Here is a 72,089-nt window from a genome sequence, read left to right as displayed (position 1 = left end):
TCATATTGTAATTTAGTCAGTGTTTATGTGAATGATAGGCAATGGATGATCAAGTGCTAGATAAAAGACAGATTTTTGTACAGTGTGCTATCGTTTGAGAGGTATAGGATAGAAATCCCCAACGACAAGTTGCAAAATATTTCCACATAATTTGTAGAATTCTTATAAAACTGTGATTTACTATGTAAATGATTTATTTCAAATTTGGTATGTACCTCGATAATAGCCTTGCTGCCCGCATCTCGTGGTCGTGCGGTAGCGTTTTCGCTTCCCACGCCCGGGTTCCCGGGTTCGATTCCCGGCGCGGTCAGGGATTTTCTCTGCCTCGTGATGGCTGGGTGTTGTGTGCTGTCCTTAGGTTAGTTAGCTTTAAGTAGTTCTAAGTTCTCGGAGACTGATGACCATAGCTGTTAAGTCCCATAGTGCACAGAGCCATTTGAACCATTTTGAATAGCCTTGCTCAGAGAGCAAATATGTCAGTAATTTACGTCTATGTGTAGACGAAATGTTTTACCTGCGATAGTTTTTCTGTTGGTGATTGGGTTTCACAGAAACAACTTACGTCATATGTTTTCCTAAGTTGAGAAGAAATTAGTGCAGCTTGCAGAAAAATTCTTTATAAAGGTATGATAATGAAGCAAAAAGCGAATATCTTCTCGAAGAGAAAAGTTTATTATCGCTTAAGATTATGACAGAATGAAGATGAAGTGGCCAAATATATTGCGAATTCATGCTGTGAGCAATTTTTTTTTCTTTGAGTCTGTATAAGTAAACGTTCTTATCGAAATCACAATAAGGGCTTTGTACGGGAGAACTGCTTTCTGAGTGCAAGTGCTGTTGTTAGTCTGATTGCTGTTAAAAAAAAAAAAAAACATCATAATCGGCGAACGGATATGTAGCGTGCATTTGAAACATCTGATAATGGATCATTCTTATTGACCGTTAATTTTCCGAAAACATTTTCCTGAAGTTTACAGGAATGTAGCTCAAAGTCAAAAGAATAAATCAAAGATGTTATCAAACGTGGAAAATCCTTTTTTCACGTTTTAAATGGGAATCACGAAGTTTGATCCATCATTTCATTGGTAGCTGATCGAGGTATTTGTCCACCAAGGATTATGGGAAGAAGACTGCAAACCTCCACCTCTGCTAGGAAAAGGTAGGACTAAGAATTCTGATTGCGTCAATCAACGTAGTATATGTAGTTATCGTAATCAAGAGCAGTGCACAGACAACTGTAAGAAGAAAATCTCATAAAATTTAATTAACTTAAAATTGTTAAACTCTCGGATGTTGATATAAGCTGCGTGTATTTCTTTTTATGAATTGCTTATGATAAGAACAAAATTCCGTGCGCTTCAGTGCATATGTTTCTTTTGTAATCATTGGTTTACCTCGGATTGAAATGAGAAGCAACTGAAGAAACTCACATCAAATTTACTTCTACACATCTCGCGCAAAATATCGAACATTCTTCGTTACAAGATGTGATTCACATACACACACTAGATGTTCACTTTTTTCTGAAACATAATTTCCCAGAAACAAAATAAAAATACCTCCAATTTCCTCCCCCCCCCCCCCCCACAAAAAATGTGTGGTCTCTAGACTTACACACTACTTAAACTAACTTATGATAAGAACAACACACACACACACACACACACACACACACACACACACACACATGCCCAGCGGGAGGGTCCGTGAAAGACGCCTCAAACCACGCGGCCACTCCGAGCGGCTCCTACCCCTCCCCTCTCACTAGGTTGTAAGGCAAATACTGGAATTGATAATCGTCTCCCAAAAATTTCCACCTGGAAACCCGTCTGTGTCACTTCCAGCGGCCTGAGCTTTGGATGAAACTAAGAGTGCTACAAAGTGGACCGGGCCACAATAGCTCCATACCGTCGCTTGCCCAGGGAATCAAAAGTAAAGAAAAGAAATCAGGTGGTAACCGAAGAAAATAACAGAACTCTGACAATCTAAACTTGATAAACGATTTAGTATTCTAAGAAAAATCCTTGTTGCATCTGGAGTGGCAATAACATTTACAGATTATTATGTCTGTGTAGTCGACGGTTTATCGTTTTGACTTTTCTCGTCTTTGAAAGAAAACAGCTTTGGTTGACGACATCTATGATATAAAGGGTGAACCCAAGATTCACCGACATAATTTCGGAGATCGTTTAGGTATATTTCCTGGGTATTTTAGTGCAAGGGACCCTTGGCCGCCAGTGGCTCATTCAAGAGTAATAGTGTAATTACAAATTAATCGGTACTCATACGGCAGGTTGCGCTACCAGTATGTTCCAAAACGCATGGAATGCTCTCCTTCTGAGGATTGTACCTCGGGTCCTGTTGGTAATAGATAGTTAGGATCAAGTATTCAAGTGATCAAGTGTTTAAGTGTTCCTTTGGGCTAGGGCCATTTAAATACACAAAAACAAGAGTAGTCCAATTGTAACTATCATATGTATTACACACTTCCTTCAGCTTAGGCAAATGGAGCAAACCAGTCTGTTGTTTTTGCATCAGATGTGGTCTACGGTGCGCCTTAACAGTTTTAGGAGGATACCATTTAGTTCACGAGCGCTTCCTGAAAAAATCCGAAAAAAAGGTGTTTCACCATTTTTCGTCGTCGGCAGGCGATATATATTATCCAGATCTTAACGACATATTGTGTAGACATTCGTCTAGATGTGTCATCTTTCCGGTTTCAAAAATTCTTATCCGTTGTCGTGAAACACTCGAAAAACATGGTTTTTGGGTGGCAAATCTGAGTCGCGGATTCCAAGAGGGCTATGCGCAGCTAGTGGTTGAAATTTTTATTACGATATATTTCTAAGATCCCGATATAGAACGAACATGAAAATTTTGTTGATTTTTTATCCGTCTTCGAGGTACAAGGGTTCAAAATTACTCTACTTGTACACTTAAAGTACACCCTTAAAATCCGGTGTGAGGCGAAAACGTAAAGTGAAGTGACGTAGCACATAATTAAACTATCAAAATTTTACTGAACCGTTATGGTCGGTTCATACGAGTGACATGCCCTGTTGTAGCAGGGAAGAGAAGGGAACCAGCGCAAAAAAGGTTGCTATCGGAGTGCAAAAAAGACGAATATGCACCCGTTTAAAAGACTATGACTGAGAAGTGGGCTACCATCTGTCTCATTTCGTGTTTCTCAGCACCTTTAAAAATGTTCCTAAAACTATTGGTATGCTTTTTTATGCTGAAATATTTGTAACATATATTAGTGTTCGATCATTACGAATTACCTCGAAGAGAACCGTCTACTGACACATAGTCAACAATTATTTAGAAAACATCGTTCTTGTGAAACACAAGATTTCAAACTGATTCCGTATTCTTAGACATCTAGATGACATTTGACAATGTATCTCGCGAGCGGCTCGTAATCAAATTCCGTGCTTACGGAATATCGTCACAGTTACGTGACTGGATTTGTGATTTTCTGTGAGGGCGGTCACAGTTCGTAGTAATTGATGGAAAGTCATGGATTAAAACAGAAGTGATTTCCGGCTTTGGCCAAGATAATGTTAGGAGGATTGGGAGTATTGCTCCGCGGTGTGGGATCCATACCAGATAGGATTAACGGAGCACATCGAGAAAGTTCAAAGAAGAGCAGCACCTTTTGTATTATCTAGAAAGAAACAGTGGAGCGGGGGGGGGGGGGGGGGGGGGGAGGGAAAGGAGGAGGAGCAGGAGAGTGTGACGGATATGATACAGGATATACGGTGGACATCTTTAAAAGAAAGTCATTTTTCGTTGTTTCTCCTCCGAATGCGAAAATATTTTGTTGGCACCGATCTAGATAGGGAGAACGATCATCATAATAAACAGCGTGCTGTTCGTGAGTGGAATAACAGAGAATTACTGTGAAGATGGTTTGATGAACCCCCTGCCAGGTACTGAAGTGTGATTTGCAGAGCAGCCGTTTAAATGTAGATGTAGAAAGAAGGAGACAGTGGCAATGGGCAGCCGGCCGCGGTGGTCTAGCGGTTCTGGCGCTGCAGTCCGGAACCGCGGGGCTGCTACGGTCGCAGGTTCGAATCCTGCCTCGGGCATGGGTGTGTGTGATGTCCTTAGGTTAGTTAGGTTTAAGTAGTTCTACGTTCTAGGGGACTTATGACCTAAGATGTTGAGTCCCATAGTGCTCAGAACCATTTGAAACCATTTTTTTTTGGCAATGGGCAAGATATGGAAAAGTAACAAATACTGGAGGATAGCAGACGGTGACTGTATTGCAGAAAGAGGGAAGGAGACAATGACAGTGCGAGAGAAAGTGAGGGATACAGTGGCAGTGGAACATACTCTTTGTGATCAAAAGTATCCGGGCGACCCCAAAAACATACATTTTTCATATTAGGTGGATTGTGCTGTCACCTACTGCCAGGAACTCCATATCAGCGACCTAAGTAGTCATTAGAAATTGTGAGAGAGCGGAATGGGGCGCTCCACGGAACTCACGGACTTCCAACGTGGTCAAATGATTGGGTGTTACTTGTGTCATACGTCTGTACGCGAGATTTCCATACTCCTAAACATTCCCAAGTCCACTGTTTCCGATGTGATGGTGAAGTGGAAACGTGAAGGGAGAGTTGCAGAGGATCGTAATGTGTGTTAGGCAGACATCTAACCAGACTTTTACACAGAAATTCTAAACTGCATCAGGATCCACTTCAAGTACCGTGACAGTTTGGCGGGAGGTGAGAAAACGTGTATATCATAGCCGAGCGGCTGCTCGTAAGCCACATGATCACCTCCGGTAAATGCCAAACGACGTCTCGCTTGGTGTAAGGAGCATAAACACTGGACGATAGAACAGTGGAAAACCGTTGTGTGGAGTGGCGTATCACGGTACACAATGTAGCGATCCGATGGCAGGGTGTGGGTATGGCGGATGCCCGTTGAATGTCGTCTGCCAGCGAGTGAAGTGCCAACAGTAAAATTCGGAGAGGGTTGTGTTATTGCGTGTCGTGTTATTCATTGAGGTCGCTTGCACCCTTGTTGCTTTGCGTGGCACTATCACAGCACAGGCCTACATTGACGTTTTAAGCACCTTCTTGCTTCCTACTGCTGAAGAGCAATTGGGCGATGGCTATTGCATCTTTAACACTATCGAGCACCTGTTCATAATGCACGGCCTGTGGCGGAGTTGTTACACGACTATAACATCCCTTTAATGGACTGGCATGCACAGAGTCCTGACCGGAATCCTATAAAAAATCTCTGGGATGTTTTGGAACGCCGACTTCTGCCACGCCTCACCGGCTGACATCAATACTGTCTTCAGTGCAGCACTCCATGAAGAATGGGCTACCATTCCCCAAAAACCTTCCAGCACCTGATTGAACGTGTGCCTGCGAGAGCTGTCATCAAGGCTAAGGGTGGGCCAACACCATATTGAATCCCAACATTACCGATGAAGGTCGCCAAGGAACTTGTAAGTCATTTTCAGCCAGGTGTTCGCATACTTTCGATCACATAGTGTAGTTGACAGTTACAGAACAGTGCAAGGAATATGGTGCAGGAGACAGCGCCATTGTGAGACGCATGAAGAGAAGGAGAAAGTGGAAGCAGATGAGAGTCTATTATAACGAAAGACAGAGTCTGTGACAATGACAACGAGGAAGAGAAAAATAGTGACACCGAGAAGAGAGAGCAGCAGTGGGTAGGAACGAATGAGATAGTAACAGTAAGAGAGAGCAAAACGGAGACTGTGATAGTGAGAGGAGACAGTAGTAGTGGGACAGAACGAGGGAGACTGTGGCTATGAGACAGGAAACTGACACACAGAGAGACAAAGAGATAATGACAATGAGTTGGGCTGAATTAGTGAGCGAGATTGTGCAAGAGTGAGTGGGTGCATATGAGCGACTTACAGCGAAGGCGTAGAGGGTATGAGTAAGCTACAGCTAGGGGACCGTGTGGGAGTGAGAGGTAAGTTGCATTTCAAAAAGAACGTGAATAAATATGCTTGCGAAAAGTTTTGTGAAAATTTTTAAAGCTTCTGAGGAAGTAGAATGAGGCAGCTGGAACCCCACTTTTCAGTCAATCTTTTATTTAACCAGAAACATATTTGCCTTATGTTTTCATTTGTTGGTTTGTTACCCCAGTTACTTGCATTTCTATAAAAATACCTCGAAAACAGTGAGAAACCAGTAACCTGCAAACACTACGAAACAGAAAGTAATGTAGCGACAATCAGATGAACTTTTATCACGTTGTGTTGAGTACATGTAATCGAGATGCACCTCGGCAATATCTTCATCAGTGGACCTGTTCATACTGAGTACTGCCAGTAACGTGAATGAATTGATCAAGTTTGTTTCCAAACAAGACACACAGTAGAAATCGTAGACGTTTCACTATTGAGCAGGTAGTTTCAGGCAATACAGTTACAAAGATAGATGAGGGTAAGATAACAGTCGGAACTAATCGAATTAGTCTGTAACGAGCCACCGGAAACCACGTTGTCGCTTATACCAAAATAATCAGAAAGTATCCTTAAGCAATTTTCGAAATTTTGTCGGTTGAGTTCTGTTTCATCCTGAACGTAGTGGATAGCAACTTTAGTAGTTGAGTTACTGAACGAGACGGCTTGACAAAGACTGGAGTATTTTACTAAATTCGCCTCATCTTAGTTTCTGGAGGTAGTCTCTGCAGTGCACTGGTTGTCAGAATTAAATAACATACACTTGTTCAGCAAGATTTGTCATGCCCATATTGCAGAAGAATTATAAGGTGTAGTACTTGTGAGTGCATCTGATGAAGCGCGGCTCCAGCTTTATTGAGAATTAAAACTACACTCATGCTCATAAATTAATTATAATGCTGTTACAGCGCTCTGGTGGGCGGTTTGCGGGTTTAAATCACCTCGGGGTATGACCATGCGGTGCATTTGACCTGCGATCGTCGCACGGTGGCGCTGGCAGCAGTCCACATACACAGAGGTGTGTTGGTGCATGTCAGAGTACGGTGCAGCGAGTAAGTGTGCAGACGTTTTCAGACGTGCTAATAGTGACTGTGTGTTGAAAATGGCTCAAAGAACACATATTGATGACGTTATGAGGGGTAGAATACTATGGAGAGTGGAGGCTGGTCAAACACAGCAGGTCGTAGCAGGGACCCTCTGTGTGCCACAAAGTGTGACCTTAAGATTAAGGCAACGATTCCAGCAGACAGTACGGGACGTCCACAGTGTACAACACCAAAAGAAGACCGATATCTCACCATTAGTGCCCGCAGACGGCCACGGAGTACTGCTCGGTACCTCACTACAGCCACTGGAACAGTTGTCTCCAGACACACAGTCTACAGACGACTGAACAGACACGGTTTATTCGCCCGGAGACCTGCAAGGTGCATTCCACTGATCCCTGGTCGCAGGAGAGCCCGTAAAGCCTTGTGTCAAGAACACAGTACATGGTCACTGGAACAATGGTCCCAGGTTATGTTCATGGACGAGTCCAGGTATAGTCTGAACAGTGATTCTCGCAGGGTTTTCATCTGGCATGAACCAGGAACCAGATACCAACCCCTTAATGTCATTGAAAGGGGCCTGTATGGAGGTCGTGGTTTGATGGTGTTGGGGTGGGATTATGATTGGTGCACGTACACCCCTGTATGTCTATGACAGAGGAACTGTTACAGGTCAGGTGTATGGGGACGTCATTTCGCACCAGTATGTCCGCGTTTTCAGGGGTGCAGTGGGTTCCACCTTCCTCCCGATGGATGATAACGCACGTGTCCCCCCCCCCCTCCCCCGCGAGCTGCCATCGTGGAGGAGTGCGTTGGAGTACGTTGAAACAGAAGATATCAGGCAAATGGAGTGGCCTGCCTTTTCTCCAGACCTAAACCCCATCGAGCACGTCTGGGATGCTGTCGGTCGACGTATCGCTGCACGTGTTCAAACCCCTAGAACACTCAGGAGCTCCGTTAGGCACTGGTGCAAGAATGGGAGGCTATACCGCAGCAGCTGCTCGACCACCTGATCCAGAGTATGCAAACCCGCTGTGCGGCCTGTGTACGTGTGCATAGTGATCATATCCCATATTGATGTCGGGGTACATGTGCAGGAAACAGTGGCGTTTTGTAGCGCATGTGTTTCGGGACGGTTTTCTCAACTTATCAGCAATAGTGGACTCACGGATCTGTGTAGTGTGTGTTCCCTATGTGCCTATGCTATTAGCGCCTGTTTTGTGTAGTGCCACTTGGTGTGGCACCACATTCTGCGGTTATGCTTAATTTGTGAGCATGAGTGTATATTGACGTTTAACGGCAGGTAGCTTCCTTATGTATTGCACATCAAATGAAAGCGTATATATATTATCGCCTTACTGCCGACCTCTACTCGGTTACAAAGCGATACTCGATTCCTTGGAAGCAGACAGTGTCGATATCATTCTCCACTGAAATGGAATAAGGGGTTGTGGTCTGTACGTAATGACATGAGAGGCATCAGTCTGTTTCATTTGTTATGCTAATTCAGTCAATCATTATTAGAGTCATGTTTCGATTGGTCAGTTTAATTTGATGCTATTTACAGTAATGACATCAGTGATTTTAAGTATCAAGACATCTTTTTTCTGCTTGCTAACCATATCTACTCTCACTGGGCATCTGTGAAAATGAAACGTTAGATTCTGTTTGCGAACTGAGATCTGGAGAGCCAGCAGTTGGCCACAGCGCAGACGATGAGACGAGATTCGCGTAGCGAGACCCCATCGGACACAGACAGACTTGTGAGTCCCCAGCGACGAGGCGAGGAGTAATACTTCTGGCCTTTTGGTCCAACCGAGCTACCGATCCTTACTGTTCTGTTCGGTGCCCGTGTGGCGACCACCACAAGCTTTTTCTATGAGCCATAGGAATGCAGTGCACAAGGCACAAGTGCAACTATAAGTGCAGCGACACGACGTGGCATGGACTCGACTAATGCCTGAACTAGTACTGGAGGGAACTGACAACATGAATCCTGCAGGGCTGTCCATAAATCCGTAAGTGTACGAGGGTATGGAGATCTCTTTTGAACAGCACATTGCAAGGCATCCCAGATATGCTCAATAATGATCATATCTCGGGGGTTTGATGGCTATCGGAAGTGCTTAAACTCAGCAACGTGTTCCTGGAGCCCCTCTGTAACAATTCTGGACTTGTGGGGTGTCGCTTTGTCGTGATGGAATTGCCGAAGTCCGTCGGAATGCACAGTGGACATGAAAGGATGCAGGTGATCAAACAGGATGCTTACGTACGTATCTAGATGTACCAGGGGTCCATCGTATCACACGTCCACACAATTCGAAACGAGTCTCGTCCGACCAGGCGACATATTTCCAGTCGTCAACAGTCCAATGTCGGTGTTGACGAACCGAGGCGAGGCATAAAACTTTGTGTCGTGCAGTCATCAAGGGTACACGAGTGGACCTTCGGCTCCGAAAGCCCATATCGATGATGTTTCGTACTATGGTTCGCACGCTGACATTTGTTAATGGAGCAGGATTGAAATCCGCAGCAATTTGCACTTCTGTCACGTTGAACGATTGTCTTCCGTCGTCGTTAGTCCCGTTCTTGCAGGATCTATTTCTGGCCGTAGCGATGTTTTACGGAATTCCTGATATTCATGGTACACTCGTGAAATGGTCATAAAGGAAAATCCCCACTTCACCGCTAGCTCGGAGATGCTGTGTCTCATCGCTAATGCGCCGACTATAACAACACATTCAGGCTTACTTAAATCTTGATAACCTGCCATTGTAGCAGCAGTAAGCGATCTAGCAACTGCGCCAGACACTTGTTGTCTTATATAGGCGTCGCCGATCGCAGTGCCGTATCTACCTTTTTACATATCTCTGTACTTGAATGCGCATGCCTATACCAGTTGCTTTGGCATTTCAGTGTAAAAGTTAAAATGATGAACCATGAAGTCTCGCCGGTAGTAAATAAATGGCCATTTTGACAACTAGGCCCAGGGGAGCCAAAGCACTGTGTAGTTGGTATTGCGCACAGCCCGGTGACTTCTTGAAAGGCAAGTTGGGTGAGGGAAGTATCTGAACAGATTATTATATCCTCGAGAGTTGATAAGAAAGCCAAGGTATTCAACTTGGTTTTCCGTGCTTTTTCGCCCGTGGACCAGAGGGCATTGACGTTAAGCCATGGAGGGATAAATGATTCTTCCACCAACGTGCTAGAAAGATGCATACTAGGCGTACTAGAAAAATGCTTTTGACAATAGGAGTTTTGAAGCTGTCTTTCTGAAAATTGAGCGTGGGAAGAGCATGGATTGATGGGATTAAAAAGACAATCAATGTATTTGCTTCGCGGCCTCAATGCAGAGTAGGCAGAAATCTGACTGACTGGAGGATGCTTTTTACACAGTTCTTAACAATTACACCATTGGCCAGTACCGTGCAGAATTCATTCGTTGGTGAACGATACTTCTTGTAGGCGCAAAGCAAGGACAGCAGATGTGGTTTTTCTTTCCAGATTTGGAGCAGCATCAGATTAGAACACACGTTTTTCTTGGGTACGTGGAAGGACGCAATGCAGCAGTAGTCAGAATTCCAATTTTGCAAGGTATCCTGAGCGTTATCTCACGAGTTCCAGTGAAACCCTCCTGTATCATCCGCAGTCTACATTTCGAGACGAAAATTATGGTGATAACATCGAGCGGCATTGGCTGGTTAGGAAAGAGCGAAGTTAGGCGTTTTTGATACTTCGTTAAGTTCATGAAGCTCATCCAAGACCAAACGAGCAGGAGGTTGACATATTATTTTCACTTCATGTTTTCGGTCAAAGTGCGTCTGCCGTGGCTATGTATCATACGATTAATATTCTGGAATGTTGAAAGCTCTTGATCCTCGTATCCTTTTTTTCAAAATTTTGCCGACTTAATTAATGCTAAAATATCTCAATAATCTGTGTTATCAGACTTGTTTTTGTCTTGTGCTGTATTATGTCATTGATTCGCCTTTGCACACTGAACGCGATTGGAATAAATTTTAGAATCACTTGGGCCAAGATTTTAATTCAGTAGCTAGTGAATCCTTTATCCATGCAGTATATTTTACTGACTCTGTGAAGGTCAACACCGGTGAATCAGTTGCCAGGACCACCCTTTCATATCAATAAATCAATCCCATGGCAGTTATTGATTCAGTATCTGGGTCTGCTGCGGAGTGAACTAGCTCTCAGTAGCCCAGCTGATGCAGATCCAATAGCTTTCCGAGAGGAATGCGTCAGGCTCTCATGTAAAGCAGAGATCTACGGACACCAGTTATTGAATATTGGCTTCGGTTACCACATTGCATGAGATTGGATTCCTCCCAGTTTACGTTAGTCAATGGGCCTAGAAGCTGGTGTAATGGAACATGGAAACTGGTTGCGTAAATAAATTAAATACAAGACAGACGGCTGCAGGTACTTTAATCTTCATTTCATATTGTACACCCAAAGTCCTTGTAAAGAGCTATTATAAAGATGGTCATACAAAGATTTCATCGAATTTTTCTCTGGTGACTCAGGGAAAGTTCGAAAAATCTAAAGATGTGTTAAGAAATGATTCGGAAATTGCGATTATGGTTCCGTATTAGGTCTACAATATTTCAGAACAAATGAAAATTTGTGTGAGACCTAGGCTCTAGCCCGCATTTCCCGCTTGTCGCGAGCGGCTGCCTTAACCACTTTTTTGTTTTCTTTTAATTTTTTTTCCACCTCTGCTGCAGAGGATTACTAACACCTTCAGCTGCCGCTACTCGTCGCATACTGGTTCCAGGATTGTTGTCCACTGCACCTGGAACACGCTCCTCCATTTCAGGAATGTGAAATGAGTGAGGCCTTCCATTGTCTATTTTGTTGGGTTATACGGAACCTGTTTCCCCAAGACGCTGGAACAGTCGGCTGAACAACTTGAGAGAAAGTACCCTGCATGCTCGAAATCGTTCAGTGTACTGGTTACGGCCTCTCAGATTAACTTCATCTGCTAAACCATAGCAGTAAATCACGTTTGCCAGTTCCCTTGTGGAATAAAAGGCCTCCACTACCTGTACCGCACCACAGGAATCTCAGTAATATGTACTTTAAATGTAACCTGTAAGTTCGTCAAACACCAGGAGTTAGGAGGAACGTACAACAACAGTACAATTGAATCACACAACGTCAATGAAGCAACTCAGCAGATCACTGAGCCAACTAATGTTTACATCGATACTGCACGGCAGTATTCTAGCACTTTGTTGGCTCTGGTATGATACGGAACGCCAGTGCGACAACGGTGCTCATATCCACAATTACATGTTCGTGATGCCTTCCTACCACACAGCATTCCATGCCTTGGCTGTAATTAACGTTTATTATCGGACAGTTATCCTGAATACGATACGTCGATAACTAATACTTGCCATGGATGACATCGCAAGAGTACGTCCTATGAACACGTGGTTATGTGTCAGAGAGTATACTTTATAGACCTATGATCTGGTTGTTGTTGTTGTGGTCTTCAATCCAGAGACTGGTTTGTTGCAGCTCTCCATGCTACTCAATGCGGTGCAAGCTTTTTCATCTCCCAGTACCAACTGCAGCCTACATCCTTCTGAATCTGCATAGTGTATTCATCACTTGGTCTCCCTCAATGATTTTTACTCTCGACGCTGACCTCCAGTACTATATAGGTGATCCCTTGATGCCTCAGAACATGTCCTACCAACCGATCCCTTCTTCTAGCCAAGGTGTGCCATAAATTTCTCTTCTCCCTAATTCTATTCAATAGCTCCTCGTTAGTTATACGAACTACCCATCTAACCTTCTACATTCTTCTGTAACACCACATTTCGAAAGCTTCTATTCTCTTCTTGTCTAAACTATTTACCGTCCATGTTTACTTCCATACATGGCCACACTCCATACAAATACTTTCAGAAACGACTTCCTGACACTTACATCCATATTCGATGTTAACAAATTTCTCTTCTTCAGAAACGCTTTCCTTGCCATTGCCAGCCTACTTTTTATATCCTCTCTACTTCGACCATCATCAGTTATTTTGCTCCCCAAATAGCAAAACTCATTTACTACTTTAAGTGTCTCATTTTCTAATCTAATTCCCGCAGCATCACCCATTTAATTCGACTACATTCCATTATCCTCGCTTTGCTTTTGTTGATGTTCATCTTATATCCTCCTTTCAAGACACTGTCCATTCCGTTCAGCTGCTCTTTCAGGTGCTTTGCTGTCTCTGACAGAATAACAATGTCATCGGCGAACCTCAAAGTTTTAATTTCTTCCCCAGGGATTTTAATTCCTACTCCGAATTTTTCCTTTGTTTTCTTTACTGCTTGCTCAATATACAGATTGAATAACATCGGGGATAGGCTACAACCCTGTCTCACTCCCATCCCAACCACTGCTTCCCTTTCATGCCCCTCGACTCTTATAACTGCCATCTGGTTTCTGTGCAAATTGTAAATAGCCTTTCGGTCCCTGTATTTTACACCTGCCACCTTCAGATTTTGAATGACAGTATTCCAGTCAACATTTCAAAAGCTTTCTCTAAGTCTACAAATGCTAGAAACGTAGCTTTGCCTTTCCATAATCTATTTTCTAAGATAAGTCGCAGGGCTAGTATTGTCTCACGTATTTCAACATTTTTACGGAACCCAAACTGATCTTCCCCGAGGTCGGTTTCTACCAATATTTCCATTCGTCTGTAATGAATTCGTGTTAATATTTTGCAGCCGTGACTTATTAAACTGATAGTTCGGTAATTTTCACATCTGTCAACACCTGCTTTCTTTGAGATTGGAATTATTATATTCTTTTTGAAGTCAGGAGGGTATTTCGCCTGTCTCATACATCTTGCTCACCAGGTGGTAGAGTTTTGGCAGAGCTGGCTCTCCCAAGGCTATCAGTAGTTGTAATGGAATGTTGTCTACTACTGTGGCCTTGTTTCGGCTCAGGTCTTTCAGTGCTCTGTCAAACTCTTCACGCAGTATCATATCTCCCATTTAATCTTAATCTACATCCATTTCCATAATGTTGTCCTCAAGTACATCACCCCTGTATAGACCCTCTACATACTCCTTCCACCTTTCTGCTTTCCCTTCTGTGCTTAGAACTGGGGTTCCATCTGAGCTCTTGATATTCATGCAAGTGGTTCTCTTTTCTCCAAAGGTTTCTTTAATTTTCCTGTAGGCAGTATCTATCTTACCCCTACTGAGATATGCCTCTACATCCTTACATTTGTTCTCTAGCCATCCCTGCTTAGCCATTTTGCAATTCCTGTCGATCTCATTTTTGAGACGTTTGTATTCCTTTTTGCCTGCTTCATTTACTGTATTTTTATATTTTCTCCTTTCGTCACTTAAATTAAATATATCTTCTGTTACCCAAGGATTTCTACTAGCCCTCGTCTTTTTACCTATTTGATCCTCTGCTGCCTTCACTATTTGATCCCTCAAAGCTACCCATTCTTCTTCTACTGTATTTCTTTCTTCCATTCCTGTCAATCGTTCCCTAATGTTCTCCCTGAAACTGTCTAAAACCTCTGGTTCTGTCAGTTTGTCCAGATCCCATCTCCTTAAATTCCCACCTTTTTGCAGTTTCTTCAGTTTTACTCTACAGTTCATAACCAATAGATTGTGCTCAGTGTCCACATCTGCCCCTGGAAATGTCTTTCAATTTAAAACCTGGTTCCTAAATCTCTATCTATCTCTATCTATCTGAAACCTTCGAGTATCTCTAGGCCTCTTCCATGAGTACAACCTTCTTTTATGATTCTTGAACCCAGTGTTTGCTATGATTAAGTTATGCTCTGTGCAAAATTCTACCAGACGGCTTCCTCTTTCATTTCTTACCCCCATTCCATATTCACCAACTATGTTTCCTTCTCTCCCTTTTCCTACTATCGAATTCGAGTCACCCATGACTATTAAATTTTCGTCTCCCTTCACTACCTGAATAATTTCTTTTATATGATCATACCTTTCATCAATCTCTTCGTCATCTGCGTTGCTAGTTGGCATATAAACTTGTACTACTGTTGTAGGCGTGGACTTCGTGTCTATCTTGGCCACAATAATGCGTTCGCTATGCTGTTTGTAGTAGCTTACCTGCACGCCTATTTTTTTGTTCATTAGTATATCTACTCCTGCATTACTCCTATTTGACTTTGTATTTATAAATGTGTATTCACCTGACCAGAAGTCTTGTTCCTCCTGCCACCGGACGTCACTAATTCCCACTGTATCTACCTATAACCTATCCATTTCCCTTTTTAAATTTTCTAACCTATCTGTTCGATTAAGGGATCTGACATTCCACAATCCGATCCGTAGAACGCCAGTTTTCTTTCTCCTGATAACGACGTCCTCTTGTGTAGTCCCCGCCCGGAGATCCGAATGGGGGACTGTTTTATCTCCGGAATATTTTACCCAAGAGGACGCCATCATCATGTAATCATACAGTAAAGCTGCATGCCCTCGGGAAAAATTACGGCTGTAGTTTCCCCTTGCTTTCAGCCGTTCGCAGTACCAGCACAGAAAGGCTGTTTTGGTTAGTGTTACAAGGCCAGATCAGTCAATCATCCTGATGTTTCCCCTGGAACTACTGAAAAGGCTGCTGCCCCTCTTCAGGAACCACACGTTTGTCTGGCCTCTCAACAGATACCCCTCCGTTGTGGTTGCACCTACTTTATGGCTATCTTATCGCTGAGGCACGCAATCCTCCCCACCAACGGCAATGTCCATGGTTCTTGGAGGTGGGTGGGGGGGGGGGGGCAGGCATGATCATAAGACATTTTAAACTTATTCTGATGCATGCTGACATCCCCTGAAATATTGGATAGCGTTTGTTGTTCTGTAAACATCCTGTGCAGCACAGCACACACAAAGCACTAGAGTCCAGTAAATGGGGTTCGTGGACCGACGTTCGTGGTGAGCTTCTTTTGACAGTAGTTGAACGTTTCAAAAGAAATCACGGAATTAAATTGCCAGTTTGGTTGTCCCAGAATATACGAAGGACGGAAAAGTGAGTAGAGACAGGTGAGGGTGTCGCGCACATGGCAGGGAACAGTGAGCGGTGGGGACGGAAGAGAGCGTGGCCGGAGAGAGGCGGGCACGCACGGGTAACGCGCCTGCGCCCGTGTCGCCGCCCAGCAGAGCCCAGCTGGCCTCGAACAGCGGCCGGCGCAGCGGCTAGCGGGTAATCGCCGTCATTACGGCCGGTGGGCGGAAGGAAAGTCCGGCCGGCGCCTCGCGTCCCCCGCCAGGTGCGCCGCGGTTCACTGCTCTGCAGCGTCTATTTACATTTCAGCCTTAGTGGCACACGGCAGTTAGCGCCCGCTCTCTCGCAGTGGGTCGCTTACAAAACAGCGTGCGAAACACAGGCGCCGCATCCGGCCGCCCACACCCTTTGTCTATTTTATTGGTCTTTAACATGTTACTTTTCTAATTTATCGTCTTTTCTGCTTTTAGAAAATATGCTTCTGCATCTGCAGCCGGTTGGGTGACTCCATTTCTGCCATCATCAGTCCACCAACTGATGCAGTAAACTTTGTCAGCTTATGTGAACAAAGCTCTCGAGTGTGTCGTCGTTGTCTAGACTCCAGACCCTTTGATATTACTGTTGGCGTATTTCTGCAGTTTATCCGAGTTCCGGCAACCGATAATGTTGTCCCGAAATGTTCCTCGGATACCGTTGAACTAGCTTTATGAGATGGGAGTAGTAGCAGGTGCGAATGACAGGGGACATTGAACATGTACATAGAAAGGCAGCACGAATGGTTACAGGTTCGTTTGAACTACGGGACAACGTCACAGAAATGCTGCAATGAACGTACCTCCGACGTTTCAGCGTCCTGCAATGTATACAGCCCGCACTGCAGCACCCGGAACGCACGGTACTTATATTTTCACAGTTTGTTATCTTATGCTGAAATAACTGTGTTCGTAAGATACAGAACAACTGCCTTCAGCCACAACTGTTTTTTTTTTTTTCAATACGCTATGCGTTTCGAGCCTTGGGGGCTCATTTGTGTGCTTTGACATTCTAGATTAATTATTTTCCAGATTTAGATTAATTATAGCCCTGGTAAGATTACGATGATGTCTTAGAAAGCAGGCACATTGTGAATATAAATTCACAGAACTAATACAAATAGAAAAATAACTTACTAAAAATGGTTAAAATGACTCTCATGGAGGAGGCTTGCATCCGTTGTTGTTCAAATGGTTCAAATGGCTCTTAGCACTACGGGACTTAACATCTGAGGTCATCAGTCCCCTAGAACTTAGAACTACTTAAATCTAAATAACTTAAGGACATTACACACATCCATGCCCGAGGCAGGATTCGAACCTGTGACCGTAGCTGTCGCGCGCTTCCAGACTGAAGCGCCTAGAACCGCTCGGCCACAGCGGCCGGAAAATAACTTACTGTTTCCAGTGGTGAATACATGGTTTTAAAACACAGTATGAATAAACATGTTTTGTACATATGCACACTTATATGTACATAAACATGCTCGCTCATATTGTGCATCAGTATCATGTATCCTCCATGGGAAACAGAAGTCATTTTTCGACTTATATTACTTTTGTAAACTTATATTTACAATGTGCCTTATATTCACGATATACCATTGTAATCTTACCATGACCAGAATCAACATAAATCTGGTAAAAAATCGATGAATACGTCAAAGCACCTGAAGATAAGCCCCCAGAGCTCTAAACGCATCGCGCGTTGAAATAAAATCACGATTGCGACTGAAGTCGGTTGTTCTTTATTTTACGAATACAGTCACGGAAGAAACACCGACAGCAACCGATAAAAATGACGCTATACGTCAAACACATGACTTTATTTACCTATCTTGTATTGAAAAAAAAGTGATATCACGTAGCTTATCGTACACTAGGTGAGTGCGTGTGCGAGTGCGTTTCATCTTTTATTAATTGATTTAACTTAATTCATGGAGCAATCAAGTCATTCTCGAGTAATTAATTATATGGTGTCTTAAATTCTACTAAGACAGTCATGTCACTTCCTGAGGGACTGTGTACACAAGAATACACTAATTACAGCGGGAACAGAGGCTGTTAAACAATCATTCTTCTCACGAACCATACACGAACCGTTCGGAATGAAACCTTAAATATGTGCTGCGGTGGGAAACATCAACGGTGTTGAATGTAGATAAACATATAGATGTAGGTGTCCATAAAGGCGTAGCCCTCCTTCTTACAAGAAGTTTCCTCTCACATCTGTTCCAGAACGTAATTGCGGTCAAGTCTCTGCACGACCTAACCAGACAGAATACGAGACAGATCAAGCAACATTGCAGCTGGTAAGATTTCCTAGCAACTAAGAAGCTACACGAGTGTGAGAAACAACTAGAAACCCAAACCGAAAGGATTTTTCAAGTGCATTCATACTGCAACACCGGCGACTGCCTTTGGTGAAACTTTTTTTCCTTCAGCCGTCACATGTGAGCACCACTGATGATTTACTTCACCGATCTCATACATTAGAATGATCACGGGATCACCGGCAAAGAATAGTGTAGTTTGTATTTGTATGTGAATACGTTAAACGTTGCACGCATTCAAGTCAGTGTGTTAAAAAAGTTTCCTAAAGGCTTTTGTGGGGTGAATAATCCGTCACACATCTGCCATCGTCCTTGACAAGTGAACTATACTGGAGTATGCTGGTGGGACGCGTCCTTTACTTTGACGGGCTAAAGTAGCCCGCTGGACACATGTAGGATCAGCAGCTCAACGTACCCAGCCATCGGCTGTTGTTCGTTGAATCCTTCAAAAACACGAAGACAGCTACCGAAATCCTTACGTTCTATTGTGATGATTCAAGACACTGTCGAGAAGAGTGTGTTTACTTGCAACCTTACTATGTCTAACTACACCCAAAGGGATCGGCCCGTGAATTGTTGCTGCCATCGACCCGCCCGTCAAATCTGCTATGGGAATACAGTTCCACTGCAGCAGCTCTGGTGACGACAGCTATGCTTGTCGATTTTCATGAAGTTCAGTGCCACTGATCTACATCATGAAAGTATGGTTTTTAGAAGGCTGTTGCTTCCGTAACCACAAGGATATTGTGGCGTCTGTGGCTGCAGGTGCCAAAATGTATATTACACATGGTAGGAACATATTTTTCTGAAGAAGTGCGGCAAGAAACAACAGTTAGGCTTGCTTGTTTAAGTACGTAACTGCAATCTGTGTCTTCATAGCCTTTAGTTATGTCTCAATTATTAACAGACGATACGTTAACGACAAAAATGTGCCTTGGATCAAGAACTAATGCCATAAAACAAAATTAAAAAAAAAAAAACCATTGCAGATTACTTGAGTGATCGACATGAAAGTTCCGTCTCTGCATGTGATGATGTAACGTATCAGTGGCTAATATAAGCGTCAGACATGTCTGTCCCAAGTTACGTTGTAAGGGAAGAGAGAGATCCTATCTGGTTCAGTAGTCAAGTTAGAAGATTGCCGCTAATACAAAGACAGCAAATTTAATCAAATCTTGTTGACAAACAGGAGCTGAACGAAAACAGAACACGAGGAGAGTAATGCGAGAAGCATTCAGTGTATTCTGTCGATCTGAGGTAAAGTCAGTAAAAGGATCAAAATCATCATTGCAATCGCTCAACGACGAGATTAACAAAATGTTCAAGTGTGTGAATTCCTAAGGGACCAAACTGCTGAGGTCATCGGTCCCTAGACTAACACGCCACTTAAACTAACTTATGCTAGGGACAACACGAACATCCATGCCCGACAGAGGACTCGAACCTCCGGCGGGAGGTGCAGCGCAATCCGTTACATGGCGCTCTAAACTGCGCGGCCACTCCGCTCCGCGCGCCACGATATTAGCACCGAAATGGAGAACTACACACAGAAGGCCGAAATACTGAATATCAGTTTGCGAAATTTTCCACACAGCCTCCCCTTTCAGACTGATTGTGAGCAGGTAATGAATTTTTCTGTTAAATAATAGGCAGGAAAAGTCAATAAAGTTACTGTGAACAGGGGGATGAATCTATAAGTAGTATTGCAAAACTTATGTAGGATAATTCTTTGATTTACAATTTGGATCTGTGTCGCATAAAACTTTGTTTTCTCTCATAATTATCCACAGAATTTGAAGTACGAGTAGTATTAGAGTTCTTACTGGTGATAAGACCGCCTGCACGCAAAAACATCTCGGTTGTGTAGTTTTCTCCAAGTTGCCTCCTAAACGGAATACAAAGTACCTCTATCACGCATTTGATATGACCTTATCGTCCTTCAGATTTTATGCCACGCTCTAAGATCACATTCGACGCCCATTTTTATAATAAACGGTTGCACTCTACGTGAGAACTGATGGAACCATCGTTTTGCGGTTCATTACTCTAATTTTTCCACATTGTAAGCAAATGTCGAAGTTTTCTATATTTAAGATTTCGTGGAAAAAGTAATTATGTGTAACAAACGGACAGTTATCGTCAATACTGAAAGATAAATGGAAGAGCAAAGCGTAGAAATGGACACACTACAATCGTATAATTTAAAATTCGATTGCGGTTTGCCTGGTCTAGAGATATCTAAACTACTTCAGTAGAGTTCAAGTTTCATCTCAGATTTCTTCTATAAATCTCTCCAATCACTACCAGCCAGTTGGAATTATCTGTATCACTAAACGTTAATGAGGTTCATGGCACCCAGTCCCAATTTCAGGTTGCCTCCCTAAGTACTTCCCTGGAACAAAAATTTGATTTTCGATACTTCATTTAATTACTGACGGAATTTTAAAATTTAAAACGCTATTAATCATAATAAGAAGTATAATCTTATGTTAAAGATTTAATGTAGCAGGACAAATATTATTGTCAGAAACTGTATATACATCGTGTTTCAGAGGGAAGGGCCAATCGTTCGAAGCAAAAAAGTCTAGTAAACATGGGCTCCAAACTTCATACCCTAAGAGCCACGAACACTTCTTCATCTTCGATACTGTGAGACAAATTCTCCTACTGTTAGGTCTTTGATTCCTATGTTTTGTGAGGAGGTAGTACGCATCAAGACAAGAAAAATATGTTTCACTAGCTGAGACATAGTTGCGAATATAATCAGTGATCCAGGTGCTATCAAATTTTTTTTCTATTTTTTTATTCCAGTCTTTGATCACAATATAAATTCCTTCGACGATGACCAGTTTCAGTCAGTAATGACCATCTTAAGATCTGTTATGTACCATGTCCTAAGGAGATAAAGCAGTAATGGCATCGTCAAAACATATTTACACCCTATCAGTCATCGCCAAGCCGAATAATTGCTTGTATAAGGGCCAGAGGTGGGCCAACGCGTTAATGCCTTGTTCATTCTGTGAAGCTCTTTCACTTGAATAAATCATCCAAACTTTCTGAAACTGTAATCATTTGTTTGCCTGCACATGTACTTCACATCTACCGATTTCCGTCACATTCGAATTATTCCTTCGAGGTGAGTCGTTTCTTGTCTCTTTTTCGTAGAGCGTATATGTATTTTGGTAAGTCAAAATTATTCGCTCTAACACAGCCATACAGTTTAAATAATCACATACTCTAAAAATGTGTAGTTACGCTAGGAAGTAAAACGTTACTACAGTGTTTACCTTACATGCAGGTAACACATTTCGTCAAGAATTGCTCGGACAGTCTAAAGTGATGCTTTGTGCTTTACTTCTGGCAGCATGCTGAGCCTCCGCTCCTGGCGTAACAGAATTTACAGCCGGACCAGTAGTTTCACGACGACATCAACCAGACCCGGGTCGAATCCGTCAGGCGGATTAACGATCGTGGGCTGAGAAGTGGATTTTAGGCAGTTTCTCACGCACATTGGGAAATGCTGGGCTAGTTCCCAGCTTACGCGTCAGACAGTACGGTGGCCAAACTGTTAAGATCCGATAACACATCAAGAGTTACACGATTCACCGACAGCACACAGTAATTCTCTCCCTTAGATTACCTTGACGTCTGCCACGTCATGATGGCATCAGGTCTCAAAGTAAAATAATGCCGATATAAGGTCCAGAGAAAAGAAAAAGGAGAAGAAGAATGTCTATGTCGAATAGCGTAAGCGTCACTGTGAATACACTACTGGACATTAAAATTGCTACACCACGTAGGTGACGTGCTACAGACGCGAAAATTAACCGACAAAAAGAAGATGCTGTGATATGCAAATGATTAGCTTTTCAGAGCATTCTCACAAGGTTGGGGCCGGTGGCGACACCTACAACGTGCTGACATGAGGAAAGTTTCCAACCGATTTCTCATACACAAACAGCAGTTGACCGGCGTTGCCTGGTGAAACGTTGTTGTGATGCCTCGTGTAAGGAGGAGAAATGCGTAGCAACACGTTTCCGACTTTGATAAATGTCGGATTGTAGCCTATCGGGATTGCGGTTTATCGTATCGCGACACTGCTGCTCGCGTTGGTCGAGATCCAATGACTGTTAGCAGAATATGGAATCTGTGGGTTGAGGAGGGTAATACGGAACGCCGTGCTCGATCCCAACGGCCTCGTATCACTAGCAGTCGAGATGACAGGCATCTTATTCGCATGGCTGTAACGGATCGAGTAGCCACGTCTCGATCCCTAAGTCAACAGATTTGCAGCAGCATGGACTATCAGCTCGGAGACCATGGCTGCGGTTACCCTTGACGCTGCATCACAGACAGGAGTGCCTGCGATGGTGTACTCGATGATGAACCCGGGTGCACGAATGGCAAAACATCATTTTTTCGGATGAATCCATGTTCTGTTTACAGCATCATGATGGTCGCATCCGTGTTTGGCGACATCGCGGTGAACGCACATTGGAAGCGTGTATTCGTCATCGCCATACTGGCGCATTATCCGGCGTGATTTATGGGGTGCCATTGGTTACACGTCTCGGCCACGTCTTGTTCGCATTGACGGCACCTTGAACAGTGGACGTTACATTTTAGATGTGTTACGACCCGTGGCTCTGCCCTTCATTCGATCCCTGCGAAACCCTACATTTCAGCAGGATAATGCACGACCGCATGTTGCAGGTCCTGTACGGGCGTTTGTGGATCCAGAAAATGTTCGGCGGCTGCCCTGTCCAGCACATTCTCCAACTCTCTCACCAATTGAAAACGTCTGGTCAATGGTGGCCGAGCAACTGGCTCGTCACAATACGCCAATCACCACTCTTGATGATCTGTGGTATCGTGTTGAAGCTGCATGGGCAGCTGTAGCTGTAGACGCCATCCAAACTCTGTTTGACTCAACGCCCAGGCGTATCAAGGCCGTTATTACGGCCAGAGGTAGTTGTTCTGGAACTGCACCCAAATTGCGTGAAAATGTAATCACATGTCAGTTCTAGTATAATATATTTGTCCGTTCGCATTGGCGGCACCTTGAACAGTGGACGTTACATTTCAGATGTGTTACGACCCGTGGCTCTACCCTTCATTCGATCCCTGCGAAACCCTACATTTCAGCAGGATAATGTACGACCGCATGTTGCAGGTCCTGTACGGTCCTTTCTGGATACAGAAAATGTTCGGCGGCTGCCCTGTCCAGCACATTCTCCAACTCTCTCACCAATTGAAAACGTCTGGTCAATGGTGGCCGAGCAACTGGCTCGTCACAATACGCCAGTCACCACTCTTGATGATCTGTGGTATCGTGTTGAAGCTGCATGGGCAGCTGTAGCTGTAGACGCCATCCAAACTCTGTTTGACTCAACGCCCAAGGCCGTTTTACGGCCAGAGGTAGTTGTTCTGGGAACTGATTTCTCAGGATCTATGCACCTAAATTGCGTGAAAATGTAATCACATGTCAGTTCTAGTATAATATATTTGTCCAATGAATACCCGTTTATCATCTGCATTTCTTCTTGGTGTAGCAATTTTAATGGCCAGTAGTGTATGTACAGGACGCCGAGGCCTCCTGAAACGCGGTTGTATTAGCTGTAGTCAGTGCGTCACTACATTCTGCGCACCGTGCTCGTGAAACGGGAGTAAGACGTGCCCAGGTCTGTGCGATGGACGATGAGATAAGCACTCGTATGTTGGCTCGCGCCGGAGAACGCGGCCGCGCCGCCTTCACGAAATCGAAGCGTTCCTGAGCAGCGCACCACGGGGCATGCGTGCGTGCAGGGCGCAGTCGTAAGTGGAGCGATATGAATATGGAGATCAGCAGCAGTTACTCTGTGGCTGCATTACTCCGAGACACAGCGGGACAGGTCAGCGGTACCTCTGTAGCCTAATTACAGGTAAGGTAATGAACTATTACTGAAATCTTCCCAAAATTAGTATTTCACGGAGAAAGACCTTCTTTAATGATGTAACCAACAATCACAATAACACATGAAGAGCGCCAGCTTGCTAGTATTCCTGTTATCCTTTATCTTGAGATTAGAGCTCATTTTTTGTCCGTGGGTTCACTTATTTACTTAACAGCAAATACCGTAGTTCGTATAGGTGCCTGTCGTCTACAGTACGGACGGCGCAATATTTGTAATATTTCGTAGAAAAAGACATAACGCGTGTTTGTAAACAGTGGTATAGAAGCATGACCAAGTGGAAAAATAGTAAGTGACATATTATCCCAAAATTTAAGTTGTGCTGCAGAGAACACGCAGCTGGGCAATTAAGAAAATAAAATGAACCCAGTGACAATGGTGAACATTCACCGTAACATATACGGATGAAACAGGAGAAAATTGTGTTACCTCAGAGCAAAATCATTTTTCCAAAACATATTTCTATTACTTTAGCTTCAAAAAAGAGAGACGAGAAAAGTAGAACATTTTTAAGCGTTGGTTGTGCAACAGGTGGGAGTATTGGGTAATTATATTATTATCAGATGCTTTATGAAAATTGCGTCCAGACAACTGTATTTCCTCCACGTTCGTTTTGATCTATTTTCATCTCTTTCGGTACTGTAAAACTAATTTTGTAACCACAGTGTCCATGCCGTTGATGTTAATGTATTACGAACGAAAAAAAAAAAGAACGACAATAGACACTGGACTGGCTTTCGAAATTGCGTGTACATCAACAACCAGTACGCTAATCTGAGTCGACTGGAATCCTAACATACTTATTAAACACTACTTATTACAGCATCTTAACAGATAAAAGTGCCGTTTCCCAACATTGTATCCCTCTCACTCGTCAACGGCCTTGCTGCAGTGGTAAACATAGTGGCTGGCAGGCACACTGCTCCTCTCAACCTCTCGCTTCAGCCCTGCTACCGACTCGCTTCACTTCTCGCTTACTACTGACTTCCTACCAACGCTGAAGTGCGGTCTCTCCTGCCAACAATGCTTTCTGGTGCAGACAATCCCTGCTACCATTACAAAATGTATCAGTGCGCGGTCTTTCTATATCAATTTGCGGTCTCTCTTGTCAACAATACTTTGGTGCAGACATTCCCTGCTACTACATTTCCAACATGACAAATATTAATTACTCCTACTTAATCCTATTAATAAAATATAAACATCTTTCATAAATTGTGATTTGACAATAGACAATAGAAATATACACGTCTTACAACATGGTGCACTGCCTCAACCAGAATGCTACCAAGATGCCACCATTATTTACGAAAGCACTCAGGTAGTGCCCCTTATCACTTGGTAGAGACATTTGTCCATCTAAACTGATGTTGTTTGTCCGTCTGGTAAAGACAGCGCCAAGCTGAGCCAGTTGATATAGAATATAGAGGCCTTGTGCAGAGGTTTTGATAGCAAGGATGATGTACTTATGGTAGGAGGAACAGGAAACACACGGGATAACAACTTAGAATATAGCGTTAAAGGTGACATGGAGGAAACAGGAGTAGCAACAGCACACACACATGTAGGATTTGTCGCGATTTTGCAGTGACATAACTAGCCCTGGCTTAACACAGCTGTTAACACTGTGACAAAGGCCTGAGCGAATCGATTTTGACTGAAGCAAACTCTTATATCTGTGCTGTGCCTGTTGCTACGATTGCGGTATGGGAATACACTAATTATAGTCTGCACCTTAATAGGAGGGGCAAGGAAAGATTAGCTGAACACCCTGCAGGAATTGTATGGGGGGCTAAAGCACACAAAACTAAATTCCTGCCAATACTGGAATCAAATGGACATGTTTTCTAGTTTGGAGGTAGGTTACAGACAGAAAGTAGTGAAAGAACTTGCAGTAGCATAAAATCACAATATGTGTAACAGTTTCCACAAAAATAAAATTATTTTGTTTCATCAGGACTTTACAGGGTAGAAAAAAAAAGATAGAAGACGTGGAAAATTTTCAAGTGGTTGATGCTCTATGCCTCTCTGAACACCGTATAACAACAGGGATGGAGAAGTTAAATATCAGGGATTACAGACTTGTATCATTTTCGTGTAGCGTAGCGTTAACATGGCATAAGGAGGAGTTGCAACACATGTAAAAGTTGGACAAAAAGAAAAAAATGGCTAAACAAATAGTTTTTGTATTGATCAGAACCTAGAAGCATATGCTTGCCAGTTGTTACAGCAGAATACACCTGAATACATCTCTGATAATTGTAAAAGTCTACAGTTCCCTCTAGGAAATTCAGCTATTTATGAGAAATCAAGATGCTGTCCGTTATACAACAAAAAAAGTAGTTTGTGAAGATTTCAGTGTAGATTTCGTAAAAGATACGGACAAGAAAAATAAACTGAGATTGTGATTTTAAGATTATGATTTGAGTGTTTTCACCCAATTTCAGCAGATAATTTTCCAACTCTTGTGCAGCAAAATAGTAGGACACTAATTTATACAGACAACGCTCAGCCTGAAAGCATTAATGTGCACCCAATAGATGATGGACTATCTAATCAAGATGCACAATTAATGGAAATAGCACAATTAATGGAAATAAACAGTATGGAAACGTACAACCCTGACACAGTTCACACAAAGCAGTGAAGCTTATTAATGAGAACAAAACACAGTGTCTTAAAACTAAAGGGAATGGTATGGGAGAAAGAGATGCTAACATCAAATTCAATTTATTCCATAGTACGTCAGTCTTTGAAAGTTGCTTATCTAAAAAATTATTCAGAACATCCATTAAAAAGAAAGTGAGCTATGGATGACTAAACGAATTAAAATCTCATGTATGAGGAAGAGGCAAATTAAATCCAGGTCCGACATTATTTGTATACGACAAAGAATACCGGATTATTTTAAGGAATGTGATACATCTGGCATATTTGGCATTATTTGGATACTACAAAAAATACTGCAGCATTTTAAGGAAAGTCATTAATTTGACATACTGATAAAAACTTGAGTCAGAAGAAGCATATTACTGAGCTCCTCAAACGATTAAGTTCGCCTACATTTGGTCTTCGTATCATTGCTAATGTTGGAAACAAACGTATAAACCTCCTGACGTGTTTTACATATTTCCACTCGGTACGTCTTGTGGAATAATTTTCTGTAGTAACTTATGACTTACAAACGAAATATTGGTTGCACAAAAGCGAGCATTAAGAATAATACGAGTATGTGGTGTTCACTCAAAAACGTCGTGTAGGTACCTCTTCGAGGATCTAGACCACCGTCACGTTACATTTATTCGCTAACGAATTTCGTCGTAAATAGTCCATCACAGTTTGAGAAGAACAGTGATTTCCATATCTACAACACTGGTGGGAAAAATGGCCTTTATTACCCACTGATAAAGCTATCAGTGGCTCAGAAAGGAGCTCAATCTGCAGCGATAGAAATTGTTGATCATTTGCCCAATAACATAAAATGTCTCACAGGTGGTGAAGCAAGATTTGAATCTAATTAAAAAATGCAAACATGTCCTGTAAACTAACTCGTTCCATACTATTTCGATAAAATAGTCGTTCAAATGATCTGTGGAACATATGTAACTAACTAACTAGCAACCACCCCATCGGGCCGTTGTCCACACTGCAGTCCCGCATGTGCTGACTGTTGTCTCATCCGGTAAAAATCACTTGCATAAAATCTCATCCACCAGCTTCTGGGGCCCTTGAAAATGACTTCGCACAGCACTGTTTTCTTCGAGTCACTCCAGCCGCCGTACTGAGGCCTCAGCTCTTATGCCATATTGGCCATAATCAATCAGGAGCAGGTTTGTTCGCCACTCCCACCGCAGCGACGGCACTGGTCTCAGAAGATGTTGCTAGTTCCAGCTGACTGACTACCAGTGCGTCTGCCTCAGATCAGCTATAGCGACGCTCGTGTCCGTCCTGCACCTGCTCTCTTCTGCCTCTCAAAATGCATGTCTGGTGGCGGAGAAATCAACTGTGCTGTTCGGCACAGCACAAAACAGAATTTGTGTGAGCAAAGGCTGATAATCATTTTAGCCAAATGTGTTTTGAACTGTGTTGTGCCTGACAGGTTATAGCAGTACTTAAAGTTCTTTCAGGCTATAGAAATATACCTTATGTTTTATTGTAAAGACTTTCTAGTCTGTTTTTTGATGTTTGGATGCTTAGTAAAAATAAGTGTCAAATTGGGCCCTACGTGTGCTCAAGGCCCAGTGCAAACCCCACTCCAGCCAAATACCACACTATGGATTATTGACTATATTGATTCCGATGCTTTAGTAATTTTCATAACCTGTGATTCTTCTTAACCTTTAGTGGCACCATAATGTTTTAGAATTGAGTATCTACTTTGTAGTGAAATTTATAGGGCTCATATACACGATATGCCAGGAATGTAGTAAACATGAGCAACATAGCTGGCTCTTCCATATAAGTAGTTATTCTTAAAATGGAAGCAACAGTTTGGATGGACACACAGAAGTACATCATTAACTAGAGTCTATGTTGATTTGCAAAGTTCCTGATAAAGCTCATGACATATATTTTTCGTTGTCTGAAATAAATTTTCACAAAATATTCAATAATTTAGATTGCTCAGCTGAATATAATGTAAAGTTTCTCTTAGCTGTGATCGTTTCCCTCTACCACAAAATCTGCATAACTCGTTATGTGGAATTAATGTTTGTTACTGAAAATGCAGCCTTAAAGGATTACAGTAGTGAAATGTTCACACTCATAATTTACGAATCCACCAGTCTGAAATCACTTCTTCTCCACGCAGCATGTAACTTTTGGTCTTCTCCATGTTTATGCAGTAATTCACAAAAGTTTAGGATGAGGTAGGAAGACATCTTGCTATCGCCATGTGATAAGTCCAGTTCCTTGAACTTTCGCCTACTTAAATCTTTCTAACTCTTTATAGGGTGGGATTGTTCTGTTTTTAGAATGGCTGGAGCTAATGAATGGTAATCATCACAAATCAATGATCATGCAGAATGAAAGACTTCCTCCATTCATCCATTCGCATCCTTTAATGGAAAGCTGTTCCTCACAGACATTTATCTTTTTGAAAACTGAATGAACTTCAATTATTAATACCATTTCCTATTTGCAGCACAAGAGTGATAATATTACTCTCATGACGCAAATTACATCTGCTTTACAATACCCTTTCAGGCGCTGCGTGTTATTCATTTTGTGTGATTGTGCTATGTTGGAAAATACATGCAAGCCAACTTAATTGGTACAATAACTTTCACATTTCACTCTCTTGACTATACAAATGAATCTTATTAATTGAGATAACTTTATAGACAAAATTACACATTGAAATTAGTACAAAACACCCTGATGAACAATTACCCTACAAAATGATCAGAGCACGAATTTCTATTACATACACAAATTATTATATTATATTATAACCATCTGTCTCACGTAAAAAGCTTATAAATAAGTATTTTTAAATGTGAACCTTTTACGATAGGCTTTACTGTGATTTATTGATATTTAATGAAACAAGAAGTTATTTTATCAGTCAGTATTTAAGTTATTTCCATCATTGGTGGATTCATTTGCATTACTACAACATGCATGCATACATACATACATATATTAATTCTTGTTCCATAGATCATGAATATAACATTTTGTAATGATGTGGAATGTGTCACTTTAACATAAATTTTCTTTACACGGAATAATTAACTAATTAATTATATTTTTTACATTTACTACTTCATATCTAAGAATTCATGTATTGAGTAGAAAGAGTAGATATTTTTATCCTTTTAGTAAACCATGGCTTTTTACATGGTTTCTTAAATTATATTTCACTGTTTTCTTAGGGAAACTGTTTTCAAATATACTCACAAAGGTATCATGAAATACGCTAAATTTTAAATTAGCATCATGTTCCCTGTACACCTCTTCCCAATCTAACTGCTGCAAGCTTTCCCTAAAATTTTGAAGTGTTAAATCATTAATGGAGCACACTGTTTTGGAAGACTGTTTTGCATTACTGTATGGGGCTATATCACATACTGTAAGTAGCTGTGCATCATGATCAGACAGACCATTCTTAACAGCAAAAGTTTTCATTTGCTTTCCTGTACCACCCAAGTACGAAAATCAATAACTGATGTCATATTGAAAGAACCAAGTAATACGTCAAGTTTAAGATTTCTATCTGACTCTTTCAGAAAATCTACATTGAAATCCTCACAAACAATAATTTGCTTTCCTTTGTCTGACAGGTAGCACAACAAAGAATCCAAGTTTTTCAAAAATAGTTGAACATTTCCCAATGGGTACCTATATACAGCTACAATTATAAAAGTGCCTTTATTTAGATTAAGCTCACATGCACATGCTTCTGTGTGTTGATCTATGCAAAATATTTTAGTTTCTAAATTTTTCACACTATGACTGATTTTTTAACATATATGGCAACTACTCCTCTCTCCATAGTGTCTCTACTTACATGTGCTGAAAGCTTATATCCACCTAAATTTACCATTTCCATACCTGTGATTATGTAATGTTCAGACAGGCATAGTACATCTATTTCACCCTCAGTTTCTAAATATTCTATACAAACAAGAAGCTCATCTACTTTGTTTTTCAATCCCCTGATATTCTTATGCAATATATTAACGTCATTTTTTACTGTGCTTTTATGTGAATCTTGTGACATACTAACATTATTTTTCACAGTAGTTTTATGAGAATCTTGTGATATTTTCACGTCACTAGTACCTGCCTGTCTGAACTATTCATTAAGCTTAATTTGAATCAATGTAGGATGATTAGATACTGACCTTAGCTTAAAAAGTACCAAAAAGTACTCCCATGAGTTTCAGTGACGCCACCCCCCCCCCCACCTCTTTAAAGATTTTGCTATCATCCCAGCCAGATTACCCTTCCCTTTCCTATTGAGATTGACAGCTACCCACATGCCTTGCTCATGCAGTCAGGCCTGCAAAATGAGTGGTCTGCCAAGTGAGTGGATTCATTCTTATTTATCAAGTAACATGAGCTCTAGTACTCAGAATTAAGTTACAAATTATTCTCCTGTTTGCGTATTACGCAACGGAAACGGATAACGCATCCCTGACTATTAGCAATTTACACAACTCTGACTGTTCACTACGCACTGGCAATACCACATTTTCTTTCTTACCCAACGGCTTTGTTCAACACGTGGCCATCGCACTGAATATGAATGGCGCATACGTTATGAATTCTGGGTATCATGACAACATACTATTCGAAGGAAAAGGCTACCAATCTTTTTCTTTTCACTATCTTATTTATTCCGATAAATTCTATAACCTAAACACACCATTACAATTTCTACAACAATAACACATGAGAAATTCAGCCCAGTGGGCATGGCTTTACATTGGTGAGTTTCTATCTTATGGTCTCGTAAATATTTAACACTACAGTGCACTTTCTGGATAGGATGGTGGATCTTTTGCTATATCTCACACTTCGACTCTCACACCCATTATCACGAAAATTTCCTCCAGACAGAGCGGTACAAGAAGGAACATGCATAACCCACTGCCTCTGAACCTATCTTGCTACTCCCCCATGCAAACCACACATACTTAAATAACATGAAATACACCACACTGGCAACATGGAATAGTCACAACGTTATAATCACATCACTTTCAACTTTCCCACTTCAATTAGTATTCATCCCAGTTTCACACTACACTGCCCCACTTCGTAAATTTTCTTTCCTACTATGAACTCTGGAGGATATATGCACGCCTTCCTGTGCAATGCAAGCCAAGTGTCGTTGCTGGATAGACAGCTGAGTCACCTTGCTTCACTCTCAGAGTATTATAGTTTGAATCAAGCGTCACACGGAAACATAACACGCAAAGTAATATTAAGAACATATTCGTCACATACGCGAGTCCTCAACTGATAACATGGACGAGTACTTCTCTTTATCCTTTGTATCATACACAGATTGAGACTCATAGAGTACTCACCACGTGGGAGTACTCGTCTCTAATTTCGAGTCCTGCACACGCCATTTCTTAAATATTTCCAACTTATAGTACACATGCCAGTAATTCAGCTTAACTTTAGCACTCGGAAGTATTTCAACTTATTACTACACGTGGTTTCATTGTTACCGTTGGTCACTTCCGAAGATTACTACGATCCCCTTAATATTACCTGCCTGACATTTAATTCTCCCCACAAAAGTTCCTGAAATAGAGAAATTATTATTCCAAAATACTCTTAAGTATTTCACATGCATACCATGATTCCACTCTTTTGTCTTTACGGAGCACACCTAAGACAGGTCTTACCAACACAAGATCCAGCGTCAGAGTGCTGAAACATGGCCGTTCTTCAGGTTATCTCGCACCTCCGTCATGGTAGGGGAGCACCTTGCTACCGTATTGGTCGGCCACATTTCAGGCACTCAGAGCTCACATAAATTTCATCTCTTTGGTTCCACCAAAGGTGACCAAAGGACCATCTCAAAGATGATCATATATTGCACATTCACTATCTGTGGTTAGCAGACGACCATACATTCATTCATTTCACAGATCTCACCAAATTGGATGTAGGGATTTCATTTTGTCAGAGTGCACATGTGATCAATGAAATAAATAAATTGTCATTCTTTCCTACACTGGTGTCCGGCTTCGGTGTATTAAGTGAAATTGAGTTATTATTACAAAAAATATGTTGTTCTGACAAGAATAACGAAAAATGTTGTACCTATTTTCAATGTCAGGCAGTACTGTATCCTTTCACCACCGGCTACCCATGCAGAAAAAAATGGCATGGTACTATCCTTGCAATGCAAGGGTAGTTCCGAACATTTTTTTAAGAAAACTGTATTAGAACAAACGTAGCAAGTCATCAAAATAACCAGGAGGAGACCTTAGCCCCTGGTGACCTCAAGCAGACCACCAAATGCTGTTACTTTACCAAATTATTGACACAGTTGTTGCATTATTGTACTCTCCACAATAATTTACAACAATCAAAATGACAAATAAAACATTAAATCATACAAATAAAAAATAATGGTGAGATAAAAATTTGTTTAGTTACCGGGAGCTCCATTATTTTTAGGAGTAATCCAAACTTCACTAATTCTATAACAAATTAAAAAAAATACTAATTGTACTCATGAAATTTTAACTAGCTCACCGTCCAAACACTGAGCAAGTAATCTAACATTCATAAATTGCAGGGTAATAATCTTTACGCAGCAATGTCTAAATACAAAACAAAATCAACAAAAGAAAAAAAATTGCGTACACTAGTTACATGTGGAATGTCAGGCTCCATACCACTACTCTAAAATGTACATCAAACCTGATGAGAGATAAAACTGAGAAAAAAAACAATGAAATATACCACAGGTTACATAGTGGTTATGTAATATAGTTCATCTAAGACATCATGTCATACCTTATTAACTATCATCACTTAAGCTATTGCCACCACTACTCGACTGTTAGTTTAACCTTATCCTTGTCCATCAGTACAAATACCTGCTGCTGAGCTAGTCAGTCCATCAAGTTTGATCAATACACGCAGTAAATAGTTAGCAATAAGTGCTTGAATGCACCAGTAACTCTCGTATTTTACTCTACTGCTCATTTCTCTGTTGTTACATATTTAGACGACAAGAACTTGCATTTCGACTAGCCTCCGTTACACTTCAATGTGAAATATCCCCACTGTGATAATGCAAATAAGTGGCTTCAGTCAACACACCAACTAGATTATTACTGTCCACGACATCAAAATACATCAGTTAATTCGATATTTGTTGTGCAATGGAAACTCTTGTCCCTTGTGACAATCTTAGTGATCAATGCAACAAGAGCCACTACATTAGTATTACGACACTGTCTAATAATTAAAGCATCCTTGTACCAAATATTCTAATAAATATGCCACGTGAACTTGATCACCCAGAACAAACAAACAAAAAAAATACTAACTATTCTAAACACATATGTAAATGAAATACAATTACACTTGCTGTCCCTTCAGGAATGAAACATATAAAAAAATGTATAGTTACAAATACAAATACATTATTCCCTGTCTTGCGAGTCACACGGAATCATTTCATTCTGTGATTTTCTTGGGGTCAAAAAGTTGCTGATAGTTTTCCTAGAAACACTGTCTCGGTGTCAAAGCTCTCCCATGGTTACCTGGACGAAAGTCTTTAGGTCACTCAAATCGGCATTTTGAACACGCACTGAACAGTAAAGTGTATCTCACATTAAACACAAATGTCATAGTTACTCTCAGAGTACCATCCACACGAATCTGGTCGTCCAGAAATGGTCCTGCAACTACTATTATCCATGGTCCTGCCCTTTCAGTTCATGGTGTAATTAAGTCTTAAGTTCCAACAAACAGCACTTATTCCCACACCAATTAAAGAAATGTCTCCTACTACAAATGCAAATGTCAATGACCCACTTTAGTTTCTTGCATTCAGACAATAATTAGTCACCAAACGACAACTGTCCTCCTTAAGTATACCAATCATCCCACATGCAATTTACAAAGCACACTTAACAAGTCACTGCCAGAAGTTTATGGATCCCACCACTCAGTGGTCAAGACAAAACAAAACAATCATCATGTCTGCTAAAGACAAAATCTTTTCCACTACTCACAACATGGAAACACCAGTCCTTCACTTTCCACCTTATTGAGACATACGAGCAGTCATCTTTTTTCACGGCTCCACAGTCCAGTACCAGTTAATAGTTGCTGTTAAAAAATGCCCGCCGGATTCTGCTGTGCGTCGTTCATTCTGCCATCGCACCGCCGCCGCGCGAGTCGTTGAGCAGAAAAACCACCCGCTGTTGCCTGTGCGGGATATTGTCTCCACTTGTAAGGGTGGCGCAACTTATGAATGGGCATTTGTAGGTGCGTCTCGCCCCAGGCCCTTGACCTGCTGTAGCAGGAGCGTGGGGTGTACCACGACCGGCAGTGGAGTGGGGAGCACAGTGGCTCTGTCACCTCTCCCATGGCGACGTCAGCTTGGCCTCTCGCTTTCTTATGCGGTACGGAGGCGCGTTCTACGTAGCACCTCAGCGCTACGACACCCAATCAGTCAAACCCTTTCGTGCATCTCGCAACCTTACAGACAAAAAGATATTCTTACAGTATTTAAATACTCATTGATTACATGTATGATCTATTAGATACATTGGTAATAAAAGAATCTTTATTCTAAAAAACATAAAATCATACACCCTAGTTTTCTGCACGTACAGCATCAACATTTATCCCTTTTCTATATACAGCCCACACTTGTGCTATTGATTGTATCTGTCGTCCCTCATACAAAATATGAAAGTGTTAAAAAAAAGGAATAAGAAACAGCCTATACAGCGCATAATTACAATATCAAACAGAAGACAACTTTAACATCCTAACACAATAAACATTTTAGAAACTGATGACTCTAAATCTACAACATACACTGCACCTTTGTGCTTGTAACAGACAGAAATTAGTATCTCTTTACATATTTTACCTTTTATTATATATAACAACATTTCTAGGACATGTATATACCATCCACATGACGTCATATCTTGACCTGCCATCGAGGTTCATCCAAATCAAACAATAAAGCACAATAATGATTTAGTTATGGATCGGTAGCATCCCCTTTACAGGAGTGTGCGCATTGATCACACTACTCTACGACTCTCACTCAACAGACACCACATTTTCCTTCTCATTCAATCCATTAATACACCAACAGAATAGGTCTAGAAGTCAGCTAACCTTAACACCACCACACTCACGACAACATATCATACCTTTGCTCCCTTATACTCAAACACATAACACATGGAGTTGTTTCAGAGATAGCATTCCAGTCTCCGATTACGTCCTTTCACTCCGGCACCTTTCTTCATCGGCTTACCTCTGCATTCACTTTACCGATTATTCATCCTGCTAAATATCAACTTAGAACTGCGACATTTCATCTAAGAACAAAAAATACACAAATTATTCATCCTGCAAAATAACTGTACACATTCTTGGTACCGTTTTGAGTAGATATACTGGTACCAGGCTTCAACAACAACAAAAAAGTATTATTTTTGCCATATTGCAAATGTTATGGTAAGAATTAGATTTACACTTATATTGCATCTTACGTCAGTATTCCACAACGTTCACCATCTGGATCTCATACTCCCTTTATGTCCTTTCAGTTGTGCAGTTGTCCTCCTCTCTTCATTCGTATTTCGGCTCTCCGTCCGTCCATTACTCCATCATTTCCTGGTCTTCCTTCGCCATTGGCATCGATCTCGATTGCAGCATACACAGGCCTCTCTGTAACATACATCTAAGACATCTCTATATTATTCAATTTTACTCACCTTTATTTACCACTGTTTCATCACGTCGAATCTCTCTTTATTAATCACACTACTTCACGTCGCTTCTCTCCTTAAATATCACCTTTATCCACTACTACTTCTCACGTCGCATCTCTCTCTATCTACCATCTTTATCCATTCATTACTTATCACGTCGTTTCTGCTTGATCCTTATTCATATGACAAAAAATACGTACATAAACCACTCTGTCGACTCCTGTTCATGACTCATTCGACCAGTCTATTCCGTCATACTTCCTGACATCCCACCTGAAAATTCTTATGTTCGATTTGACCCTGCACAACGTTACACACCACAAATAAATACACTATCTATCATAACTTGCCTACTTTCGATCTCTCCTTAACTTTTCCATAATTTGATGTTAGAAATGTGATGAAGCTCATGCGATTGTTTTCCCTTCATCGTCTCAATCAGTACAGCATTTCCATGGACAATCCATCTCACTCTGAATGGTCCACTACACACAGTAAAGAATTTGCTAGTTAGGAATCTGTGCTTACATGAAAATTAAATGTGTGCAGAGAATATACAAGCTGGGAGAAAGGGACAGCACAAGTATTAGAAACTTTGGTGCCAGTGGCCTCTTTCCCTAACACCAGATTCCGAACAATCATACATAGCACTTCATTATAACTGTCACCACGACAATGACATACTATAGATCAGATGACATCTAATCTAAAAACTTCGATCACATTGCTGATGTTACCTGTAACAGATCACACTGTTAACTTTTTACATTACGTGTTAAGTACCTGCAATACCAGGCTTCAGCAACAACAACAAAATATTATTTTTGCCATATTGCAAATGTTATGGTAAGAATTAGATTTACACTTATATTACATCTTACGTCAGTATTCCACAACTTTCACCATCTGGATCTCATACTCCCTTTATGTCCGTTCACGTTGTGCAGTTGTCCTCCTCTCTTCATTCGTATTTCGGCTCTCCGTCCGTCCATTACTCCATCATTTCCTGGTCTTCCTTCGCCATTGGCATCAATCTCTATTGCAGCACACACAGGCCTCTCTGTAACATACATCTAAGACATCTCCACATTATTAATTCTACTCACCTTTATTTACCATTGTTTCATCACGTCGAATCTCTCTTTATTAATCACACTGCTTCACGTCGCTTCTCCACAACAGCAGCAGTTCCAGCAACACAGCTTCGTTGTCGGCTCCAAGTTTCGTCGTATGGACAGCACTGAAGTAAGACTGTTCATTGGTAGAAATTGTTAACAGCTAACCCAGCAGCACAACTGAATGTGATGTGAGTGATAAGATTTATTTAAATAATAATCAGTTATACTCAGGACGTTTGTGTCCTCATTTCCCCCATAGTTACCAGTGAGGCCCTTGTTCCCTTTTTTCCTAATATGCTAACTGAGTGTCATAAGAAACAAATTGAATAGTCACAGCCAGTTTATTAATGAATCATTTTACTTTTGAAATTTTAGCCTCAGTCTACTTTCAAGTAACTGCTGTACAACAGAGGCGTCAGTATATGACGAAAGTAAAGCAGTTTCATTTTCAAGTTTGAGAATCAATCACTGGAAAAAATCCAAATCTAAAGAAATGCACAAATTAAGAGTGCGGAAGTTTTATTTGTTTTACATATAGCTTGGAGCACATGGCTGTTTGGTTTGGTACGTATTCTAGTACTTAATTCTGTTCAAGTCAGTAAAAAAGGTTCAGTTGTTCAGACACTAATATGAAATCCAATTTGCAAAATAAGTAACGGCAAAGTAAAAAGTGCTTGTTTTTTTTTCTAAATTTCTTTGATAACCTTATGCTGAGGTCACTGAAAGTCATTGTTCACGTAACGAAGTTCAGTACTAACACATACAGTTTAACTGCATATTTTCAAATTATTACTCGATTGCCTTTTTCAAAATTTAATGCCAAACATAACGTAAGAATGACTTCTCAGTTTTCTTTATCATTACATACTCTTTTAAAACTAGTGTAAAAAAAACCTTTAGTTGCCACGTAAGTGCTTAATAATACATTTTTCCTTTCCCATCACCTTGTACAGGATTTTGGACGTAAATTGCCCCAGTGGGCTGGCGACCGTTAATTACTTCCTTTTCGTTCATTAGTGTAACTTTTGGATTCATGATCAGTGGAACCCCTTTCTGTCCAGTGTTCTTCGTGAGTGAATGCACAAAATAACTTTCATTTTCCAAATTATAGCCCTGCTCGGTTTAATTACTTTTATTTTTAGTAGACTTTCCATCAGAAGGATCGGTTGTACACTTTCCTCCTACTTATCGGTATCACTTCTTCGGGAAAGATAGCCTTATACAATCAGAAAAAAATCCATTAGGCATACACGCGATCCACGGTCATATTTTATATCGCAAGCAGGATAGGCCGATTAGTAAGAGGGAGGTTACAGGTGACGTTATTGTAAGGTTTTATTTTGTTCAATCTTTTCATTAATAGTATACACTGAGGTGACAGAAGTCATGGGATAGCGATATGCACATATAAAAATAGTGGTAGTATCGAATACACAAGGTAAACAAGGGCAGTGCATTGGCGGAGCTGTCATTTGGGCTCAGGTGGTTCATGTGAAAATACGTCCGACGTGATTATGGCCGCATGATGGGTATTAAAAGACATTAAAGGCGGAGTGGAAGGCGGAGCTAGACGCAGGGGACGCTCCATTTCGGAAATCGTTAAAAAATTCAACATTCCACTATCAACAGTATCAACAACGTGCTGAGAATACCACATTTCAGGCAATACCTCTCGCCACAGACAATGCAGTGGCCATCGGCCTTCAGTTAACGACGGAGAGGAACGGCGTTTGTGTAGAGTTGTCATTGCTAACAGACAAGCTACGCTGCGTGAAATAACCGCAGAATCCAATGTGGGACGTACGACGAACGTGCGGCGAAGTATGGCGCTAATGGGCTATGACAGCAGACGACCAACGCGAGTGCCTTTGTTAACAGAACGACACTGGCTGCAGCGCCTCTGCTGGGCTCGTGACGATGCTGATTGGATCCTATTCGGCGGGAAAACTGTGGCCTGGTCAGATGAGCCCCGATTTCAACTGGTAAGAGCTGATGGTAGCGTTCGAGTGTGGAGCAGATCCCACGAAGCTACAGACCCAAGTTAAGATGGTAGTGGTCCCAAAAGTGGTGTGAGATGTGTTTACACTGAATGGACTGGGTCCTCTGGTCCAGTTGAACCGATCAATGACAGTCTGCAGCCATTCATAGACTTCATGTTCCCAAACAACGATGGAATTCTTATTGTTGAGAATGCACCATGTGACTGGGTAACAGTTGTTCGCTATTGGTTTGAAGAACATTGTGCACCATTCAAGCGAATAATTTGGCCTCCCAGATTGCACGACATTAATCCCATCAACATTTATCGAACATAATCTAGAGGTCAGTTCGTGCACAAAGTTCTGCACCGGCTCCTCTTTCGCAATTATGGATTGCTATAGAGACAGGTTGGCCCAATTTTTCTGCAGGGGTTTCCAGTGACTTGTTGAGTCCATTCCATGTTGAGTTACTGCACTGCACCGACCCAAAGTAGTCCCGATGCGATACCACATATATTACATGATTTTTGTCACCACAGCGTAAATATCTAGTTCGTTCCTAATACCTCATAACACTTTCCACTTTCCAAAGAAATCTCATTGCTTCTGCTTGTATTTTGCTTTTATCGCGTTTTGTAGGGATCCATGGCTCACTTCCATATAGCAATACAGATGTAGCCATGGTTTTATAAAATTTATGTTTTGTTTATCATTCTCGATATTGTTTGATGTTTGTTAATCTTATTTTCTATGTCCTTGTCAATGTCACAGCTTACGTCGCATTACTGGTAGTGCTTTCTTCAGTCTTGCTATTACCAGCTTTTGTTATTATTTTTGTGTCCACGTGTAAGCTTTTTATAGCTTCAGTAAGATGTCTACGATATTCATCTTTAATCGCTATCTCCCATAGTTTCTTTCTGTTCACACTGTGAAAAGCTTTCTCGAAGTCAATGAAACTATATGCGTCTGTAAACTGAAATCTTGTCGTTCTCTAAAAATTCTTTATGGTAAATGTTCTGGTGTAACTACAAGCACCGGAACGAGAACGCAAGAGCACAGCAGCCAGTGAGGAAACGACGCCGAATGGTGCGCGGAACTGGAGCGCCCCGCGCCAGGAGCGCCCCCTTCAAGAAGCGTACGTAAACGACGCCCCTGCTAGCCTCGGCCACGCAGATCGGCACCGGGTCGCGGACGTCAGTTATCAGTGACGTGTGACAACTTGCCTGAACAGCTCATACATCAAGGACTCTAAATTATATTGCGTGTCATCCCTCGTTCGAAGTACTGAATAGGATTGGGGAGAAGAGATGTTTGTGGCACAACTTGACTAGAAGAAGGGATCGGTTGGTAAGACATGTTCTGAGGCATCAAGGGATCACCAATTTAGTATTGGAGGGCAGCGTATAGGGTAAAAATCGTAGAGGGAGACCAAGAGATGAATACACTAAGCAGATTCAGAAGGATGTAGGTTGCGGTAGGTACTGGGAGATGAAGAAGCTTGCACAGGATAGAGTAGCATGGAGAGCTGCATCAAACCAATCTCAGGACTGAAGACCACAACAACAACAACCCCTCGTTCGCGACTACTGTTTGTAAATCTCCAAAGTTAAGTATTGTCAGTTACCTCATACAAATGAAACTACTAATGTTATTTGTTTGAATTGTTGTATAGCATTCCGAGAACGCTGCATCCCTTAGGCACCCTATTAGCGACGAGTGGGCAAGACCCGACAGTAATATTATCACCGCATGAATATACTTTCTGGAATCCTCATTGTTCTTCTAATAGGAGAGTCTCTGTTATGGTTCTTAAACGATGACTGATTATTTTTGCAAATATTTTATTGGATGAGTTTAGGACGTTGATTCCTCTATAATTTTCACAGTTGTTTCGTCGATACTTTTTTAAAAACTGATATCACTTCTGATATTTTCCAGGAATTTGGGATTTTACATCAGTGTGAACATTCTTTAAATAAATGTATTTATTAGCCATCACATGTAAGATTTGCCACTTAGTAACTATGTCAAACCGTGTTCGCTACTACATAAAAAAAGACGGTATAGAGTAATAGTCTCTGTAGTTACATAAATTGCAGCATAACGTATTACTGATCTATTTCAAGATAAGCATTATAAACTGTTTATACGAAATTAAGTTCAAACAGCATCTAGTTTCTAATTGCAGTCTTTATCTCTAATGTGTCCTGGTGCCAACAGACTCGGATGTACATGATACACTGATATCTGACACCTAATTTCTAGCAAGCCAGTAATCATCGTATAACTTTTCTCATATTCTGATACTTTCATTTTATTTTAATCCCTTTTGTAAAAGTGACAGTGCGGTGGCAAATATTTCCGTATCCTGATTCTAGATACCTACGTTTCATCAGTCTACCTCTACGTACATACCACAAACCACACTATGGTACATCTGAAACTTGTCATTCATTTTCAATTCCAACTCGCAAGTGGAGCGAGGAAAAAATGACTGTTCGTATACTTCTTTGCGGTCCTTGATTTCTCTTACTTTGTCTTCATGGTCTGTCGAAAATGATGACAGTAATCTAAATTTTTTGTCAATAATGTTTCGCGTAAAGAACGTCTCCTTTCCTCCAGGGGTTCAGAATAGCGTATTGATCGAACATACCGGTAACAAATGTAGTAGCAGGCCTTGAATTGCTTCTATGTCTTTCATTAACCCGTCTGTCTTAACCACATATAGGAGGATGGACCATTTAACGCGCACTCTGAACCATATTGGGTTTTGACGTTTTTCACATATGAGTACACAAATCATTACAAGAGGTGAAGAAATGCCAAGTGAGATAAACAATTTACTAATGGATCCCTGTAAGTTTGTATAATTAATTTAGGCTAAGCCACCCCATTTAGTTTTAATAGGTCCACCACTTTACTCTCTACAAAATCAATTTAGTCAGCGCACTATGGGAAAACAAATCGTCTCCACAACAAGTTTGGTTAAAGTACTCTTTGAATTCTAGAATTCCTCTTGAAAAAAAAATCTGTTGTAGAAAACTATAATTCTTGTTGAAAACTAAAGCACTTCTAGAAACAAAATGTCTTGGTCAACTAGAGTATTTTTGGAAGCAAAAAATATTCTTAGAATTTAAAGTCTACTTGCATTTTAAAATCCCTTGAAAAATAGGATTCTTCTTGCAAATTACAGCTTAGACAATTTGTTACTTAAAAATTATTATACGATTTTTCTGTTCCTAATTGCTTTGTGTTAATGAAAAATGCCAAGTTATACCATGCTATGGAGTCCACTGCAAACTGTAGATAACCGTATAAATGAAAGTCTGTCAGTTCGAAGGCCAGTGGAAGGTAAGGGAACACCATTTCCAATAGGAAAATGCCCAGTAAAGCACTATTTTGTTCAAACCAACCTTCGCTTTAGTGGAAGTTTCACCTTTTGGTTTTAGGAGTGAGATCTTGAGGTCGCTTGTTACACTGGAAATGACACATTACTCTTTGTAGTGCAGTCACACAAACCTTTGCATAAAAATAAACGGTGAATTATGGTGATAAATTAAAAGTAAAACAGAAAGAGGGAACGAGGAAGAAGGTTATAAGCTGATTATTCTAAAAGTGAACCACCATAACGTTCCCTTCTTGGGGATGTTCCTGAGATAAATTCGATTTTGTTGAGGCAAAACGACATCAGTCATTGTTCGTCTTCAGACGACCCATTATCTTCCACTTCACATAGCTGTGGAATTTGTAACAAACTAAGTGCAGATCGTACACTTAATGTGTTATCAAATGTTACTGTAGCAATGTCGTCACGCGTTCTTGTTACATTGAATGGTATGCTGATCAATGTTTTTGCGTCCCAGTAATTCATGTATTGGAATGTCACTTTGACCAAGCACCCCAAACGACCAATAATGTTGCTACACCTCTTACGTGTGGGAACTGTGTGTAATTGACATCACTGCATTTGGGAATACCATTGTCATATTGGTTGCTGCACAAATAGCATACTGAATGTTCAATACAGTTTAACAACCATCACACCATCAGCAACCCTTTTACAGACTGTGCTGACTGGTGCAACCTTCAACCAATAATCCAAATTTCCAATAAATGTGTACACCTGTAGTCCACTGAGAGTTAGAAATAAGGTTGTATCAACAGTTTCACCTTAAAGGGTAACGGCAAAAGTTTCCAGTTTTTATGCTAAATGCAATGTGGTATTAAACTCATTTTGATAGAAGACGAGCTACGCTAATTTAGATAAATTATATAAATAACAATAGGATCTCTTGTGCCACTATCTTCACCAGAGGAACAAATATGTGACAAAAAATAACATTGGCAAGCTATCCAACCGTAGCTTTCCCCAAAAAAATTCAGACAAGAAAGGAGTATGTAAGGTAAGTAATCAAGGATCCATTGATGGTGGTATGTGAAATGACAAGAAACACTTGTTTTGATTTTGTAATTTGCCCCGTTTCTTCACATGTTCGGTAGACTGCAGTAAAAGACATTCATACTACACTGCGTATCCAATTAAAGAATCGCTTTTTCGAAACCGCGTAACTGTTTCTCGTTGCGACGCACAAGTTTGTAAATTTCGCTAAAAGGTGCCTTCAACCTTCCTCTGCAATAGTGCAAAAGCGTAGCGCCCTGTGACTTCACTCCCGGGCTTCGAGACACTTCAAACAGCAAGGTGTCGAGACTTGCGAAAGAAAGGTTACAACTCAGAAATTCATGTGAGCTGTAAGGTGGGTTAACGATGTCATACTGGCACCAAATTTCACCACAGTTCTGCCCAACGCCAACGTACACGTGTTACACGCTGAGGAGGTCGTCACAACCCTTCTCATCCACACTTCACCTCTTCGTTTGACATCTCTGAGACGGAGGTCAGAACCGCAACGCCCAGTGTTGAAATCACTTGGTTTTCGTACAAGTGGCCGAGGAAACGTGCCGCTCAGAACAGACACACGAAAAGGCCTCAAAGAGTGACATAAACGCTGTCAATGAAACCACCCCTTCCCCTGGGTCGTCGAATCCCACACAATTCACGGTCGAAAACGACACTTAGCAATCTGACGGGCAGCAGAAAGATGTTCTTGACATCCTTTGACACTGCTGGTATCCTCGGACATTTCAACGCTTCTCTAAGGACACTGTGGGACAGCATCCCCATGAATGTAATCTCACCCCTTTGGAGTGTCACACGACCGCAATTTTTACCGTCATGTGCGGGTTGGAACCACTAGCAACCATTCAAAACCATTCGACGGAATCTGAATGTGATCCTAAGCTGTATAGGCCACTTATGCTTTTTCAACCATCCTGTTTTCCTCCCTTCTGTGGCGGAATCACGCAGGAGTGTGACATTAACATGTTCGTGAATAAAACAACAAAGGATCCCTCTATGACCCCCACTTCGATGACACGCTCGGTGCCATACAAGCAACATTATTAAGCACGTTACGAGTGCATCTGTCAAAAAATTCGACACCGATTCAGCTTGGCGGCTGCTCTAGTGCCTGAATGTAGGCAAACTGCACCCAAGGGCGTCGAAGGTGTTGTCTAGCCGTCAGGCGCTAGAGCAGCGGCCAGGCTAATTTGGTGCGGTAATTTCTGACAAGTACATTTGTAACGTGCTCAATAAAGTTTCGTGGATGGCACAGAAGGTTTTGCCACTAGGGGGTGGGGAAGGATGGGGCTTAGTGGTACCCTTTGCCGTTTTATCCACACACACATATTAATGTTGCACTCTGGCATGATTACTCCCCAGGTGGGCGGAAAACAGGAGGGCTGAAGAAGCATAAGTATCCTTTGCCATTTCGGATCACGTTAAAATTTATTCGAATGGTTTTGCAGAGTCCGTAGTAACTCCAACCTGTACACGACAGTAAAATTTGCAGTCGTGCTGTTCTCCAAAGGGGTGCTATTTCGTTCAGTGGAGAAGCAGGCCCACAAGGTCCGTAGAGAAGGATTGGAATGTTCGAGGGTATCAGCAGTGTCAAATGATGTCAAGAACATCTTGCTGTTGCTCATCACACTGCGAACTGTAGTTTTTGACTGTGAAGTGCGGGGGGATATCAACGCCCCAGGAAATGGCTGGTTTCATAAACGCTCTGAGGCTTTTTGTGGCAATTCCGAGCGGCGGTGAGTCTGAGATGTAGTTCTCGACCACCTATAACAACGCTGGGCGTCGCAATTCTGATCGCATCACACAGACGACAAAAGAAGGAGTTAAATGTAAGTAAGAGGGTCTGTGACGACCTTTTCGTAACGTGATACGTCCACTGTAGCGTTGGGCAAAATTGTGGTGAAATTTGGTACCCAAGTGACATAACTGACGCACCTTATAGCTCACATGAACTTCTGAGCTGTAGCCTTTTTTTCGTATGTGACGACACGTCGCTGTTGGAAGGAATGCCGAACCCGAGGGTAACGTTGCTGGGGGCCTCGGTTTTGCACCATTACAGAGAAAGGTTGTAGGCACCATTGTGCGAAGTTTCAAACTTAGTAGTCGTAACGAAAGGCCATTTTGGTGTCTCGAAAAAGTGGTCCGTTAATTCTGTTGAGTAATGTATTCTGCGTGTGTGTCACCAATGAGTTGGAGGTGTAGCAAGTGTAGCAAGTGAAGCAGCGTCCGATGGCGGCAGCCATGCAAAATTCCGCCGGCGACGGTCCGTCTCGTGGGTGGAAGCGATAGGAGGTGAGGCAGAGTTGCAGCGCCTGTTCTCGTGTGTGGCTATTGCTAAGCTTGACCATCTGTTTCTTGAAAATGCGCACGAATCGTTCCGCTTCTCCGTTGGACTGCGGGTGAAACGGAGCACTTGTTAGGTGACGAATGCCATTCCGTTCACAAAACTGTTCAAAATCACGTGAAGTGAACTGCGGTCCGTCGTCCGTAACAATGATTTCTGTCAAACTTTATAGGCAAAATAAGGAGGACAACGCCACAGTAGTGTTGCGTGATGCGGTAGAAGCCATAGGCACCCCAAATGAAAACTTGCTAAAATAGTCTACTACTATGAGCCAATGAGTGATCCAGTACGGGCCTGCAAAGTCTATGTGCATTCGTTGCCATGGCGGTTGAGTCTTAAACCAAGTGGAGAATATCTGTGACGGAAAGGATTGGTCTTCCGCGCATCCGCGATACTGTGGCGTCTTCTCTTAAATGAGGCCGTCCATCCCCTGTCAAGTACAGTGCTGTCGCTCTAACTGTTTACTCCGAACAATCGCAACGCATCCTTTTGCAATACTTTGGGAATAACCATCTGCGATTGTCCACTGTCATTTTGAACTAGAATCACACCCTGCTGAACTGAAATGTATGCCAACGGCCAAAATATCAGCGCACAGCTGATTTCTCTAAACTGTTCAATGAATGAGGCCAAGACGTGCGAATGTAATGCAACAAAAGTTGAGGTCTGGGTCAGCTTTCGTGGCCTGTGCAATTTTTCTACGGTGCAAGGGAAAAAGATTCCAACAATTCAGAGTCCTGATCGTCGATTTGACAACAAGATGCAGTAGATGCATCAAAATCAGAGTCTGCACCAATCGGAAGGCTAGATAGGGCGTCTGCGTTGCCATGCTCTGCCGCAGATCTGTACACAATTTCATACTGATACCGCGAAAGCAACAAAGCCCAACATTGCAATTTCTGAGTAGTACTTGTAGGAACCGGCTTTGACAGATGAAACAAAGACTGCAAAGGCTTGTGACCTGTCACTGAATAGAACTTGCGACCATACAAATAGTGACGGATCTTTTTCACACCACACAAAATAGCGGGAGCCTCTTCTTTAATTTCAACATAATTGCATTAAGTTTCAGTTAACAACTTTGTGGCAAAGGTAATGGGCCTGTCTTATGCACCAATTCTCTGCGTAAATACAGCGCTGACTCCATAGGAAGAAGTGTCGACTTGCAAAACTACTGGCTTGACAGAGTCAGAACGCACTAAGCATCTGCTCGGTATAAACCGAATGTATTATGTCATCTTGCCTAGTACTGACTGCAGTTCAAATATATTACTAGGAACAGGTAGGTCACGGATGGCAAGCAAATGAGACTGGAGGGGGTGACTGTTTATTTCATGACCTAAGTACTGTAGTTCAGTTTTTAAAAAAAAGTCACACTTTTCGAGATGACACTTGAGCCTCGCTTCTGACAACACTCGAAAAAGAGAACTCAAGTTGGCAATGTGTTCCTCTGGTGTACGACCTCAGATGTCAATATATTGTTTGCTTTTCCCATTCCTTCGGAAAATGGTTCATAAAACTCTTTAAGCAAGCTAACGACACTGTCTTTTGGTGCAAAAGCTGATATGGAAAGTACATTGTCGTGGATGATAAGGCCAGACAAATCAAACGTATCTAAACTGAAAATGTTCTCACTGTCTCTTGATTTCAACAAAGTAAAATTCACTGTCTTAGTGTCACATCTGTAAGTGGTCGCGCGGTTGGAGGCGCCATGTCACTGACTGCGCGGTCCCTCCCGCCGGAGGTTCGAGTCCTGCCTCGGGCATGGGTGCGTATTTTGTTTTTAGCATAAGTTAGATTAAGTCAGATTAAGTAGTGTGTATGTCTAGGGACCCATGACCTCAGCAGTTTGGTCCCTTAGGAATTCACAGACATTTGAACATTCCTAAGTGGCAGGCAAACAACGAGACAACTAGTTTGTTTGAACGTCGTTGCACAGCACTACGGCGAGAAGAAGGCACAACCTTAATTTTACTTTCGTCAGAACCTGTTGTAGGTTTGGAAGATACTGCGTTCACTGCGTGTGCGCGAGCCTGTTTATTCTGGGAGCGGGCAAAATTGGCGTTTCTGTGCCGTTGCAGACCACCTGCTTGGACAAAGCCTTTTTTCCCACGCGTGTAACACTTTGCGTTACGTGATGGCCAATTCTGTCCTTTATGACGAGGAAAACATCTAATGCAAGACTTCACTAAGTTCCCAAGTCTCTTTACCTGTCTACTTGGCTGTCCGCGCGTCTGTACACGCGATCGTTGTAGTTTCTTCGGCCGGTCAGCCTGGTAAGACTTGTGGGCTGTTATGGCACGCGAATCATATTGCTCTACGATTTGAGGAAGTGATGGATCAGAGTATTTCAGTATCCGTTCCCGTATCTACTTTCCAGGACACTGAATGTTATTGCATCCCAATCACTGTCAAAGTTACCATAACTACTATGAAATTTACACCTCCTAGTCATGCCCTTTAATTCTGTGCACCAGTGACGGTGCCTCTGTTCCGGCTTTTCCTGAAAGCGAGAAAACTGATGTCTGACTGCAACTACTTGGACTTGCTGGTCATAGTACTTCGTTAATGCAGCGATTACTTCGTCATAACTGAGTTCGTCGGGAGACGCCAATGGAAACAGTTTTTGTATTAACCTGAACACTGGGGACCTTTCAATCGAGAGAAAGTATTGTAGCTTTACAGTACTTTGAACTCGATGAACATCACAATGTTCTTGAAACTGTGTCAGGTGTTCGATCCATTCCTCTTCGGTGTCGTTAAATTGCCGGAACGGTGGCATGGTGGCCGGCAGCACTTGCTGGGCTTGTCGGTTTGTGGGTTGTTGTTGTGCGACCGACACCCCTTGTGCAGCCAGTAGTTGCTGTAGCGCCGTTAGTAGGGCAGCAAATTGTTGGTTCTGAAACTGAAAAGCGTGTGTTAGATCTATCACATTGGCCGTCTGCGGCAGAGGCGCGTGGGCAGGGGTTGGAGGCGGCGGGGTAACCACGGTTTACACAAATACGTTATGGCAAAATGCTATGGCTCTGAGCACTATGGGACTTAACTTCTGAGGTCATATAACATCCACGATATATATATATATATATATATATATATATATATATATATATATATATATATATATATATATATATATTTACTACGAGTGGAATATGAACGTGTGGATAATATTCATTCAATTATGTAATTATTTCTTTAAAAAATGATAATTATGTAAAACAGAGACAATATTTGTCTCACATTCTTTGTTAATCTATGTCATTCTTTTCTTTTGTTTTGTACCCTTTTGTCGTCTTCTTCTGATGTACATCACCGACGCAAGACGCGAATCGATTTGAGGTCTGTTAAATGAAAAACATTTAATGTAAAATTATTGTACTTTTATGTTCATTTGCTGGTAAAAACAAATAGAGCCAAATGCGTTAAAACTATTTATGATTAATTATTGAAAATTCACTTCCTCTTTTAATTATAATTTTGTATTAATTATTTTATCATAGCTGCAAGAAGCGCAGCCATTGTTAGTTGCGATTATATAGCAACTTTGTCTGTACTTCTAGTTCAAAATAGCATGGGTTTGTGTTAAACGAATTTTCAAAACAATTTAATAATTTTTATTATTGGTGGCATCAGTTTAAATGATTTAAACGATTTATTGGGAAACGGAAAATCTTAATTAAAAAAGAAATCCTCTATCTTTGTTGGCCGCCATCTTAACTTTTATTACAGCGGCAAATTTAAATTACTTGAAACTGCAAACTTTCAATATTCCGATGTGTAAGAAATAAATGTGCACCGGTGGTACTGAACTCTATTTATAAAAGAAAAAATTAATCGAATCAGGCTGCATTTTCTAAGAACAGTGCTAATGGTATTTATTGTTGAACAAGATTTCATTGCTGATGTATGTGGCCAAAATTAAACTACGCACGAATCACGGAGAAAAATATTTCTGGTAGCATACGTCAGCGTTGTGTGCGGGTGGTATCCTGTGGTTCCTTTCCATGATCAATTTGCTAAGAATAATTAAATCCATCGAAGACAAAAAAAATAAATAAATAAATAAATAAAAGTTCTGATGTATGATCTGTAATTTTAGTGATATGAACACAGCTTACAGTCAACTTTATTACACTATGTCAGGCGGAATTCTTGTGCAATTTGAACAAAATAATTATCCGGGAGAAGTTGCAGTTTGAATAATGCATTATACATGTGTATAATATTGTCAGTGCCATTTACAGAATCAAATCAATGCAACTGCTAAAAAAAACAGTGAATTTAAACAGCAGAATACCATAGAGTATCGTATCATCCATAGTCATTGCACTTGTCGATGCTGATGATACACAAAATCCGCCACAGTCATCAGTCCAAAATGCAAGTAAAGCCTTTGAAAAGAGAAATCTGGTTAGTTCTGCGGCTGTCCTCTTGGAATACATTCAAGATCACAACAAGAAATTAGCAATGAGAAATGAGCACCCCTGTAAGCCAAAACATAGGAGGAACAAGCAAAATCTTTACTGAATTATACTCGTCCAATCATTCAAATGGCTCTGAGCACTATGGGACTTGACGGCTGAGGTCATCGGTCCCCTAGAACTTAGAACTACTTAAGCCTAACTAACCAAAGGACATCACACACATCCATGCCCGAGGCAGGATTCGAACCTGCGACCGTAGCGGTCGCACGGTTCCAGACTGTAGCGCCTAGGGCCGCTCGGCCACTTCGGCCGGTGAATTATACTCGTCGCCTGTTTTTGTATCGTCTCGTTGTCACTGTAGGCTTGTACCATGAGAAGCATGGAGAGGATGTTGTTTGATGCCTGGTATCCTCTTTCTATGACACAACTGCACTCATGTATTAACAGCGTTCTTTATTCGCAGATATAAGAAAGCTACTTAAGCTAGTTGTTGTGGTACAAGCTTTACCGTAATGGTCCACGTTAGCCTGGTGAAGTACAAGCCCCACTATGTACACTAATCTGGCTGCTATGTGGTGCGTGAGACTGACTGCGTCTGCTACTCCCACTGGGCTGTGACTGATGACTCGACTCGGTGACTCACTGGATAACTGAGTGGGCCATCTGGTCCGTGGCGGCGATCTAAATACTGTAGGTCGAGAGGGCGTTGTTGGCCCGTTTCTTGCTAGTCTGTCTTTGGCCTCTCTCCTGATAGGCTCGATTGCTCCAGTGTCTATTATTGATCTTCTCGCAACCTCTTTAACACCCAGAGTGCTGGTGCCAGCTTAAACCAGGACAATGAGGAACTTTGACAAAGGCCAGATTATTATTATGCAGAGCCTGTGAAGAGTATCTCAGAAATGGGGAAGCTCGTCGAATGTGCCATTTGATAGTAGTTGAAGACACGCTGATAGCTGTGAATCACCTACATCCCTTGATGCTTGATGCCTGAGTATCTACTGAAAGATATAGTAGGACATGAAACTACCACTACATGCTAGATAGTTGGACATTCACAGCCCTTCACAGATCGGAGGTTCAGAGGATTGTCTGCTCTGTAAAGTAGGATAGATGGTGATCTGTGGCGTCTCTGCTGGAAGAGCACAACGGTGGTGCTCGCACATGTGTTTTGGGGCACACCATTCATTGTACATTATTGAACAAGGAACTCCACATTAGACCAGCCTTATGTATTTACATGTTGTTTCAATGACATCATTGCAGTCGTTACGAGACCATGGGGATTCGCCCATCGATCAATGGAAACCTGTCGGCTCTGCGGGTGAATCACATTTTTGCTACACTTGGTTGACGGTCGTCTCCACAAACGCCAACATCGACGTGAATGGCGGCTTGGAACGTGCAGCGCGTCACGGACGCAGGCTGATGGGAGCAGTATTATGCTATGGGAGATATTCTCCTGAGCTTGCATGAGACCTGTGGTAGTAGTCTAAGACACGCTGACAGCTGCAAACCACCTACATCCCTTCATCCTTGATACCCTCCCCGACAGCTGTGTCATCTTCCAGCAATACAATTGTGCGTGTCTCTGTTAAACAACTACGCTACTGAGGTTTGAAGAGCATTATAATGAACTCATGGTGACTTCTCGGCGACCAAATTTGCCTGATGTAAATACAATGTAACCCATCTGGCCCGTTATCAGGTGCCTTCACAGCTTATGCACATTAGCGGCCCGTTACTTACGCGAATTACATGACCCGTGTGTAGACATCTAATGTCACATACCTCCACAAGCCAACCAACAAACTGTCGGCTCCCTGATACATAGAATCAGTGATGTATTTAATTCCAAAGCAGGAGAAATAAGTTATTATGCAGGTGGTCAATCAATATGTTATCGCTCATCAGTTTATAAACCGGCTTCTACCTTCTCATTACATAAACGACACTCAGTTAAACTGTGACTAACTATAATCAGCACGCCATTTGAATCACAAACAATCCGTTCTGAGAAGGAAGCCATGTGTCAGGAGGATGTGCCCCATTTCAAGACGTTTTAAGCAGACTTCATCATTTCTGAGTGTCCACCCCTGGTAGCTGAGTGTTCAGCGCGACGGAATGTCATACCTAACTGCCTGGGTTCGATTCCCGGCTGGGTCGGAGATTATCTTCGCTCAGGGACTGGGTGTTGTGTTGTCCTTATCATCATCATTTCATCCTCATCGACACGCAAGTCGCCGAAGTGGCTTCAACTCGAAAGACTTGCACCAGGCGACCGGTCTACCCTACGGGAGGTCCTAGCCACACGGCATTTCCATCATTTCTGAGTGGCTGGATTGAGGGGCTTCTCGGCCTTAAAGTTCCTTTTGTTGATCACAGTTTGCTGGTCATCATGTTCAACCACTCTGCCTCCCAAAGAAGTATGATGGGCCTTCTCTGCAAAGAAATCACGACACGTAGAGGGTTAGGGCAGTGGATTACGTGCGGAAGAATACATGCCCCTTCGCTGCGGTGTGGGTTAAGTCATTCTCACGAATCCCCATGTGTCCTGGTCCGCAGCGGAATGAAGCCACCCTTAATAGTTTAATGCGGTGATTCGATATAGCTGTTAGGAATCCCTATCTTTTCCCTGCCTTTTCAACTGGAATATTCGTCTTGTATATTCTGGACGGTTTTATCTGATGGGTGCAAATATAGGATGGTGTACAGAGGACTAATATAATCAGAGCACATAAATAATTTAAAACCATGGTTGTATTACATCTGATCCACAGTTAACGAATCGCATAACGTTCAGTGTCAAATACAGTAAACTGTTGGGCAGGCGGATACTGAAGACATGAGCGGGGGAAACCATAGAAGTGCTAGTATTCCCAAGCGACTGGAATAAAACGTAGATGACTCCTGTGTATAAGCAACCTAAAAGAACGGACCCGCAAAATAGGTCAATATCCTTAACGTCGGTTTGCTGCAGAATTATAAAAAAAATATTCTGCTTTCGAATACAATAAATTTCGTAAAGACCGAAAGGTTCATGTCCACGAATCAGCATGCTTTAGAAAGCATTGGTCGAGTGGAATTCAGCTGCCCCTTTTCTCTCTTGATGTATTACGAAGTGGGGAAGAAGGGCAACAGGTAAATTCCATATTCCTGGATTTTCGAAAAGCATTTGACACGGTAACCCGCTGCGGATTGTTAATGAAGGTATGTGCATATCGGGTAGGTTCCCAGATATGTGAGTGGCTCGAAGCCTTTCTAAGTAACAGACTCCAGTATGTTGTCCTCGACGGCGAGTATTCATCAGAATCGGTAGGAGTGCCCTAGGGAATTGTAATAGGACCGCTGTTATTTTCTATATACATAAACGAGGTTCAGAAAAATGGTTAAAATGGCTCTAAGCACTATGAGACTTAACATCAGTCCCCTAGATTTAGAACTACTTAAACCTAACTAACCTAAGGACATCACACACATCCATGCCCGAGGCAGGATTCGAACGTGCGACCGTAGAGATCACGCGGTTCCAGACTGAAGCGCCTAGAACCACTTTTATATATATATATATATATATATATATATATATATATATATATATATATATATAACCTTTATTAAAAAAACAATGTTACACATTCCATATACATACTAAGTTACACATACATGAAGTTATTTAAACAAAATAGTTTGATCGTTTCAATTGCGCTGACTTTAAGGAAAGACAACAGAAGATTGTGTTACTGACTAAATCACCAGAAAGAATTAAATTAAACATAAATACTTGAGAATGGCGGAAAGGAGATATATAATAAAGTTGACTAGCCTTCCAACTACACTTTCTGGACATTAATTGAATCTAAGTATCTGAAGTGATCAGATCTATATAATGAGTCTTTCACTGCAAAAATGAACAGGGCAATGTGCCAGCCGTTGAATATTACATTTATCAGATAGAATCTTATGGTTTTAACCAATCGATAAGGACATTTCTATAAAAACTATATATTTCCAAATTTATAGTATAAGCCAATAATGCACCTTTAATGTTTTGTGTTTGGCACTATTAGACACACAATCTCAATGTCACATAAGTTCTGTACATTAGCTTATAAATTTCAAAAAAGTACTCTCTGAAGTAGAAAAATCACACATCATAAATATACTGTAAAATCTTAAATAGTATCCTTAATGTAACTACAATACATCACTGTCAACACAGTCTTCTTTCTTATATTAACCAATGCCCATTCTTTCAAATACAATTTTTAGCTTATTACCGAACTTTTTCTTGTGATTCGAATAGCTTCTAATTTTGTGGATCTCACACAGCATGTGTACCTTGAACTCTATGATGCTATCGGATCCTAATTTGTTAAGGACGTAGTTAACAAAATTTCCCAGCAACCAGTACACAGCGTTATTTTTTGCTTCTGGGAAATAGCGTGCTTCAGGCCTGTGTATCAATGACAGCGATATATACTCAGAGGATGTTCTTGTAATCAGAGCTTTTTGCTCCCGGATCCACTTCCAACTATTCATGTGACCGCTGCAAGTATATCTATGAATTACTGCGTCAACTAGATGGCATTGTTGCCATAAATTTGTTTCACAGAGTCCGATTGCGTGCAGTCTTTCATTGGTGCTAACTATGTTGTTAAGTGTCTTGTACCATGACGTTTTTATATTAGACGTGAGCACATTAGAACTAATGTTTTTCCAAATCTCAGTCCACTCAATGTTTGGAAACTGTCGTTCTATTTTGTTTCTTCCTTCGCTTTTCTTTCGTTCCCGCATTATGGCTCTCAATGTTAAGTGTCGGGACTGCCTGAGTTCGACACTGACATAACTAAACTCAACATAGAAAATCCTCACGTGCTGTAAGCGACTGTTGATATTCTGCACGTCAATCGGGGGAAGCAGGCTTGGAGGTTTAATGATCTCGAAAAGTTGGCTGGTTATGTTTTCTCGCGAGTCTCTTATTAGATTAACTTGCCTTTTGATAAAAAGAGCAGAGGCTTTATCCGTTATATCAGTTAATCCTAGTCCACCATTTTTAGGATCTAAAGTGGCTACTTTAGCAGGTACTCTGAACACTTCGCCTCTCCACAAAAATTTCGTGATTTTGGACATTATTCCCCTCGCTATCATTCTCGGTATTGGAAACAGCTGGGCAGTATAATAAGCCTTAGCAAGGTTGCATGAGTTGATATACTGTGTTCTTTGAACTTGGTTCATATATCGAGTTAAATTCTCTACAATGGCTCGTTGCACTTTCCAATTTAAAGCCGTCATTTTCATAGGGCATGCTGTCTGGTTGATCCCAAGTGTTTTATACTGTCGGACTAATTTTGCCCACTCATCGTTGATATTATCAAAACCTCTGAGATTTAAAATCTTTCTTTTTTTTCGTTTGCATTGGCTCCAGATGCTCTATAGTACGAATCAATCACTGTTGCTAGGGTGGTTATCTCGTCATTATTCCTTATAATGACCCCTATATCGTCAGCATAGGCTCTTATAACTGTTTTATTTCCTGATAATGTTAAACCTTTTAATGTAGCATGGACATGTCGGAGGAAAGGTTCCAGCGAAATTGCTAAGAGCGTCATGGACTGAAGACTTTCTTGAGGAACACCTCGTTGTATTTGCATCGGCCTGGATTGTTGACAATTCACCACTATTTTAGTATTTATTCCAGTTGCTATGTTGTTAATCAACTGTAAAACCCTATCGTTGAAACCTATTTTCTTCAATGTTTGTAGAAGATACTCATGGTTTACTACATCGAACGCCTTATAAAAATCTAAAAACAATAAAGCACACTTTATGTTTGTTACAGAAGTTATTGCAATGATATCCCTGAATTCTGCTAGATTTTGACAAATGGTTCTGCCTTGCGCACAGTTCTGATGTTGACTAATAATTTTATCTGTAAGGCATGAAATTCTCTTGTTTATTATTCTAGCTATTAATTTATAATCAGAATTCAGCAGTGAAATTGGACGAAAATTATTTAAATCTTTGTTTCCATTATTTTTTGGCACCAGAACAATTTTACTCTCGTTAAACTCAGCCGGAATCATTTTACCCTGAATAACCTCATTTACAATGTCCGTGATTTTCGCACCTACTATTGGCTAGTAACGGATGTAAAACTCTGCTGGCAGACCATCCGGTCCTGGGGATTTTTTTGGTGGTGGGGCGCACAGAGTCTCATACACGCCATCTTCACTGACAACCTCGAGAAAATTTTCATTGTCATCTTCTGTCAGCTGTGGGGCTAGGATGTCAAGGAATTCTTCCAAGGAAGCATCACTACTTTGATGTACAGAATATAGCTCGCAATAATAGCGATTAATCTCGTCCATGATATCCTGCTGGGTTCTGAGAATCGTACCGTGTTTTGTTTGAATTTCTTCAATAAATGTCCTTCTCCCGTTTTTCGTATGCTTCACTAAATGATATACGGAAGTAGTTTCATCTGCTGACACCAAATTTGCCTTCGATTTTATTTTCAACCCTTCCATTTGACTTCTCTTGATATTAAGTAACTTGGCTTTGACTTTTTTTATGTCTACTATCCGAAGTGAGGAACCTGCTGAGACTTGATCATATAGATCTCTCAAAACGGAATAGTAATACTCTATAGTGCATTTCATTTCCCTTGCGCTCTGGGCACTTTTCTCAACTTTGGCTTCGCCATTTTAACCCACCAGCCAATAGCAGTGGCATATCTACTACGGGCTCGCAGGCATATTGCCCATGTTTCTTTAATCAGATCTTCTAAATCATGATCTACTAACAAGGAAGTGTTCAAATTCCACTGATTCTTGAATCGGCGAACCGGCTGTCTTGTTAGATTCATGCAAGCTAAGACACTCGAATGGTCTGAAAAGTACGTAGGAATGGTTTCTACTTTTGTCGCGGAAGTTACAAGATTTTTAGAAATATATAGTCTATCAATCCTGCTACGTGATGTTCTCGTGACATAGGTGAACTCAACAGTGGAGGGGTATTTGATTTCCCATATATCCTTTAATGCTAAACCAGTAACTAATTGTTTTAGTTCACTTGAGAAATTAAAATTAGGTAACTGATCTTTTCGATTTAAAACACAATTAAAATCACCTCCAAGTAATAACTGTCTTGGCGATTTCCTTAACAAGTATATCAAGTCATCTTTGAAGAAACGTGCCCTGTCAGCTCGATGAGAACTTCCTGACGGGATAGTCAGATCATAGATATTTAGTCCTATTCCCGTTCCGGATTCCAGTCGTTCCACCTCATTTACTGTAATCCCTTCCCTCCCCAAAATAGCTGTTCCAACACTTGTTTCGGGAGACACATTTATGTAACTGACAAAACCGGGAATTACCAAATCCGAAATTAGAACTTCTTGTAACAGGGCAATATCAATCGCGGATTCGTACAAAAATTCCTTAAGGGCCGATACTTTCAAACCGGTCGTGATTTTATTTATGTTTATAGTGGTGACAGAATAAGATTGCGTCATTGTGCTGTCACTATGTAGTTGTTTTGTTGAACTAATTTCGTTTATCGTGGTTCAGTTAAGCTGTAACAGTTTTCTCGGAATGCTGAACATGGAATAACACTTTAATCAGTTTATTAGTTACTGTCTCGTTTTTTTCTACTTCTGATGTTTTCTCTTGTACCTCAGGCAGACTGATTTCCTGGTAAACTTCTGATTTTTCCTCCAGTGATTCGTGTACGACCGTTTCGGACTGAACATTCTTTGGGTTTGGGTCGCCCCTACCGGATTTTACCTTCCCTTGGTTACGAGCTACATTCTCATTTGGTTGCGTCGGTATTTTACTTCGCGGCTTATCTGGAGCAGCAGCAGCAGACGCTTTAGCAATTTCGGTTGCCGGCGCCTGCCCTGAGGTGTTGACAGTGATTTCAGTTTGGCCACCACTTCCTCGTTCTTTGTTAATTTCACTCACTTTCTGATCGAGGGAAACAAATGGAGACTGCAGTTTTGCAACCTCTCCCTGAATTTGTTTATTAACAGATAGATTCTGATCTTTGCAATCGGCTACAGCACCTGTTGTTTCTTGCACATTTTTCTGGTACCGTATGTGTATTATCTTTCTGTTCATTAGTTTCCATTCGCATTTTGCCTTCAGGTTCCTCTGCCTTCTCATCGCACTATTTTTGCTTGCGAAGTGAGGGAGTGGGACAAGACAGCTCGTCCTCTGAATAACTATCAGTTATCTCCAGAGGTCGGTTTTTCGGTTGCGTTTCAGTTTCACGAGTAGTGGCAACAGGGTTTCCTTTTGTTGTTAACGGGGGAAATTGACTGTTATCGTGAAGGGAGACATCAGCTTGGCCCGCTGCGTTAACATCCTCAACCAGTTGTTCCGGGCTATTCTTTGGTAACAGATCATTTAAGGTAAGCTTCTGACGCTGTATCAAATTACTTGTAAGAACAACAGTTCGCCGCGGACATTCCTGTCTGAAGTGGCCGGTTTCGTTACATATAAGACATGTAGCTTCCTGACCTGTATAAACAATTTGTGCCTTATACCCACAAACAGTTATGTGAGACGGAATATTCGTCTTAACGTCCATCTCTACACTGCGGACCCCGTTAAAACACTGCAGTTTAAAGCGAGGCGACCATCTTTCATTTGCAATTGATTTAACGTCTCCGTAGTTTGAAAGAGCTTCCTTAATCTTCTCATTTTCAATTTCAATGGGAAGATTCAAGACACGAACGGTTTTGTAATGAATGTCCGCTCTATAGATGGAAACCTTACTTTTATAACCAGTTCTATGCACAAAATCTACTTCATAGCCCCACTTTCGTAACACTTTATCAACAGTCGACGCACTGATTAACTTGACAAAAACACAGTATTTTTCCTAATCCAGTTGCCAGGTATGAACGGTTTCAGGGATGTCGGCTAAACAGGACGAGATTCCTTGTCAAAAGCAAATACCAGAGTATTCTTCCTGAGGTTTGTAGCCATGGTTAATCCAGCGAAGCAATTTCGGTTAAACAACCGAAATTCCAAGTAGCAGCAGCAAGACCAGAAAGAGCGACTGAAGCGCCTAGAACCGCTCGGCCGCACCGGCCGGCTATTCGGATACAGAAATGGTAGTGTCCTGCTTGGGACAGTCACGTCCTTGAAATACCTGTACGTAATGTTGCAAAGCGATATGAAATGGAACAAGCATGTGAGGATTATGGTAGGGAAGGCAAGTGGTCGACATCGGTTTATTGGGAGACTTCTATGCAAGTGTGGTTCATGCGAAAGGAGACCGCATAAAGGACGCCAGAGCGACCTATTCTTGAGTATTGCTCGTGTGTTTTGGATCCGCACCATGTCTGTTTAAAGGAGGACATCGAAGCAATTCAGAGGCAGACTCCTAGATTTGTGACCAGTGGGTTCGAACAACACGCGCGTGTTACGGAGATGCTTCGGGAAATCAAATGGGAATCTCTGAAGGGAAGTGACGTTCTTTTCGAGGAAACCTACTCAGAATCGTTAATAACTTGAATGCACAGTATTAATGTTCCACAATTATTTATTTGATAGTTATGAACTTGCTTTAGGAATTATTTTTGGAAATTTGTTGTAAGGTTCTATGGGACCCAACTGCTGAGGTCATCGGTCCCTTGGCTTACACATTAATTAAACTAACTTACGCTAAGGACAACACACACACACACACACACACACACACACACACACATGTCCGAGGGAGGACTTGAACCTCCGACAAGGGAGCCCCGCGAACCGTGACAAGGCGCCTGAGACCGCGTGGCTACCCCGCGTGGCGCTGGCTCTGGGCTTCTTAGACCATCGTCAGATAACTTAATACTAGACTGACAGTTTACACAACTTCACTGATAATTCATAGCTGCATAAAGATTGTTGTACAAAGGTATGTGACATTTTATGATTATATTGATACAACACACAAGCATAATGTAATACCTAAAGAGACTCTGAACAAATAAATCTTACAGTACAATATATTCAAATATTAAAACCATTTGAATGAACAAGCTAAAAACGTTGTACTAGTGAGTAATGGCATAGGCTACTAAGATATATGACCGAACTGGTGAATGAAATGAATAGACCAGAAGAAGGGGGAGCGGCGAGAAAGAAGTCTATGGAATATGGGTGTGGAACAGTGATAACAAACATATTATCTAATGGAGACAGAAATAATAACTAGCTGCTGCTACTTTAATAAGACCGAATAATGGAACTGTGTATGGTCATTAAGGACCATATCAGGATCCTTTGTTTGGTTTTTTATTAATTGCCAGAATTTTAAGCAATGCTAGTTTTCTGACTTTAGTTCCTTTACGGAGAACAACACATTTCGTATCATATGAATGACATTCATTCTGAACATGTTCCGCAAAGTTCAGTCTCATAAGGACCATATCAGGATCCTTTGTTTGGTTTTTTATTAATTGCCAGAATTTTAAGCAATGCTAGTTTTCTGACTTTAGTTCCTTTACGGAGAACAACACATTTCGTATCATATGAATGACATTCATTCTGAACATGTTCCGCAAAGTTCAGTCTCCATCTCCTTTCATGCTCAGTCATAGCCCTATCTGACTGATCTACATATAATTTGCCACACAGACTGCAGGGAATTCTACAAATTCCACTCTGTTCTAAAGATGGAATCTTATTTTTAATGTTGAACAGAAGGTGGGCAACAGTATTCCTAGTGTAAAAAGCTGGAGCGTATTTCCTGGTTTTTAGTTTCCTGGAAAGAACCTATGAAGTCCTACCCACGTGTAGTATGGGGGCCAATTTGTTATCAGTGTGGTTTTGTGCTGTCAGGTGGATAAAGGAGTGATGTTATCCTCTGTCTCTTCTTTTTGCTGAGTATGTTGTCAATTAGTTTAGAACAATAGGCATTGCTGAATGGTATTTCTTTAATTATTTTCAATTTATTTTGAAAATCTGATTTGGTTTGTGGTATAGATAGTAGGCGGTGCTCATTGGAGTGGAAGGCTGCATGTTTGTGTATTATGGGTGCTGGGAAATGGCTGGTATTACTGTGCTTTTTGAAGTTACTTTCCTCTATATCTTAAATAAATGCTGTTGCTTACTGATGTCAATGGTTAGGTCTAAAAACCTGATAGTCTCCTTCCAAGTCCTTCGTAAATTTGATTTTAGTTTGGTGTGAGTTATTATATTTTAGAAGTTAGAGGCTCTATATCTAATAATGTTTGCTCAGAATTATCCATAAACATGTCATCTAATAAAAGGCCCAGTGGGAACCCCATTACTACCCCATCTGACGACTGTAGAGAGCGTGTTGAAATTGGAAATAATTATGCTGTAAATGCGTTTCAGTAGCCATCCTTAAATCTTCTGTCTCCACGGGATTTGTTCTGGTTTGATGTAACAGTTCTGTTGAAATTTCCGTTGCCTCTGCAACAGGAATATTGAAAGACACACTGCTAACATCAAATGAGACTAGCTTTGTGCTAGGTGGAGTGGGTACATCTTTTAGATTCTTCACTAATGCTAATGAATTAGATATTCCAAAGTTTCGTTGAAGTTTAGTTTTTGTTTTAATTAGAGAATATTGCTCTTTTGCTAATTTATAGCAAGGTGCTGAAACATAAGACACTACAGGTCGTATTGGAACGTCTCCTTCGCGGAACTTAGGTAACCCATACAATCTGGGTGATATTGGATCCATGTTCGTGAGGAAGTAAAGAACCTTATTGAAAACTGCAGATCCGTATTTACTGATAGTAATTCGCGCTATCTGCGAGTGAAAAGAAAAGGACTACTATTGGTGCGGGGTACCCTCAACCACGCACCGTACGGTGGCTTTTGGGGATGTATGTAGATGTAGATGTAACTGCAGATTGTCCCCCCCCCCCCTCCCTCTGTTTGGACTAACCAGTGTATAGTACGTCCAAATAATGCTGCTCCGTTAAAATGATAAAAAATTTGTTTTTAAAAATATAATCTGAAGTAGGCAATCTGTTGAAGTAAGCCAAGTCCAAAATTACCCTAGGCTCCATCAACCAAAGCTTCACCAATCTTGTTTATCGTAGACATTCCTAGATCCATTAAACGCTGCTTTGCCCGAACAGTTGCATTCCTCGTGGGCGATTGCTGTAAAGCCGTTCCAGCGTTGCACGGACGTTAGTACTCACAGGGAAAGCCAGTGATATCGGAAACGATCGGAGCTTGAATGCTTGTTCAGCCACAAGGAACCTTCGCCGAGCAGAAAATGGCGGCTCACATGCCTCTGCGCCGAAGCTCGGTATGGTACTTGTCCAGTAGGCTCTAGTGAGGAGTCTGGGAGTGTAGAAACTGTTGCGGAAGACGGAGATCGGAATACGTTCACCAAAGAGTTGAGGATATAGGATGCTACTCTAAGATGAAGCACTTCATGCAAGAGAGAAGTTCGTGGTGGTTCGCATCAAACCAGTCAGAAGACTGATGACTAAAACAAAACAAAAAAGAAAATCTGTACTCAGTTAAATAAAACAGTAGGAAACCTACATGTAAAAATTGTGTATACATTTATGGTAAGGAATCGTCACATGGCATTTGACATTCGTACATTTTTTTACGTGTAAGTCTTCCACCCCTCTTCTCTATCCTCTCAAGCAGGGCCGTTGTTGAGTCTGCTATCTGTTTCCTGTTGATAGCAGCCGACACATCATATTGCTATGTGGATGCGATTGACACAGTCGATACGGAATCTCGATGAATATGATGATCGTCATATGTGAATCACTTAGGTCTTGACTATGTTGTGCTAGATATAAGGAATTGCAACCAATAAACCATTAACCGTGCGGAGAACATGTGGTTCACTGGCTCAAGAACACAGGTGGCCGTACCGTAGTTGTAATCGTAACGGAGGCCGTACAATCCCGTGAATTCTGAAGAGGGGCAGCAACCTTTTCATTAGTTGTAAGGAAACTGTCGGGGTAACTGGCTGATCTGGTCCTGTACCACTTATCCAACATCGTCTTCTACGTTAGTAACACAAACGACTGAAGACAACTAGAAACTACAACCCTTTTTTCCACGGAGGGCATGCATCTCTTATGTATGGATTAATGATGATCCTCTTGTGTAAAATATTTGGAAGGTAAAATAGTCCCCTATCCGGATCTCCAGACTGGAAATACACAAGGCTGTCGTCGTTAGGAAAAACGAAGCTGACCCTCTACGAATCGGAGTGCAGAATTTTAGATAATTTAATCGGGTAGGTACATTAGAGAAGTTAAAAACAAATGGAGAGCCTGAAGTTAGATATATGGGAATTTGAGAAGTGTGGTGGTAAAAAGACAGGACTTCTGATTTGGTGAGTACGGGATTATGAATACAAAATCAGTTATAAGGCGAGCACACGGTTCGTTTATTACATATTTTTACGGCCTTCAAACAGGAGCGACTTCAGTAATGGATAGGAACTGTGATTGCTGTGTACAGATGCGAGGTTAGTTGTTGACCCTTAGTTCACAGCTCAAGGCTTTACTGGCTTCCGTGACACAGCTTGAGGCTGCTGCCGAGGGGCATCACTGTGGGGGGTCCGATTCGGGTATGCGAGGGACGTCGAGCACGTCCCCCGTGTCCCCCGATCTGTCCACTGCTGTGGCCGCCCCGGGTACTGCCTGCACTGAGGTTGATCCCTCACCCTTGGCCGAGTGGGAGATCATTCTAAAGTCTGACAGGCAGAGAAAGACTTTCCAAGGGGCCGATCTTAGGGCCTCTCCGGTTCGTTTAACGAACAGGTTTCGGGCGTTATCTGTGGCTGACAAAGTCTCTGAGCCGGATGCAGTCGTCCATCTTGTTCCACAGGAAGCTTTTCGGCCCGAAAGGTCTGGCCATTCACAGAGGGTGGGCTTGTTGCTAGTTGGGAGCTCCAACGTTAGGCGCGTAATGTGCCTCTTAGGAACATGGCTGCCAAGGAGGGGAAGGAAGTCAGTGTGCGCTCTGTGTGCATACTGGGGGGTGGGGAGGGGGGGCATTCTGGATGTGGAAATGTGGAAAGGGTGCTTCCAGATGCCATGAAGAGTACAGGGTGTAGCCAACTGCAGAAGGTGGTCCATGTCGGTACCAGTGACGTGAGTCGGTTTGGATAGGAGGAGATTCTCTCTGGTTTCGGGCTGTTAGTGGAAATGTTAAAGACTGCCAGTCTTCCTTGTGAGATTGAGGCGGAGCTCACCATCTGCAGCATCATCGACAGAACCGAGTGGAGGGTCTGAATCAGAGGCTCAGGCAGTTCTGTGACCGTGTAGACTGTAGATTCCTTGACTTGCGCCATCGACTGGTGGGTTTCCGGGTTCTGCTTAATAGCTCAGGAGTACACTACACACACGAAGCGGCTACACGGGTAGCGGGGGCTGTGTGGAAAGGACTGGGTGATTTTTAGGTTAGAGGGTCTCAGGAAACCGGCGTCCGTCTAAAAGAGGGCGGGTAAAACACATTGAGGTAGTTGTAGAAACGATCGGTACTGTGGTTGTAAATTGTCGTAGCTGTGTTGGGAAAGAACCAGAGTTCAAAGCCCTAATAGAAAGCACTGAAGCACAAGTAGTTACAGGTACGGAAAGCTAGCTAAAGCTGCAAATAAGTTCAGCCGAAATTTTTTCAAATGTCCTAACAGTTTTCAGAAAGGATGGGTTAAATACAGTTGGTGGTGGAGTATATATTGCTCTCAGAAGTAATTTTCCTTGTAGTGAAATTGAAGTAGATAGTTCTTGCGAAATAGTATGGGTAGAGGTTATACTTGACAATTGTACTAAACTATTAATTGGATCAGAAGATATAGTTGCTGAACAGTTCAAAGAAAACTTGAGTCTCATTTCAAATAGGTATCTCACTCATACAATTATAGTTTTTGGTGACTTCAATCTATCCTCGATATGCTGGAAAAATTATACGTTTAAAGCCGGCAGCGGGCATGAAACGTAATCCGAAACTGTACTGAATGGTTTCTCAGAAAATTATTTTGAACAATTACTTAATAAGCCCACTCGAAGCGTAAATGGTTGCGAAAGCGTACTTGACCTCGTAGCAACAAATAATCCTGGACAAACAGAGAATAGCGACCACAAGGCAGTTGCTGCTAGGTTGAGTACCGTAACATCCACAATCATCAAGAAGAAACGCAAAGTATATCTATTTAAAAAGCTGATAAAAATGCTCTTAACGCCTATTTACGAGACAACCTCCTGTCCTTCCGATCTGATCACGTAAGCGTAGAAAAAATGTGGAATGATTTCAAAGAAATAGTATCGACGGCAATTGAGATATATATATATATATACACTATGTGATCAAAAGTATCCGGACACCCCCAAAAACATACGTTTTTCATATTAGGTGCATTGTGCTGCCGCCTACTGCCAGGTACTCCATATCAGCGACCTCAGTAGTCAATAGACATAGTGAGAGAGCAGAATGGGGCGCTCCGTGGAACTCATGGATTTCGAACGTGGTCAGGTGATTGGGTGTCAGTTGCGTCATACGACTGTACGTGAGATTTCCACACTCCTAAACATCCCTAGGTCCACTGTTTACGATGTGATAGTGAAGTGGAAACGTGAAGGGACACGTACAGCACAAATGCGTACAGGCCGACCTCGTCTATTGACTGACAGAGACTGCCGATAGTTGAAGAGAGTCGTAATGTGTAATAGGCAGACATTTATCCAGAATATCACACAGGAATTCCAAACTGCATCAGGATCCACTTCAAGTATTATGACAGTTAGGCGGGAGGTGATAAAACTTGGATTTCATGGTCGAGCGGCTGCTCGTAAGCCACGAGATTAGACTGGTAAATGCCAAACGACGTCTCGCTTGGTGTAAGAAGCGTAAACATTGGATGACTGAAGAATGGAAAACTGTTGTGTGCAGTGACGAATCACGGTACATAATGTGGCGATCCATGGCAGGTTGCGGGAATGACGAATGCCCGGTGAACGTCTTCTGCCAGCGTGTATAGTGCCAACAGTGAAATTAGGAGGCGGTGGTGTGACTGTGTGTCGTGTTTTTCATTGAGGGGACTTGCACCCCTTGTTGTTTTGCGTTGCACTGTCACTGAAGAGGCCTACATTGATGTTTGAGGCGCCTCCTTGCTTCCCACTGTTAAAGAGCAGTTCAGGGATGGCGATTGATTCTTTAACACGATCGAGCACCTGTTCATTATGCACGGCCCCTTGCGGAGTGGTTACACGATAATAACATCCCTGTAATAGACTGGCCAGCACAGAGTCCTGACCTGACCTCTGAGATAGTTTTGAACGCCGACTCGGTGCCAGGCCTCACCGACCGACATCGATACCACTCCTCAGTGCAGCACTCCGTGAAGAATGGGCTGCCATTCCCCGAAACCCTTCCAACACCTGACTGAGCGTATGTCTGCGAGAGTGGAAGCTGTCATCAAGGCTAAGGGAGGGCCAACACCATACTGAATTCCAGCATTACCGATGGAGGGCGCCACGAACTTGTAAGACATTTTCAGCCAGGTGTCCGGATACTTTTGATCACATAGTGTACCAAATAAATTCATAAGTGATGGTACTGATCCGCCATGGCACACAATCGGATCGCTGTTCCAGAAGAAACGAAAAAATCATGCCAAATTTACAAGAAAGCAAAATCCCCAAGATTGGGAAAGTTTTACAGAAGTTCGAAATATAGCTCGTACTGGAATGCGAGATGCTTTTAATAGTTTCCACAACGAAACTGTGTCTCGGAATCTAGCAGAAAACCCAAACAAATTCTGATCATACCTAATGCACACCAATCAATACCCTCACTGCGCAATAACAACCGTGAAGTCACTGATGACAGTGTCACTAAAGCAGAGTTATTAAACACGGTTTCTCGAAACTCCTTCACCAAAGAAGACGAAGAAAATATTCATGAATTCCAATCAAGAACAACTGCCAAGGTGGGAAACATAGAAGTAGATGTCCTCGGTGTAGCAAAGCAGCTTAACTCACTTAATAAAGAAAAGGACTTCTGTCCAGATTGTATACCTGTCAGGCTCCTTTCAGAATATGCTGATGCAATAGGTCCATATTTAGCAATTCAATACAACCGCTCGCTCACAGAAAGTTCCGTACGTAAAGACTGGAAAATCGCTCAAGACACACCAATGAAGGGAAGTAGGAGTAATCCGCTGAATCACAGGCCCATATCATTAACGTCGATTTGCAGTAGGGTTTTGGAACATACACTGTGTTCGAACATTATAAATAACCTAAAAGAAAACGATTTGTTGATACATAGCACGAATAGAGAAAATATCGTTCTTGTGAAACACAACTAGCCCTTTATACTCATGAAGTAATTAGTGCTATTGACAGGAGATGTCAAATTGATTCCATATTTTTAGATTTCCAGAAGGTTTTCGACACCATTCCACACAAGCGTCTTCTAACCAAACTGCATGCTTATGGAATATCGCCCTAGTTGTTCGACTGGAAACGTGATTTTCTGTCAGAAAGGTCACAGTTCGTAGTAATAGACGGAAAGTCATCGAGTAAAACAGAAGTAATATCCGGCGTTCCCCAAAGAAGTGTGATAGCCCCTCTATTGTTCCTGATCTATATGAACGACATAAGAGACAATCTGAGTAGCCGTCTTAGATTGTTTGTAGATGATGCTGTCCTCTACAGTCCTGTAAAGTCATCAGATGAGCAAAACGAATTTCAAAATGATTTAGATAAGATATCTGTATGGTGCGAAATATGGCATTGTCCCTGAATAAAGAAAAGTGTGAAGTTATTCACATGAGTACTAAAAGAAATCCGCTAAATTTCGATTACGCGATAAGTCACACATATCTGAAGGCTGTAAATTCAACTAAATACTTAGGGATTACAATTACAACTAAGCTAAATTGGAACGATCATATAGATAATGTTGTAGATAGAGCAAATCAAAGTCTGTGATTTACTAGCAGAACACAGAAGGTGCAGTACGTCTCCTAAAGAGACTGCTTACAGCACGCTTGTCCGCCCTATTCTGGAGTATTACTGTGGAATGTGGGATCCGCATTCTGTGGGACTGACGAATGACCTCGAAAATGTTCGAAGAAGGGCTGCTCGTTTTGTACTATTGCGTTATAGGGGAGATAGTGCCCCAGACATGATACGCGAATTGGAATGGCAATAATTAAAACAAAGGCGTTTTTCGTTGCGACGGGATCTTCTCATGAACTTACGATCACCATTCTCCTCCAATTGGAAAAACACTCTGTTGGCACCCACCTACATAGAGAGAAATGATCATAACGATAAAATAAGAGAAATGAGGGCTCGCACAGAAAAAAAATTAAGTGCTCTTTTTTCCCGCGCTCCTTTCGAGAGTGGAACCGTAGAGAGAGACAGCTGGAAGGTAGTTCATTGAAGCCTTTGCCAGGCACTTTGTTGTGAATAGCAGAGTAATCACGTAGATGTAGAAACAGAAATCATCCAGGAAAATGTCTAATGTTGATTAAGAAAATAGAAATGTCAGTGAGTTACTACAAACAATATAGTGAACACATTATCGTAGTAAGGATAGACACGAAGCCAACTACCAACACAGAGTACATATTTGTATACTCTGCACATGAATAAAACTAAAACAAACACCGTCTGCACACACCTTGAAGACTCAACGGTACCGACCGGCCGCCGTGTAAGCATCAGCCCTTGTACCTCACCAGATGTGGGTATGGAGGTACTTGTGGTCGCCCGCATCTCGTGGTCGTGTGCGGTAGCGTTCTCGCTTCCCGCGCCCGGGTTCCCGGGTTCGATTCCCGGCGGGGTCAGGGATTTTCTCTGCCTCGTGTTGGCTGGGTATTGTGTGCTGTCCTTAGGTTAGTTAGGTTTAAGTAGTTCTAAGTTCTAGGGGACTGATGACCATTGATGTTAAGTCCCATAGTGCTCAGAGCCATTTGAACCATTTTTTTACATGTGGTCAGCACACCGCTCTCCCGTCCGTTATCAGTTTCTGTGACCGGTGTCATTACTTCTCTCTCAAGTAGCTCCTTAATTTGCATCACAAGGTTTGAGTGTGCCCTGCTTGCCAACAGCGCTCGGCAGCCCGGACGGTAATCCATCCAGCAGCTAGCCGAGTCCGGAAGCGCTGATCTGACAGGAACCGATGTTACCACTGCGGCAAAGCCGTCGGTTCTTGCAGATGAATATGAGACTGGAAAAGGTCTGAGGACATAAGAGAAATTATTCACAAAGTTAAGTGAGACGATAACTTAATTGTGATGGGAGGCTGTACTTCCATAGTAGGAAAGTAACAGAAGGAAAACCAGTAGGAGAACATGCAGTGGTGGAAACGAATTACAGGCGAAATTACCTCATAGAAATCTGCACAGAGCATAATGTAATTATTGCTAACACTTGGTTAAGGAATCAAAAAAGAAGATAGCAAAGGTAGAATGGATCTGAGAACACTGGAGGGTTTTAAACAGATTGTTGTTGTTGTTGTGGTCTTCAGTCTTGAGACTGGTTTGATGCAGCTCTCCATGCTACTCTATCCTGTGCAAGCTTTTTCATCTCCCAGTACCCACTGCAACCTACATCCTTCTGAATCTGCTTAGTGTATTCATCTCTTGGTCTCCCTCTATCATTTTTACCCTCCACGCTGCCCTCCAATACTAAATTGGTGATCCCTTGATGCCTCAGAACATGTCCTACCAACCGATCCCTTCTTCTGGTCAAGTTGTGCCACAAACTTCTCTTCTCCCCAATCCTATTCAATACTTCCTCATTAGTTATGTGATCTACCCATCTAATCTTCAGCATTCTTCCGTAGCACCACATTTTGAAAGCTTCTATTCTCTTCTTGTCCAAACTATTTATCGTCCATGTTTCACTTCCATACATGGCTACACTCCATACAGATAGTTTCAGAAATGACTTCCTGGCACTTAAATCTATACTCGATGTTAACAAATTTCTCTTCTTCAGAAACGCTTTCCTTGCCATTGCCAGTCTACATTTTATATCCTCTCTACTTCGACCATCATCAGTTATTTTGCTCCCCAAATAGCAAAACTCCTTTACTACTTGAAGTGTCTCATTTCCTAATCTAATTCCCTCAGCATCACCCGACTTAATTAGACTACATTCCATTATCCTTGTTTTGCTTTTGTTGATGTTCATCTTATATCCTCCTTTCAAGACACTGTCCATTCCATTCAACTGCTCTTCCAAGTCCTTTGCTGTCTCTGACAGAATTACAATGCTTCCCTTTCATGTCCCTCGACTCTTATAACTGCCATCTGGTTTCTGTACAAATTGTAAATAGCCTTTCGCTCCCTGTATTTTACCCCTGCCACCTTTAGAATTTGAAAGAGAGTATTCCAGTCAACATTGTCAAAAGCTTTCTCTAAGTCTACAAATGCTAGAAACGTAGGTTTGCCTTTCCTTAATCTTTCTTCTAAGATAAGTCGTAAGGTCAGTATTGCCTCACGTGTTCCAGTGTTTCTACGGAATCCAAACTGATCTTCCCCGAGGTGGTCTTCTACTAGTTTTTCCATTCGTCTGTAAAGAATTCGTGTTAGTATTTTGCAGCTGTGACTTATTAAACTGATAGTTCGGTAATTTTCACATCTGTCAACACCTGCTTTCTTTGGGATTGGAATTATTATATTCTTCTTGAAGTCTGAGGGTATTTCGCCTGTTCCATACATCTTGCTCACCAGATGGTAGAGTTTTGTCAGGACTGGCTCTCCCAAGGCCGTCAGTAGTTCCAATGGAATGTTGTCTACTCCGGGGGCTTTGTTTCGACTCAGGTCTTTCAGTGCTCTGTCAAACTCTTCACGTAGTATCATATCTCCCATTTCATCTTCATCTACATCCTCTTCCATTTCCATAATATTGTCCTCAAGTACATCGCCCTTGTATAGACCCTCTATATACTCCTTCCACCTTTCTGCTTTCCCTTCTTTGCTTAGAACTGGGTTTCCATCTGAGCTCTTGATATTCATACAAGTCGTTCTCTTATCTCCAAAGGTCTCTTTAATT

Source organism: Schistocerca piceifrons, chromosome 1, assembly GCF_021461385.2.
Source record: "Schistocerca piceifrons isolate TAMUIC-IGC-003096 chromosome 1, iqSchPice1.1, whole genome shotgun sequence".
NCBI lineage: Eukaryota > Metazoa > Arthropoda > Insecta > Orthoptera > Acrididae > Schistocerca > Schistocerca piceifrons.
The sequence above is the reverse complement of the archived record's forward strand: the minus strand, read 5'-3'. Positions refer to the sequence as shown.